Consider the following 72,089-nt stretch of genomic DNA (forward strand, 5'->3'; position numbering starts at 1 on the left):
TCCTTTATAGCCGATAATGCTAAACACACGGATCACATACGGACGTTTATAGACTCCTTCCATCTATCTAAACTCCCCCCCCCCTCTGATTTTCAGCTGGGGTGGGTCCCTCCCTGCGCCTTATCCAATCACGTTTCGCCAACTGCAATTAACCCTGTAAAACCCTCGTAAAAGCCCGTTAGTGTAGCTTATAGCTATATAAATAAATAGGTACAATCCACTACCTATTTTTTTCTAGCCATTCAACTATGCCACATCAGCAAGCCATACATAACATTTGCAAGTTACATTTTTTTCATTACTATATCCATGCAACATTGTCATGCCTCATCATTAGTGTATGCATGCCAGTGATTTCTCCGGGAGACAGAGAGGAGCGACCGCCCGACCCAAGCTCTCGCGAACGCCCCGCTCCTAGGGTTCCCTCGCCGCCGTCGGCGGCTCCCCCGCGCGGAGCCGCCGCCGCCGCCGGAGCCCGCTCCCCTCCCCCTCCCCCTCCCCTCCCTTCCCCGTACCCCCGCGTCACCTCCCCAAGCGAGGCGACCGGGGGCCTCTTCCCCGCTCCTCTCCACCTCTCCTCCCTCGCCCCTGCCTCCTCCTGCCGCCGCCAGCGAGCGCCGCCGGGCCTCGGCCGCGTGGTGGTGGCGGCGGCTGGCCTACCCTTCCCCGCGCGCGGCTCTCTCCTACTCGGATGGTGGTGGCTGGCGGCGATGCTCCTCGGCCGGCATCGGTGCGGCCCGTGGGTAGTGGTGCCGCGGGCCCGGTGGCTCTCGACGCGGCGGTGCGGCCGTGGGGCGGCGCGGTGGCACTGTGGCTGGTGGCGCCCACCCAGCCCAGATCTGGGTCCTTTTGGGCCCATCTGGGTTGGGGCGGGCCGGTGGCTTGGCGTTCGGCGGCGATGTTCCTTGGTGGTGGCGTGGTGGCGGCGGTCTCGGGCGGTGAGGACTTCGTTGGTCGGCAAGCTGCAACGTGGTGATAGGACTGTCCGGGTCCACGTGGGCCTGGCCGGGCCGTCAAGGCCCGGCAAGTCCTCGTCGCCGCGTCCGGTCGGCTCCGGTGCGGCGGTGGAGGCTGTCCCCTCCCACCGGTCGAGTTGTGGTTGCTCCCGTGGCTGGCGTCTCCTCTTCCTCTCCAAGTCTCATGTTGACAGCTCCACTGAGGCAGTGATGGTTGTCCAGTAATTGTGGTGGCACAAGCTGGTGGGTGGCTGAGGAGGTGGTGCATTTGGAAATGCCTGGGGTGGTGGTGGTGGTTGTGGATAAGGAGAAACCCCTGTCGGTCTGGCCGGCACCGATGCGAGATGCATGCGGGCGCCGTCAGACCTTCTTGAGGGGCATCGGGTATACCCCTTCCCCACTATCCCTCACGTACCGGGGGAAACCCTAGAACTTGTTCGCAACAGCGGCGACATTGTCGCATTTCCTTCTTGAAGGTGTTGCTTGGGGCGCGGCGCTTCGGGATGCTGGGAGCGTGGTGGTACTTCTTCGGAGGGTGCAGCAGTTGCCGGTCATCCTTTCGTCGTTGATCTGCCGGTGTCGGCATTTATTTCTCTTTCTTCTTCTTGTTTTTCTTTTGGGCTTATCTGTGCTGCGGCCCCAGCGAGCTGGATGTATCGGGTGTTTGTTTTATAATATAAAGCGGGGGAAACCCTTTATCATAGTTTATGCATGCCAGTCATTATTTCGTAGCACTATGAATTGTGCACTCATGGACATAGTCTATGTTTTGGGCACTTGGAACATACTTACATAGTTGATCATTCACTCTTTTTTGGGAAATGGAACCCTTTTAACTACAACTAGCAAACATGCCCGTGCGTTGCAACGGGATAGAAAAAATTACCTCTCATACACACTCTCGAGACATCAGTAAATCTCATGAAATCTTGCACGATCACGTGAAAAACAACATGATAAGTGATGGTGCGCCTAAACATAAAGATGTGATGATTTTTGAAGTGTATTCTAGAAATATCTATCTAGTTGCAGGTATCTCTTTATGCATTTGTTGTCGTTCCTGCTCGGTGATGCCCTACTAATATTTGTATTATGATGAAAATAGCAAACTATGTTTTATTAATTAATGATAGCATATGCATAAGAGCATTATTTTTGTCTTTCTGATATATGTGTATATATTTCTAATCCAAGTCAAGTCTTAATTCGGTTGCAAACATATTAGACAACCCCATTGATAACAACCAATTTGTAAGGACATGCATACCAAATGTTCAAGGTGGCGTATCAACATTGTTATTCTGAAAAAATCATTATGAAAACAATTTAAAACAATATGAAATTTAAAGTCAAGCCATTGGTTTATGTAAAGCTTGTGTCAGCAACATTGTACAATTTTTTATACATCAGAAACATTTTATATATGCATGTTTAATACTTTCCAAGTTCATGGTCAACATTTTTCAAAACATATTTATTTTTGATATCTACTTTTTATACACATTCTACTTTATATATATATATATATATATATATATATATATATATATATATATATATATATATATATATATATTAGGAATATTATTTATAGACACGTTTAACATTGTCCAAATACATGATAATGTTTTTGAAAACTTATATTGTTTTATATCTCTTTGTTCCATATAAATTGTATATTTTTGTATACATTTTTCTTATACATCAGAAGCATTTTCCTATGCACATTTAACATTTTTTAAATGCATGATTAACATTTAATTTTTTTTGAAAATATACATTATTATTTTGCTATATGCACTGTACTTTTTTATATAATGGAAACATTTTTCTATACAAGTTTAACATTTCTTTAATCTATGATTAACATTTTGTCAAAGTTTGCCTATAAGTGTTTTTTGTAATTGAAATATTCAGAGCATTTCGAAATAAAGCCAAAAAAAAATACAAAAGGAATGTAAAAAAAAGTAAGTGCTGAAGGCCGCTCTGGGCTGGCCCAATCAGGCATCTATTTATTTAATAGAGAAAAGGGGAGGAAAATGGGAACATTATGGGAACGAACCCAGGTCAACTATGTGGAAGAGCATGCGTCTAGCCAGTCAGGTGCCATGCTGTTTTGACCTGTTGGTGGATCGCTGTTTATTGAATCGACAGCAACGGCCGACTTATATAGAAAAAAAATGAAGCGTTTTTCTCACTTATGTGTGGCATAGTGGATAATTTGTGGCAACTTTAGGAGTTAATTTAATGACGGACGGGCAGAAGCAATAGCCCTTTTATTATTAAGGGGAGATATATATTTTCACCTTTATATACCATTTTTATATGCTTCATGTATTAATGTGTAAATCAAAAGGATACTGTTACATTTTATTTTCAGTAGTTTTAGTGGTTTATGTAGCACATAATTAAGCATTTCCTTTAACAAGATTACCACAACAATGTGTGGGGTATCATCTAGTTACACAAATACATGGATTTTGATGCCTTTCTTTAAGAAATACAAATTGCACACAACTTATGTGAAAAATGTCCACTTGCCTTACATTAATTAGTACATTAAAACATTATTAACGATCTCACGATGACTTCAAGAAAATAACAATCATATAAATGGTTTTAGATGAAGACGTCTTTCAACGTGTAGTAGGAGCTAGACCGAGACCCACCGTTGGCATCCTCAGTTCCGTCCCAAATGCAGCATTCCTGCTCACATCAGTGGATTGCCCACTGGCATAAGCATTATAATTCCAGCTCGAGTCATCATTGTTGCTGTCGTCGGTGTTGAAGTCACGGGTGCGACCCTCATCGAGCTCCATGCACTCCTGTAGTTGCACCACAACGTCGGCCATGGTGGGCCGCTGGGCTGATGCCAGCGCGGTGCAATTGAGTGCGATCTCCGCCACCTTCGAAACGACATTGACATTGCAACCACCATGCATTCACTACTAGGAAAACCCTACTAATAGCGCGGGTTTAATGCTCACTAGTAGCGCGTGCTGCCGCGCTACTAATAAGGCGCTACAGCTATTACTTAGCAGTAGCGCGGGCGACAAGCGCTACTGCTAAGACAGATAGCGGCAGCGCTTGTTCTATCCGGCGCTGCGGCTAATCTAGCTAGTTGCAGCGTGTTTACTATCCATCGCTACTAGTATTTTTTTTACACGCCGTTATATAAATTTTGGTACAATACCAATTATGAGGTATATATCATTATGTCCATAACAGCGTGTCAAATGAAAGTGGATTAGGTTCAAGTGGAGGCAATATGTGGTGCATGTCAAAAGTATACTACTAATCCAAACAAGATCTAGTTTGGACTAGTAGTACTTTTGATGTGCACCACATGTTGCCTTCACTTGAATCTAATCCACCAGCACAAGCTATGTAATCATCATCATAGTCATTACCACCAACAGTATTTATTTAATCACCATAGTCATAGTGTAGCACATAATCATCTTCAAACTCATTCTAGCTAGCTAATCACCACCAACACTAGATGCGGTAGCTATCTAATCATCACTAACACTAGCTAATAATAATCATCATAGTCGTTACCACAAACACTAGCTATTTAATCATCGTAGTCATAGTGTAGCACATCATCATCTTCAAACTCATTTCTAACTAGCTAATCGCTCCTGCTGCTCTCTCTCAGGTAAAATAATATAAAACATGTGTAGCTCTCCTCTTTCATCAAGTTGGAGCATGCAGATGAACCTGTCTCCTAATCGTGGGCTGCGCTTCTGATTGGTTCCCCCTATTACTTGTCTGCGATCGTTCACAATTTTGGTCCAGTCTTTCACTATTAAGCATTCGTCGCTTTTAGAAATCCTGAATGCACTAAGCTGCTCTGTAGGATATCTTGGCCCAAGCTAACAATACTCATGGTACCTGTAGTGTCGATCCCATATGGCACAACATTCATCGGGAGTCCCTGTTGAAGAACATCGTATGGTAACATACTTAGCAATGAAGTTTAGCTTAAAAAATAATGTATGAAAAAGATGCACTGAGGACAAATAGTAAAAATCTTACCATCTTTCCTAAATAGATATGACCTAGTTCATTACGAACACTATTGGTCGCACGTTTTCAGTACTAACATTTCTAAGTGCAGGAAGAAAATTTGTCTTGACAGTATCAAGATCCTCAAGCCATGAAACATAATGACTTAGCTCCTCGCAGTTTAGTTTAGCCCCGGGACAGTAGTAGGTCCTGTCTACCAAGCGCTGGACATGTTTGCTTGAACGGAAATAAGCTGGCAATAGAAATTAGTTGTCAACTATTTTTGAATAAACAATTTCAAAGACATAAATATGGTTGAGAAACTCACATGATGGTATAACTGGAGGCGTCTGCACATCGACCCAGATGTCGGTATTACCTTCAATATCATCTTCCGGACGAATATAAAAGGTGATAACCATATCAGGCTCAAATGCATAAGTCTTGCATAGTGCTCGCCGTGTTTTGCATCCAAAATAGGTGTCGTCGTCTGCGTTGTATAATTTTGCGTGGAAAATATAACCATGCTCGGTCTTTAAGTAAACTTTCTTTACCTCCATAGTACGACTGAAACCTATCTTATCCAATACAAAAACTCTTGCATGGCAGGGGATACGCTAGTAGAATAGTAAAAAAAATTAAATTATAAGTTGAAGCAAATGAAGCAGATGTCATGCTTAATTACGAAAAAAGACTTGTCGTTGTGACTTACTGTATCCACTTCGAAGTTCTCGTCCAGCTTGATGCTGAAGCACCTATCATCATCTAGGAAGATTCCGTCGCATAGGCCGCGCTCGTCTTTGCAGTATTTGCAAATACCGAAATCCTTTTCGTCATCAGACATTTCCTATGTTCATAGTTGAAACATTAATTGAAAATCGATCGAAGACAACTACCAGGATACTCAACACACAAATCCGGGGCACTCGATATTTCCTACTAGTCATGCCAAAATTCACGGAAAAATCCGGCATGACCTTTGCTAAAATAGGACATATCGAGCGCCTGAAATTTGCCGGAACGGAAATGAATCAACACTCTGGCAAAACATAGCCCACTCGGAGGTGTAACCTGCAAACATGACCTGCCACTTGGGCAAGCACATATCCTATTTGAGCAACACAAGATATACATTTCAAATATCTTATAGGACTCAAATTAGCATGCATTCAATAAGCAAAAGTAAATCATCTCATGCGTCCGTACATCGTCGAATATTATCACTAATACATCCCAATTATCCAACTTAAAAGTGAAATAAGTGATCAAATTTTACTCGTTTTATTATGCATTACACTAGTGTTTATTCATCATCTAAGAAAACATCATCTAATTAAGAAAACATCCCAGACGCATCTGTATCCGATTCATTTCCACCCATAGATGAACCCTAACTAATTTGATGCAACTAAAATTTGAAGAACCCTATCTAGGCAGAGGTAGGGAAGGGGGAGGAGCAGGCGTGCTCACCTCGGGTGCCTGCGGCGAGAGAGGGGCAGGCAGCGTCGAGGTCGGGGTCGGGGCTCGGGCGCCCGGCAGAGGGCGGCGTCGAGGTCGGGATCGGGGGCGGCGTCCAATCCAGGGTCGGGGGCGGCGTCGAGGGTGTGCGGAGAGCGACGGGAGAGCGCGCGGCGGCGGACGGGCGACGGCGGCGGCGACAGCGGGAGGAGTTTAATTTGGGGGAAGTGGCCGCGTGGGGAAGAACGAACCGCGCGGTTAAGTCAGAAGTAGCAGTAGCACGTTCCAGGAAGTGCGCTACTGCTAAGCTAGCTACATCGCGTTCCTCCATACGCGCTACTGCTATTCCTTTTTCTTTTTTCCCCTTTTTCATTTATTTTTCTTTACATTTTATTTTTTTCTTTCACCTTTTTCTATTTCTTTCATTTTCATTTATTTTCTATTTGCTTTCCATTTAATTTTATTTCCTTTAGCAGTAGCGCCTTTCATCGTAAACGCGCTGCTAAAAGCAAGTAGCGGCAGCGCGGTTCTTCGTCGATCGCTACTACTATGTGTAGCCGATCGGCTAAGCCGTGGGAACTTTAGTAGAAGCGCTTTTATCTTCACACGCGCTACTGCTACAGTTGTATCTCTAGCGCGGTTTACAGCAGCGCGCTACTGCTACTTAGTACTAGCGCGCTATTTTGAGACGCGCTGCAGCTAAAGTTCTTTGTATAAGGTTTTTCCTAGTAGTGATTCGTACATCCACCACATCCTCCATGTTGCCTCTCGCTAGCCGTTGTCGCACCCAATGAATAATGTTCATGGGTTCCGTCTCTGAGAGGATGGCCGGCTTCCCGGTGACCAGCTCTAGCAATACCACACCAAAGCTGTAGACATCGCTCTTGGTCGTGGGTTGCACTGTCGCCTGGTATTCTGGATCAACATATTCAGGTGTACCAACAATTGTATTTGTTGAAACGTAATTTCCATCGTGGTTATCGAAGGCCTTGGACAAGCCAAAATCTGCGATCTTGGCCTCTAGTCTAGCATTCAATAAGATGTTGGTGGCCTTGACATCCCGATGGATAAGAGGCGGGTTGCACCCCTTGTGCAGATATTCCAACCCTACACGCCAGAAGACCAACCAACCATAAGATTCCTTAAACAAAGATGTGCACCCGACAACACAAAGTGCCTACAAAGAACTCATAGGCTAGAATAGTGTTCTCTTCTATTGTAAAAAAAGCAACAACAATAGAATGCATTTGAGCATGAACCTTGTGCATATTCAAGTGCAATCCGAAGCCTCTGCCTCCAAGGTAAACTTCGATCGCTTCCTGCAAATACAATAACGCCGTGACTCCGGAATTAATAGACAATAGTTCAGATGAGGATGACTTTCATATTTGCTTGGCTAGATTTTTTGTTTGAGAGATTTTATGATGGTCCAAGTTAATAAGAGGCATTAATTTTGCCCAATCAAATAGCTTACATATGGTATTACCTCTTGGGAGGTAAGAGTATATATTAATTACTTTATAAGGTTAATATAGACTTTGCACTTAAGATAAATAGGAAAGTAAATGATCACATCATAGTAGGGCAACAATAAAATGAAAGAAAAACAATAATTATGCTAATTACTACAATATTCCACCTTCCAGTTTTGGCTCTGTTACTTGCTCACATATTGAGTTTTCACCCCAACTTTGATTGAACGCCAAAGCATAGGTAACATGTATCCACACATGCAAAATGGATTGCATATTCATGATAGATATTCAGTTAATCTTTTAGCCTTTTTAAAACCTTATGACCCTTATTTCTTGATCCGATACAAATAATATAAGACACTGCAAAGTGTGAATATATAGCTTTATGTATATAATGTTTTTTGGAGAATCCCAATGGACTATACCGGTTGAAGAAATAAGGGGTCCCCACGGCAGAAAAGTTTTGTTTTCTTTGAAGGCCAAGTTAAATGCATGTGACCAAGTGTGAGAATCCGTGTTAATATGGGACAAACAATGATTAATCTAGTCAAAACATTTCCTTTTAAATTGTAAGAGCAAGTATAATAAGATACAGTCAGCAAGCTATAAGGATTAAACAATTATATTTATGCTGAGTTGGATGAGAGAGAAGATGAGAGAGAAGGGAAGCGGGTTGTAGATTAACAGCCGGCTGCAGCACGTACTCTAGAAAACATTGTGAGTGTCCAGTAGGCCATGCATTAATAAAGTAGCTACTATAAATGTTGTATATTAGGTTGACTATATGTGATACGACAACTTCATATAGCCCGTTCTTGGCTATACTATTAACCATGCTCTAACATGCCATAGTTGAGATATTACGTGTCCAGACTTGCCCTTGACCAACGAACGGTTGAGATTAAATATGAGTTAAGAGGGAACATCTTAAAAGAGCTCTTTTTGTATATGCTGCTTTTTTTCATGTGAGTCAAAAGCCCTCCGTACAGAAATATAAGAGCGTTTAGTTCACTACTTTAGGGATTACTTTTTATTGTTAGTCGGAATTGGTAATCATACCTGCAATGTGCTCTTGCAGGGTTCCTTGTGACATGTACTCATACACAAGCGCCATATACTCCCCATCCTTGCAATAACCAATCATAGTCACAAGATTCTTGTGATGAATCCGGTTTAGAATCTGAGCCTGCACAAGTACATACAATTTTCACATGGGAATCACACATTTGTGTAGAGAGTTGAAGACATGTGTTGTCATAGGATCTGGTTCCATTGTACCTCCGTGAGGAACTCATTGACGCCTTGTTTGGAGGAATGCGACCGCAACTTCACCGCCACTTGAGTACCATCCTCCAGGAAGCCATCATAGACGCGGCCAAATCCTCCTTGGGCAAGCACCCGCTCGAAGCCATTGGTTATCATCTCGAGTTCCTTATATGTGAACCGGCGGTTCTGAACTAGTCGTAGCGAATCACTAGCACCGCCATGCCTCGTTGACATTTCCTCGTTCTGCGGCTTTATTGTGGTCATATTGTTCATTGATCCTTCATGTATTACACAGGCAATTGATGAATTAACATACCAAGTGTGCTAGTTGGATCATTCCGGAAAAGGCACCGTTCTCACCTTGTTGCTGCTTTCGTCGTCTTAGCATGAACAAGACTAGGACGACCACAGATACTATGAACACAATGACAAGTAAGGGGACAATAACGTAGATGACCAGTTTGCTCTTCCTTTTGGGAGCAAGCTGACAAGAATTGTCGCCGGCACAAAGGTTTGGATTGTTGCCATGTCTAATAAATTAATGATCAAGTTAATTAATGAATACGCCTTATGAACTTTTTGAAGTATGTATGCGTACCTTAGATTTAGGGAGCCATCTTGAATTCTTTTGAAAAGTCCAGAGGGAATCAATCCATTGAGATGGTTGCCAGATAAATCTCTGTAGGAAACATATTAATCACACTATATATATCCATGATAAGTTGATAACTCAAATAATTCGGTCAAAATCTTATTAATTATTACGCATATGTCTAGTGTTTGAGCTGTAATTAAATGTGCCTGCATGCATATCAAGATGTCATTATATAGCTAGTGCTATCTTGTTGCTCAACTTACATATCCGTCAGTGATTGTAATTGTGAAAGGGCATCTGGAATTGAGCCTGTCAAGTTATTGTTTGACAAATTCCTGCAAGATATGGAAAGATGATATTTAATTTCTTAGAGTTTCTGTTCCTGAAATCTTGCGAAATATAAGCCAAATAAATCTGGAATTCCGGACTTAGTACAAGTATTGGAGAGCCTTGAAATTTGCAAAAGAAGACGATATATCACCATTCAGGCCACTAGAGGACAGATTTCTACAAAAAAAAAGTAAAGGCACATATACAAAGGATCAGTTCGGCTATCCATAGTAAAATTAGGAGCAATTTGGTCTCTCAACTATTTGGAGAGTTCTAGATTTGGTCCATCAACTTCGTAACCACGTATCTTGGACCCTAAAATATTCAATCTAGACAAGTTTTAACTAGCTAGGTCAGCCGGTCCGGGACCCATTATATTTTTCCAATGTGAAAAGTTTAGGGTTCAAGAAGTATGCATGATATTGAAGTTGAGAGATTAATTTTGCAAGCAGTCACAAATAGTACACGGAAACCCATTTTTTATGTACATAATTAATTTATTGCATATTAAATTATTAAATATAAGTCGGGAAAGTAGTGGTCGAGGTCGAGCTCCATGGCACCTTTATTAGCCATCCATTATTTGCATCGTGATCCATGCAAACACTTTTGTCTTTTTTGTTTCTCCGAAATGAAACAACATATGAACTTCAAACTTTGCAGGACAACAAAACATTCTAACTACAATGTGAAAAAAATTCAATATTTTTTATGCATCATAAATACTTAAAAGAACCTTTTCACTAAAGAACAAACCTTATTTTGTATATTTATGTCGGACAAAAAATCTGAAAGTTTTTTCACACATTGAAGTTCTAAAGTTTGTTTGACCTTAAAAGTTTTAAGTCCATATGTTGTTTCATTTGGGAGAAACAAAAAAGAGAAACTTTCTAGTAAGTTAATTGGCTCGCACAGATCTTAAAGCAATATTGAAGGGGTGAGGATAAGGGCGCCAGGAAGCATGGCCTACAGAAAACCACACGTGTGGATCAACTGAACTACTTGCACTTACACGCCTCCACCAGGTTGTGTGGCACGACGACGATGGCCTCCACCCATAGCTGCAATTGAGCCTGTCCCACATCATAGTCTGGGGAAAGCAAGGGTCACCCATCCAGTTCTTCTGCACTTGGTACTTAGCCTTTATCGCCACGGCGGCAGATGCTGAATGAATGCGTACACAGTAGTAAATCACAGGGCACCGAACATTTGAGTAGAGTTAATTGCACAGAAGTATCACAATTCGGGCATCACATGCAGATTGGTACCACGATTGCTAATTTTTGCATGTTAGTACCACGATTGCTTCAGGTTTTTTCAAATAAGGCTAAAACGCGTATTTATACGTATTGACGCTCGATCCGACAGCTCGGGCCCACCCGTCAGGTGCCACGCTGGCCAATCGGCGCGTGCCCGCGCGCTGACTAGGACGAGCCGGTGCGCTGCTGCTCTCCAACCGGTCCGGTCGCACCAGCTCGCCCCCGCCGCACCATTCCCCTCCCCTCCTCCTCTCCTCACTCGTTTCCTCCGTCGCCGCCGCCTGCGTCCCGACTGCCGGCCGCCGCACCGCCCCGCCGACGCCATGGTTTTGGAGGACGAAAGCAGCGACGACCAGTCTAGCCTCCCGTACATGCATTCTTCCTCCACAGACGGTCTCAACGAGGTCAGTACAGTGAGTTTAGGGTTAGGGTTACAGATTTGGGATTTCTTGATTTGGTTGATTTTGGTAGGTTTTGATTTGCCCGTTGTCTTTGTGTGAGCTTCTGCAGGTCCCTTTCAGCATTGAAGATCCAGATTACAAGGGGCTTGAGCTGGATGTGATGTCTCCATGTGAGAAGCACGACATGGCATCTGAGAGGCTTGTTGCCTTTGAAGGAACAGACACAGGCAGGCGGTTTTTAGCATGTGCACAGCCGGTATGGATTGTAGGCATAGTGATTTTTTTCTTACTTTGTCAGTGCCATATTGAACTCTGTTTGCTTGAGTACTCTCCTTGCTGTCAACATTTTGGTTCATAGTGGCATTAGAGTAGCTTATTTAGGTCAAGCATGAGTATATTTTGCTGGAGTATAGTAATTTTGGTTAATAGTGGTACTAGAGTAGCTTAAAAATGATAACTAACCTAGGCATAGTGATTTTTTTTCTGTTTGCTGGAGTACTCTGTTTGCTGGAGCCATATTGAACTCTGTTTGCTGGAGTACTCTCCTTGCTGTCAACATTTTGGTTCATAGTGGCATTAGAGTAGCTTATTTAGGTCAAGCATGAGCCATATTGAACTGTGTTGGTGTTGTTCTTGTTTTTGCAGGCAGGTAGCAATTGTGGCTTTGTTGAATGGGTTGATCACCAGTGGCCCCCAACAATGCAGAATGCATTGTTGAAGCTATGGGCAATGGTTGAAGATGCCAAAACTGCTAGGGTGAATGACAATCTTGAAAGTTCTTTCACTATCCACCATCTGACAGAAGAGAAGAACAAGCTGGATGCCAACTATGACAAGCTAGTCCAAGATGTGCATGAGCTGATGAACTTCCAGGAAGATAAGGTGGTGGATTTCAGACATCTGCAGTCTGCCATTACATATCAGCAGGAGGTAAGAAAGGAACTGATTGATGATATGAAGGCACAGATGGCAAGTGAGATGGCAAAGAAAGATGAAGAGACCCAGAAACTTACTCTCAAGTATGAGCTGCTGCTCAACCTGACAAGAGCTCAAGCAACAGTCATTCAGAACTTGAAGCTGAACAAAATGAAAGAGAAGCAAGTGCTTACTGAAGCTAGTATGAATTTGGAGCTGAAGAATGCAGAGCTAACAAAGTGTCAGGAGAAGCTCACCCAAGAGAAGCTAGAGTTGAAGCTTGAGGTTGCTGATCTGCTTAAGGGAAATGAAAAGCATATTGAAGAGAAGTGGTAGTTAGAGTTTCAGAATGAAAAGTTGAAGGAGAAGTTCAGGGGGATTCAGGCCATCTTGGAGAAGTGAAGAAGATGAAAATGAGATTAGTGGCATTGCCGACCTTTTGGGAATGATGGTTGTGTAATGACCTAGCATCTAGGAACTAAGATTGTGTACTGTATGCTTGTACTAATGGTGAACTATGGCTGTGTATGTATGTAGTAGTTATGCTATTCATCCTTTTGTGAGAAAAGGATGAACTATGCATTTGAAGTTGAACTCCTCTATGTATTGTGAACAATGGTTATGTATGGCTATAATGAGTTGAACTCCAGAAACTGATGTGATCAGTTTCTTATTATGTATGGATATGCTGATTATGTACAAGGATATGTTGATGATGATACATTATGACAATGTTGCAGCAAACCACTCATGTCATACAAAATAAAAGAGGAACAAGACTGACTAAATCTCATTGCATCAGAAGATAACTTCACTGATCCATTACAACTTGGCTTAAACTAGAGCAACTGAACCAGACAGGACATTGCATTTAGATTGGCTGCAACTAAACCAACTAACTAACTTAATATCTTGCCTGCAACTAACCCAAGCACAAATATAGTGAAAAGAAACAACACATTGTGAAATTTGGCCCTAATCCCTACAATCTCTGCATTCTTCTCTCTGAGTTGAGTTTGCAGAGACAGAAACATGGCCTCCCTTGTGCCATCATCTTCACTTGGAGTCAGCATTGGAAATTGATCTTCCTCTCTGGCAACAGTTGCACCTTTAAGCCTCCATACTTCATCACGTAGATCCCCAATGAGCTCACTTCAGAATGTGGGCAATGGATCATCATGCCATTGCACAAATCCACAGCCACCGTGCTATTAAGATGCAAAAACAAATTTCCAAAAATATATCATTTCACATACTATTGCATAGAAGAAAAAGGAAGGAAATTAGGCAAAAAAAACAACACTCACCATAGCATCCACGCAGCTATAGTACCTCCTACCAGGGTTCTGCCTGCTCCAGGAGATCCATCTTGGCGCCTTCCTCGGAGGTGAGCAGTGGCACATCACGGGAGGCTCGTATGACATTGGGAGCTCACGGTAGCGCACCGGCGAGCGCGCCTCCTCCCCCTTCCTTCCTGCAGCTCGACGAAATCCGGGAGCGGACCCGGCACTGGACGACCACGACATCTCTCTCTCCACCGCCGGCCCCAGACAGCACCTCCACGCTGAGATTTCTCCTTCTTCTCCTTTGCTGCGCTCCAAATGGACACTGCGTGGACGAACCCTAGTTTCGTTCCCAAATCTGAGATCTTGTGCTGTCACTTTAATAGTAGGAGAGGTACCTGTCCCACATGTCAGAATCCCCAAATGTGGTACTGCATGTTATGTGATGCCCCAATATTGGTACTAACATGCAACAAATAGCAGCAGTATTGGTACTGATTTGAAACAAGTAACTGAAAATGTGTTACTGCTTTGCAAATACTGGTACTCCACCTGAAGTTCAACATTACAATAACCACCTCAAGTTCCACATTAAGATAACCACCTCAAGTTCAACATTACAATAACCACCTCAAGTTCCACATTCAGATAACCACCTCAAGTGGCAACAACACATCAACATGAGCATCAAGTTCAACCAAAATAACACCACATCATTTCAAATTACTTGGCTCCTCTTCCTCTGCTAGCAGTGAAGTAGGACATCCATCCAGTGTGTGTACCATCAGTAGGAATGGCAGCATATTGCCTGGGGGCACTGAATGGCCTTGGAGCACCTCTGGCAGCTCCTCTTCCAGATGGTGGTGGTGTAGTAGAAGTAGCAGCTCCTCTTCCTCTTCCTCTTCCAGATGGTGGTGGTGTAGTAGAAGTAGCAGCTCCTCTTCCTCTGGCAGCTCCTCTTCCTCTGGCAGCTCCTCTGGCAGCAGCTCTTGGTTGTCTTGCTGTTGTTGTAGTAGAAGGACCAGCAGCTCTTGGCTGTGAGTTACTTGGAGTAGCCTTACAAAGAAAAGGAAAACAGTTAATAATGCTAGAAAGAAATGTACAAGAAATAAAGGAAAGATTTGTATATTTCAAGGTGAAAAATTATTACCACATGCTTATTCTTCCTCAAAGCTAGCTCAGGCTTCAACTGTTTAAGACAGTTTGTGTACCCATGCCCTTGGAGACCACAATTGCCACATGTTATGGTCCCCATTCTTGAAGTTTCTTTTGGCTTTGGTACTTCAAATTTGCCCTTGATCCTCTTTTCTTTCTTTCTTCCTCTCTTGATTTTGAATGCAGGTGGTTCTATGTCTGGACCAGGGGTCCTTGTCCAATCATGCTCACCAGGCACAGGAAAGATCATTGGTTCATAAGCTGCAGCATAAAAATCTTTCTTGAAGAATTTGCTGACATAATCCTCTGGTTTCCTTTTAGCCTTGTTTATTGCAGAGATGGCATGGTTGCAAGGTATGCCACTAAGGTCCCACTTCCTGCATCCACAAGCCTCAAGTTCCAGGTTGACAGCATGTGTTTGCTGCCCACTTGTAACTTGCCATAAGTTGACCCCTGCCTGTATTGGCTTGCAATATCTGGCCCTCTCCTTCTCAACCTCTAGCTTCTCACTTTAATGAGGTGTTATATCCCATCTTGCTGCCTTTACACTCTCTCTGTTCCTATGCCACCTCACCATCTGCTTATCTTTTATCCCATCACACATTGTCCTTATAGGTTTTCTCCTAACATCTAGAATGTACTTGTTGAACACCTCAGACAAGTTGTTCACTACCAAGTCAGTCTTGCAGTTTGTGTCAAAATGCATGTCTTGCCCATGTTTTTTTTGGTATTGCAGTAAGCCACTCCCAAGCTTCCTCACTTTCATCTCTAAGATCATTCATTGCAATATTAAATTTGTGTTCATTGTAGGCATAGCTAGCATTATCCATGCACTTCTTAAGATCTTCACCCCTAAACCCAGCATTTTGGAAATTTGCATATAAATGCCTAAGGCAGAATCTTTGGTTGCAATTTGGAAAGACAGCATTCACTGCATTCAATAACCCCTGAGACAAACAATTTAACAAGTCTAAGCTACAAGGTAAATAAATATGCACCAATGAAACCCTTAGCTACTGTTAACACTTGTGCAAAACAAAATGAAATGTGCAAACACATACCTTTTGTCTATCTGACATTATAGTATAAGGTCCAAACTTGCCCACTTCTCCACCTAGGCAAATTTTCAGTTGGTGTAGAAACCAACACCAACTAGGTGTGTCCTCTTGTCCAACTATGCCAAATGCCAGTGGATATATGTTGTTGTTGCCATCTCTACCAGTGGCAGCAAGGAGTTGAGCTCCTGTAGTGAGCTTAATGAAGCATCCATCAACACCTGCATAATCAACATTTCCAAACATTAAATACATTCAAGTGATATACAATATGGAGTACTCTACAATATGTAAATGGCGCACAAGGTTCAGGAACTAACCAATGAATGGCCTACACCCATTGAGAAACCCCTCCCTTGCTCCATTCAGGCAAAAGAACATGGCATGGAATCTTGGGCCTAGGTGGGGTATTTTTGCATTTGGTACTGGAGTAACAGTAGTGACTATTACTCTACTCCCAGGGTTTGTATCCATGACAGTCTGAGCATAGTCTTTAAGCCTAGGATATTGCTTCTTGTGATCTCCTAAGACAGCTTCAATAGCTATGTTCTTTGCCCTATATGCCATGCACTTGGGCACATCTACACCATATTTTTCCATGCATGCATCAATTATTGTCTGAATACCAGTAGTTATATCAGATCTAAAGAGATGCTCATATTTCTGTGCTAGCCACTTAGCACTAACCCTGGTGGTCTCAGTGGTACTAGGGCAAGTGTGCTCTAGTCTCATCTTCTTAATTACAAAGGTTTTCTCCCCTTTTATAACTGCTGCCACCATAAAGAACTGGCAATGTTTATCTGGACACTGAACAATTATCCTCTGATCTGAATTCCTGTGATACTTAAAATTCCTGGCCTGAGTGATGTGCAAATTCAACAAAGCAGCTCTGAATTGATGCTGATCCCTAAAACACAACTTCATACACAGTTGCTCATGTGGTTGCTCCATTTTCTCATTGTACCACTTCCTAGCAGGCCTTTTCTTTGCCCTACTCTTCCTTTTCTTTGGTAGGACAAAAGAGGCTGGCTCAAAACATCATCATCACTCTCCCTCAACAACCCCTTCTCTTCTTCATCTGACGAGGATGGTCTGAAATCAGGTTCAACCTCTGGTAGCTTACTAGAATGTGACCTAGTTGTTGGTCCTCTTCTAACTGGTAGCTTCTGCTTCTTCTTCACAGGTTCAAATATAGTTTCTTCTTCTTCTTCAAAAGTCCTATCTTCCTCTACCTCAAATGGTTCCTCAACTTCAGTGTCACCCTCATAATGCAGCATTTCTTCCTCTTCTGATTGCTCATCATCTGATTCTTCCTCTTGTACTTCTAGCTCTCTCTGTCTCTTTCCCTCTTCCACCTCTACATCTTCATCATCACCCATGTAATGATGGTCATTTCCAATTTGAGCATCCTCATCAGAGGCATTAGCATCACTGTCCTCATATGCCTCAAATCCTTGATATCCCTCTTCTTCTTCTTCCAAAACTGCTTTCAACTTGGCTGTTGCATTCTTGCTTTCTTGTGTGCAATCACCAGCAGGATGAGGTGTGCTAGAGTTGCTACATTGACTCTCAAAAACTACTCCTTGCTGATCAACAGCTAAGATAGGAGGCTCACTCAGATCGAAAACAACAGGCTCTTGGTACACCACAGTGGACAACTCTGGCATTTGACATTTCTGCAACTCAAAATCAGTAACAGGGGGTGGACAAGCCCTGACTAGCAAATCAAGCACCAATTTGTCCTGGATCTTCCTCTTTATCTTCTGTAATTCTGCATGACTGTCTACCAAATCCAGCCCTTTCTCTCCTAAAGATGGATTTTCAATGTGAAACAAACAATCATATGCATTAAATCCTTGGGTTTCCATCACTGCAACCAAATTCAGATAAGTAATATCTGAACCACACAGCTTCATCTCCAATGGTTCTCTTGCATCAAAATGGATCCTTACTTGCCAAATGTCTTCATCCAAACTACAGAACAAATTAAATTTCATGTATTCATTATAATTACTCTTAATTTGGAGAGCAACTGTACAGTACAGAACAATTTAGAGTAACCTGTAAGTCTAATATTTACTATTAACTCTACTATTACAGATGCTATTTCAGCACAGAACAATGCTACTAAAGTAACCTGTAAGTCTAATATTTACAGTACAGAACAATGTACTTTACTATTTCAGCACAATAGCAAAATCAAGGAAAAAGACAAGGTCATAATCCCAAATTGTTACTGTAATTGAACTAATTTGAGAGTGCAATACACTGAGTTACTAGTTACTGTAATTGTCCTATACTAGTCACTACAATTGGACAAACCCTAATCCCCAACTGGATAAACAAGAAGATGAACAAACCCTAAAAATCCCCAATTGGATAAACCAGAGCAGGAGGAGGACAAGGGTACTTACAGCACGCCGCCAAGTCCATGCGTCAACTCATGGCTGCTGCTAGGGTTCGCCACCCACTGCTGCGCCAACCGCAACCGCTACATCGACTCCTCCTCGTCGTCGGTCGAGTACGCGGAGCTGGAGTCGTCGCCGTCGACGCCAGCCGTTCCGCTAGGAGGCCAGAACGACATCTCACCGCCGCCGTGGACGCCCTCGCCGCCGCCTGCCGGAGTCGCCGACGCCATAGACTAGGGTTCGAGCGAGTGAGGAGAGGAGGTGCGGCGGGGGCGAGCTGGTGCGACCGGACCGGATTGGAGAGCAGCAGCGCACCGGCTCGTCCTAGTCAGCGCGCGGGCACGCGCCGATTGGCCAGCGTGGCACCTGACGGGTGGGCCCGAACTGTCGGATCGAGCGTCAATACGTATAAATACGCGTTTTAGCCTTATTTGAAAAAAACTTAAGCAATCGTGGTATTGACATGCAAAAATTAGCAATCGTGGTACCAATCTGCATGTGATGCCCGAATTGTGGTACTTCTGTGCAATTAACTCATTTCAGTAGCACAAGATAGATAGCTAGGTAGATAGATGTGCCTAATTAAATCGATTACCATCCTGGGATTCTGTACCAAGGTTGCTGGTGGGGATGATGGAGAACACCTCGAAGGCGTTGATGATGGGCGGCAGCGTGGAAGTGGATTCGGCGTCGAGAGAGAAGTTGTAGCGGCTCTGGCGTCGGTTGGACAAGCTACTGTAGATGCCGCTTCTTAAGAGGTAGTACGGCTTCACGGCCGTCCGGTGCCAGCGCTCACCGCCGAGATTGATGTAGAACTGGCGTGAGGCATTCCTGTCGAGGAGCTGCAACTCGGCGAAGTGAAAGATGGCGATGTACCCTGGTGTCGGGTTTTTTGGTTGGGGCTCCGCATCCCAGTAGAACTTGATGTTCTCGGAGGCATTCAGCGGTGTGACCGCCGTTTGCAGCACTGCCGTGGGCGCCTCGAAGGGGTCGTCGTCGCTGCTGTCCACCCTCTCGATCGTCGACATCTCCGCCCAGACCGTGGCGCGGGACCAAGGGTACCATAGCCGGTCGTATGGATCATCGGGGTACCTGATGGTTGCTTGGTTCATCGCAGAGCGACATTTTCAGCGGCCTCAGCTCCAGCCGAGAGATGAAGGGAGTCCCGCCGCCGGTGTTCACCAGGCACACCTGCACCAGGTTGTGTGGCACGACGACGATGGCCTCCACCGTCGCCGTATCACCCTGGTCTGATCCCCACCACGACATGTTCACCACCGTCCAGAAGTTGACACCGATGTAGAGGTCAAACGATGCTGGTCGCTGGTTAAGGCCATCGTAGTTGCCATACAGAAACGTGGCGCGGAAGAGGTACTTGAGGCCGGATACTAGTGACCGAAGCGTGTAGCAGTTGCGCACACCATCGGGGATGCTCCGCAGGCTGTGGACGCTCTTGGGGAGCCGCGCCTGTAAGTACTCAACCGAGATATTGTAGTTCACGCCAGCATCAGTGAAGCCAGCGTCTGAGATGTATAACAGCTTCGTCTCGTCGTCAACATAGCTCTCCTCTCCCTGTAGCCCGCAGTCTATGCTGATGAAACCTGCACACATGGATATGCACTCTAAAACGAGCCATGATTATAGGAAAAACTAATAACAGAAATAAGATTTTCTTTCTATTTTTCTGCCTGCGACGAAGCGCAGCGCAGGGAGAGAGAGAGAGAGAGAGAGAGAGACCTCTGCTGTCATACTGTGCGCGAGTATGGAGTACACTGCCGGCGAGGCAGAGAATCAGCAGCCACCAGCGGGGCGCCATTGTTCTACCGGCGCGTTGATTGCATGCAAGCTGCTAATGGAGAAGCGTAGTCATAATATATAGAACATCGCTAAGGAAACTACCTACATGCCTACTAATTAAGCATAGTATTATTTGCAAACCCAAGCATCAAGTGGAGGGTATTGGGACCCATGATTTGACAGTAAAAGTAAATCCTTGTTAATCATTGGGTATGCAAGTGTCACATGAAGTTGATTCTCACTCTTGTAGTAGCTCAGAACTCTTGAAGTCAATTGTCACGAGATTAGATTTTAAATAACAAGTGGAAGGATGAAGATCCATCCAAATACTAGTTTCCCATATTATTGGCACCGAGAATCGCCAATTGCTGAGGGCATGCGATCATGGCAGCTTAATTTACCTGAAACTCGCAGGAGGGCAATATCTGCATATAAAATTCACTACTCCTTCACCATCAAGGCCACAGCCAATTCCATGCTGCCGCCCATCATCAACGCCCACGAGGTGTTCTCTATCAGAGTAGGGGAATGAGATGAACATGTGAGAAGCATATCCTCCATATGTTGGTGGCATCGTGGGTACTCCTAGTTGTCGATGATGTTCTTGTGGGTGAGGTTTTCTTGGTTGTCGAGGCGGTTGTCAAACATAAGCTAGGAAAACACTTAGACCTTGTTGGGAAACTTCATTCTCCAGATATTGCCTACATTTTTGTCTTCATCCGTCTTCTGTGGAGAAGGGCGTAGGCATGCTTTGTAGATAAAGTGGTACCCCCAATTAGGAAGCGTGAATCATGTTCCGATGAAGGGATGAAATCCTGCAACACGGACAGTAGAGACACTACCGGAATCGGCCGTCGGCATAGCCCTGATATGCCGTCGGGACATGCCTATGCCGACGGCCCCCGTCGGCATAGGGCCGTCGGCAACATATCCGTCGGCGCAGCCCGGGAGGCCGTCGGCATAGAAAGGCCGTCGGCATAGAAAGGCCGTCGGCATAGGATCTATCCCGTCGGTGTCCGTACATCTATGCCGACGGCCTTGGCTGTCGGTAACATCCCCGTCTAACGGCGGCCGCCGTCAAGTGACGACCACCCGCTGTTCGCCACGTGGTTCATCTATGCCGACGGCCTAGCCGTCGGCTTAGTTTAAATCTATGCCGACGGCGAGGCCGTCGGCATAGGCTTACCCAAGGAGCGCCCAGTTGCTGACACGTGGCATCTATGCCGACGGCCTGGCCGTCGGCTTAGTTTAAATCTATGCGCCACGCGTCAGCAACTGGGCACTCAGGCCAGCCCTATGCCGACGGCCTAGTTTGTATTTGATTTTTTTTCCTTTTTCTGTTTGTTTTCAAATCAATTTAATTCAGATATACAACACATATCAGCAGATATATATGATGGAAATAGACATATAGAACACATCTAACTATCATCCGTCACCATCACAACAATATATGCATAAGCATCATCATAATCAACATAAAGATAAGCATAAGCATATAATGAAGCACACAAGTCATTTAAAGGACCATCAAAGACCACAAGTTTATCATCATCACCACACACAAGTCATCTAAAGATACATAAGCATAAGCACACAAGTAACCAAAAGGCTTAAGCGCCAGGACGTCGAGCACCGCGGAGGTCGTCACCGCCAAGACCGCTGAAGCCCAGGTCGTCACTGCTAGCGGTAGCGGTACCGCCAAGACCGCCTCCGCCTCCGTCTCCATGGATCGGATTGGTCGGGCTCCGTGACTCGGGAGTGCTGCGAAGACCACCGCCAACGGTTGATCCACCGGTTCCCTGGATGTTGAAAAGACATATTAACGGGATATATGACTGTGTTGAAAGGCATGATATGCTTTGAGTGAATAGATTGGGGATGAACTAACCGGCGAGGGGCCAGCGTTCTGTGCCACAAACTCCTCAAAGGTCAGCAACGTTGGTTGTGCTGGAGGACCCTCTGCTGATGGCCATTGAGGACACCTGCCGGCCGCCATTTCCTGAAAAGCGTGCTGCATCTGGCGATCCCTCTGCTGATGGTATGCATGAAGGCAGTCGTGCCACGCCATGGTCTCCTGGCGTGTGTACTCCATGTAGGCCTACAGTATGACATGATGAAACTCATAAAACTACTAAATGCGGAAAATAAAGTGAGCAATGAAGATAAAAGGGAAAATACTTACAGTTTGCTGCTCCTGAAAGAGGGACAGTGACGGTGCACTGCTCATGGGCGTGCTCGTGCGCTGGCTCAGGGTCGGGTCGATCCGACGGAGCTGTGTGTAGGAGATAGTAGGAGTGATCACAGCATCGAGAACCGCCTCCCGACCGTGCTCCTTCGGCCCCATGCCCACCACCACCCTTTCGTCCATATCCGCCGCAATGGGGTCAGGTGTGTCAGGATGTAACGCCAGATACCCATCGGAGTAGGCCTTCTTCCTATGCGCGGTCTTCTTGCCGTAGTACTTGGGCTCGCCAGGCTTGGGGTCCTTCCGCGTATGGGCGATCTCCCACGCCTGCATGTGTGAGAGCGGCCGCTTCAGTTTCTCCTCCTGCACCACCAAATAGAGGTTAGTCATACATAAGAAAGTAATGGTAAATAGAAGAAGAAGAATGTTTAATGGGGTTAGTCATACATTAACTGCCTTGTGGAGACAGTGGTTTCGGTTTCCCTAAGCATGTACTCCCTCCTTCCCTCGGTTAGCCTTGCTTTTGACTCTCATAGCCGCCCAGGCTCCAGCGTCATCACACCAAAGATCCACCAATGCCACCCAGGACTCGTCTTTTCCATAACACCAATTTGGTAACACCTACATAATGAAAGCATAATGGCATGTCAACACGAAACGGTGAAATGTACCACAAGGTAATGAAAGCATAATGAAAGCATAATGAAAAATCTTTTATACTTACCTTCAAGAACTCGTCCCTCTCCAAGGTAATGCCCATCCTCCGCGCGTCTTCCTTGGTCATCTTCACACCAAGATAGTCCTGATGGTATGTCGAGATGGCCACATAGCGCACCTCGTACTGCATCTGGCGGGCCTTCTTCTTGCATTGGCGCAACACGATCTGGTCCGCTCTGGCCCTGTGCTCCGGGAGAACTCGATAGAATTTCTACAATCATGCACGAAACAAGAATGGAAGAAGCCATGAGTTAAATCATTCATGAAACTAGAATGGACTTGTGCTTCTGAAGAGAACTCACCCAGAAAGTGGTGATCACGGCCTTGGCATGGGTCCCATGGTCCGCGTGGAGGGCCGCTTCCCAGTGCTCCCAGCTCGTGGCAAAGACCCGATGGTTCGGGTGCCTGACTGGATCCGGATAGTACAACCCCGGCCAGTGTAACTTCAGCAAGACGGTGATGAGGCCGTTGGGAATACGGACCCCTTTAGAATATATTCAGTTGCTGCAAAAGAATGAACTATTAGCATGTGACAAGCAAAATAAATAACAACCGGAATGAGCATGTGACAAGCAAAATAATGAAATTATTATAAAGTGGCACTTACTCTTTCCCCGTGGGCTCAATGAGCCACTTCTGCTTGTCAGTAGCAGGAACCTGCTTTGGTAGCTTTGCGTTACCACGCAGCCACCCCTTGTTGTCAACCCCGTCCCCGCCGCCACCATCATCCCCGCCACCACCCTCCTCCTCGCCTGCCTCCCCTCCCCAACCTCCTCCTCATCCTCCTTCTCCTCGTCCTCCTCCTCCACCTCCTCCTCGGCCCCATCCCGAACCTCCTCCTCCTCCTCACCAGAGGAGGGTACCTCACTAGAGGATGGCCTCGAAGACAACACCCCTAAGTCGGTGAGGGTGCACTCTTTCTGACCGCGACCCCCTGTAGTGGCTCTCCCTCCACCACCTCGCCCTCTAGGGGCTCTCCCCCCGCCCCCTCCTCCTCTAGGGGCACCTCTCCCTCGACCTCCCTGTGAGGAGTCATCGTCAAGTAGCCGGGGGGGGGGGGGAGGATTACGTGCTCGACCACTCCGACTAGGCAGGCCAACGACCTTGCATAGGAAACCCACGCCGTCGGCCTTCCCCTTGCCCATGTTCCACGAACCTGCATGAAAAGAGAATAAGCAATTAGTAAATTAATGAAATGAAGGAAAATGCATGATAATAAACACATTAATAAAAATGCATAAAAGGCATATTCCTAAACTATAAAAAAAAAGACTTGACACGTACATCTGCTAGAAACCATATGAATCATCACTGTTGTAACCTCTTTCTCGGTCCGTCTCATCATCACTATCAATCATATCATCTTCGTTGTCTGACGGAGGTGGAGGCTCTTCCTCGTCGTCAGCGTCTTCGTTTAACTTTTCTAGCATGAGTATGTCATTTTCATTGACAATGGTCTCACCATCATTCCGTGCATCGTCGTCGTTTGGATCCACATCATCATCACCCAATGGTCTAGCGTCATCGTTTCTAACCACATCATCATCATCAGGTTGCTCTTGATAGAACACTCCCTCGTATGTCATGGGGTTAATGTTGTAGTAATCGTCTTCATTCGGGTTCGGTAGCTTACCATGTGGCGACACCTTGAACACAACTTCCCAACCCTTTAGGTACTCTTTCTGGCATGGGTAAGGCAGATAATATACTTGTGTAGCTTGGGTAGCCGCAATGAAGAGATCGGCTCCGGCATAGACGGTTGATGGTTTAACTTCGACCAAACCAATGGAAGGCGTATGTTTTACCCCCTCCCGTGGATCGAACCATCGACATTTGAACACAGGCAGACTTAGGGTCTCGCGCCCCTGGTGGAATTTAATCTCGTATATATTTTGTACCCTTCCGTAGTAGTCTACTGAATTTTGACCGGGGGTGTACACTCCGGTATTTATAGTTTTGGGATCAGGCCGGCTGTTCTGGTGCTCCTCCGTATGGAAGCGATACCCATTCACATCATACTTTTTACATGTCATGACGGCATGGTCAAAACCCATGGAAACCCATCTCAATTCATCATCCATAGATATGTTCGGATCTTTTCCCTACAAGTATAATTGAAATTGTTGCGTGCATTAGTTAACTAATAAATGTTGAACTAGGTATTTAATAGGGGAGTGTGGAAAATTACTTTCTCCATGAACCAAGCAACAAATTTTTTACGTCCAGGGTTTCCATGACGGAGAAGAGTAAGTGCCTCCGCCTCAGTAGGAGGATTCATTCCCATCCATTCCTCTTGAACGAAATCACTAAAAAAAATAAAAGCGGTGTTAGACCGGGACTAAGTGAACATAAAACATGATGATGTGGAAGACATAAAGGAATGGTGTAGTGGTATTACCTCATCCACACTTCCTCAACTTCCCTGATGTTGTGCAAGATATAGAACATGAGGTCCTCCCACTCTTGTCGTGGCATGTTATAAGGTTTCGAGGCCCCAGCCCTCCCACCTTGCGCGTTGAATAGATGGAGCCTGGGTTGATACTTCGGCTCTTCTATATTGTATCGAGGCACCTTGTTATGCAGATGGGGAACGTGGTTTGGATAGTATGATGTCCTGAGGTCTGACACCTCCTCTAGGATAACTGCCTCAGCTATGGAAGCTTCAATCTTAGCTTTGTTTCCACATTTCTGTCGGAGATGCTTGTTCTGTCTCTCAGGGCCGTACTGCCAGCGATTCTGCACAGGCCCCCCCAACAATACCTCGTTCGCGAGGTGCAGAATGAGATGTGTCATCGGTGTAAAGAAGCCTGGCGGAAAGATCTTCTCTAGCTTGACTATCAACTCCGGTGCCTTGTTATGCAATTTTTCAATCATGTCTTTACTTACTTCTTTAGCACAGAGCGTGCGGAAGAAATGGCTTAGCTCGGCAAGCACTCGCCAGACATGCTCGGGGACATAGCCTCGAACCATCACCGACATTATCCGCTCAATCCATACATGGTAGTCATGACTCTTCAGGCCGGTCACTTTGCCCGTTGAAAGATTGACTCCCTTACTTATATTCGATGCATAACCATCGGTGAACTTCAAAATGTGTTTCAGCCAGATAAGTACTTCCTTTTTTTCTGGCGGTTTAAGGACAAATTCAGCATCTGGCTTGAACCAGTTTTTTCGACCGCCTGTGGGAGGCTTCATGTTCAGACGTGGTCTATCACAAATTCTCTGTTGATCGGCTCTAGCTTTAACGTTATCCTTCGTCTCATCAGGAATATTGAGGATCGTGTGGAAAAGGGACTCTGCCACATTCTTTTCGGTGTGCATCACATCGATACTGTAAGGAAGTTTGAGGTCCTTGAAATAGGGAAGCTACGAGAAGGGGGTAATGTGAATCCAGTTGTGCGTCTCACCATATCCCTCGAAGCCTTTGGCTTTGGCTTTGGCTTTGCCTTTGACTTTAGGCTGGAGAGCTTTTAGCTGAGCAAGAACATCTGCCCCCGAAAATGTTGGAATCTCGGTTACTTCATGAACAACCCGGCCTTTCGTGAAGTTCTTCTTGTCTTCCCTGTCTGGATGGTCTGGAGGGAGGAACTGTCGATGCAGGTCAAAGGCTACATACTTGCCACCCTTACTCAGCCAAATCATTCGCAGAGCCTGCATGCACACTGGGCATGGCATCTTCCCACTTGTACACCATCCGCAGAATAGAGCATAGCCGGGAAAGTCATGCATGCAATAGTGCAACCAAACTTTCATCAAGAAATTTCTCTGCAGATCCCGGTCGTATGTCAACGTCGGAAAGTACCAAGAATGGTGCAAAGCATCCACCAGCGGCTGCATAAACACACCCAATTGCTTCCCCGGATAATCAGGCCCCGGAATGATGAGCGACAAGAACATGGTCTTGCGTTGCATTAGGGCACTGGGAGGAAGATTGAGCAGAATTACAAACACGGGCCAGCAGCTGTATGGATTGGACGACATACCATATGGATTCAACCCATCACCTGATATGGCTATTCTGACATTCCCAGCCTCGGCTGCTTCCTCGGGGTATTCTTCATCGAACGACTTCCATGCTTCCCCTTCCGATGGATGGACGATTTTTTTTGGATTGTACCTTATACCTTCCTTGTGCCACTTCATCATTTTGGCAGACTCCTTCATGATGAAAAGGCGCTGCAGTCTTTTTATAAAATCAAGATACCGAAGAACCTTAACGGGGATGGTTAGCTGCTTTTTCTCACCATCCTCACTGACCACCTCAATGTACCGAGACAAACCGCACTGCCTACAGTACTTGTCATCCGCATACTCGTGCCTAAACAAAAGGCAATTCTTCGGGCAAACATCTATTTTCTCATAATCCATAGAGAGTGCCTTCATGATTTTCTTTGTATCGTACATGCGTTTCGGCAGTTCATGACCCTCAGGGAGGCTGTTAGCCCATACTCCCAAGAATGCTTCGAAGCATTTCTGGCTACAGCCGTACTCAGCCTTGACTGCAATCAGTTGCGAGATGGCATCCAGCTGAGATATTTTCGCACCCGCATAAAGTGGTTTCTTCGACGAGGCCAAGACCTCCAAGAAGGCCTTTGCGGTTGCCTCCGGCTCCTCCGGTTCATTCTCTGAAGGTGTCGCATTCGCCGTTTCTGCAACAATGACATCATCTAGCATGTCCCTGACCCCGTCGTCCTCATATCCATCGATGCGTTGTCGCATCACCTCCTCTCTACCACGGTCCTGCTCGGCTATGTTTATCGGCGGAATGTCAAAGTTTGGCATATATCCGTGCGTGCGAAGGTGCCCACTCATGCCCGTCTGATTTCTACGGTGACGTCTGGCACATCTCGCACATGGGCATGGTGGGATAATTCTCATTGGACGACCGAATATCTCCTTCAAATACACATCGGTTTTCGCGATCCACTCTGATGCTACTCGATTCCGACGGATAAAACCACTGTACATCCACTGATTATCTGCCATCCTCTGCTTTTTTGCAAGCCACACAACATAATTAAGGATTCACTTAAATTAATCACATCAAATTTTCAGTTTCTACCGCGTTGAATCCACCTACATCTCTAATAGGTAAAGATGGGTCCTAATCCCACCCGAGGATGTGTAGATTGAGTACGTTCTCCATTCTACCCCGTTCCGAGACAAAATTTCGGCAGTACCTCCCCGCTGTTCTCCAGATACACGTCTCGGCAAATAGCCGAGAGAATGTGCTCCGGAGAACAATGGGGAGGGCCGCCAAAATCCTGTCTCGGAACAGGGTAGAACATGGAGAACATAACCAATCTACACATCCTCGGGCTGTCCGTGGAAAACGCTGGACAATCCAAAAGAGCTGCAGTGATAAATATGCAATTGAATGCATATTTATCGATGCAACCCTTTCGGACGGGAGACCTAGGTTACGCGACTTGATGTGAAAATGAATTCTACTTAAAAGAGGGTAGGAGGTGAAGGTGGATTCGTAGCTCACCCTCCGCTGTAGAGGAAGTAGTCGAGCAGCGGCAGGATCACGGACGACGAAGGCTCCAGGGAGATGAAATGCCACAAAGCCTGTAAATTTTACCGAGTCAAAAAATTTGAGGGCATCACATCACATAAAGCATTGACACTTTAAACTATGAAAAAATTCTTATTTCGTCAACTGTCAAATTTTGTCCTTCAATTTTTTTAACAAGATCATCATGATAAAATAACCACTCATCTTATACCAGTTTCGGAGCACATCTCACATAGCTTTTTTAACTAAGTGACTCAAGTTGCTTTTTTAACTATGATAATGCATTTTCGGTCTCGAATTTCACCTACATCACAACATTCATCCATCTATCAATGTAACAACATCACAACATCTATCCATCTAAGACACATACAACATTCATCCATCTATCAACCTAACAACATCCAACCATGCATCCATTCATCCATCCAGCAGTACCAAAATAATGCAAAAAAGAAGAAGAAGAAAAAGGTAGCTCACCGACGGGCGAGGCAGCAGGGGCCGGTGGTGGAGGGCTGGAGGAAGAGGCACGGGAGGGCCGGGGCGGGGCGGGGCTGGCCGGAGAAGCAGAGGAGGGCGTCCGCCGCCGCTAGCAGCAGCGCTGGTCGAGGAGGGACGCGGGCCAGCCGGAGCCGCGACCCGTTGTGGTCGGGGCGGCCGTCGCGCAGTCGGGGGGAGGACGGGGCGACGGTGGGGTCGGGAGGAGGCCGGGCTGACGGCGGGTGGAGGAGGCAACGGCGTGGGTGTGGAGGCGGCAGTGCGGGTGTGGAGGCGGCGGTGGGAGATGTTGGGGTGGGGAGGGCGGCGGTAGGGGGCGGGCGAACGGTGCGGCCGGCCGGGGTGCGAGGTCGGGCCGCTGGCGGCGGTGCGGGTCGAGGTGGGGTTGGGAGGCCGGGGCGGGTGGACGGCGGCGCGGGTCGAGGGCAGCGGCGCGGGATCGATGAGGGTTGGGGCGGGGGCAATGGGTGGATGGGGCGAGCCCGTGAACGGATAAGGCCAAGTATGCCGACGGCTAAGCCGTCGGCATAGCTGACGATGCCACGTGGCACCTATGCCGACGGCTATGCCATAGGCATAGATTGCAACTACTTTTTTTTGAAAAAATAGTCCCACTGTTGGAAATATGCCCTAGAGGCAATAATAAAATGGTTATTATTATATTTCCTTGTTCATGATAATTGTCTATTGTTCATGCTATAATTGTGTTATCCGGAAATCGTAATACATGTGTGAATACATAGACCACAACATGTCCCTAGTGAGCCTCTAGTTGACTAGCTCGTTGATCAACAGATAGTCATGGTTTCCTGACTATGGACATTGGATGTCATTGATAACGGGATCACATCATTAGGAGAATGATGTGATGGACAAGACCCAATCCTAAGCATAGCACAAGATCGTGTAGTTCGTTTGCTAGAGCTTTTCCAAATGTCAAGTATCATTTCCTTAGACCATGAGATTGTGCAACTCCCGGATACCATAGGAGTGCTTTGGGTGTGCCAAACGTCACAACGTAACTGGGTGGCTATAAAGGTGCACTACGGGTATCTCCGAAAGTGTCTGTTGGGTTGGCACAAATCGAGACTGGGATTTGTCACTCCGTATGGCGGAGAGGTATCTCTGGGCCCACTCGGTAATGCATCATCATAATGAGCTCAATGTAACCAAGTGTTTGGTCACGGGATCATGCATTACGGTACGAGTAAAGTGACCTGCCGGTAACGAGATTGAACAAGGTATTGGGATACCGACGATCGAATCTCGGGCAAGTAACGTACCGATTGACAAAGGGAATTGTATACGGGATTGATTGAATCCTCGACATCATGGTTCATCCGATGAGATCATCGTGGAACATGTGGGAGCCAACATGGGTATCCAGATCCCGGTGTTGGTTATTGACCGGAGAGTCATCTCGGTCATGTCTGCATGTCTCCCGAACCCGTAGGGCCTACACACTTAAGGTTCGGTGACGCTAGAGTTGTAGAGATATTAGTATGCGGTTAACCAAAAGTTGTTCGGAGTCCCGAATGAGATCTCAGACGTCACGAGGAGTTCCGGAATGGTCCGGAGGTAAAGATTTATATATGGGAAGTCCTATTTTGGCCACCGGAAAATGTTCGGGATTTTTCGGTATTGTACCGGGAAGGTTCTAGAAGGTTCTGAAGTGGGGCCCACCTGCATGGGGGAACCCACATGAACGTGGGTAGTGGGGGCAAGTCCCCACACCACTGATCAAGGCGCACCAAGATCCCACCTTAGAAGGAATAAGATCATATCCCGAAGGGATACGATCAAGATCCCTAAAAAAGGGGGATAACAATCGGTGGGGAAGGGAAATGATGGGATTTCTTTTCCCCACCTTTGCCAACGCCCCAATGGACTTGGAGGGCAAGAAACCAGCCCCCTCCACCCCTCTATATAGTGGGGAGGCGCATGGGAGAAGCACCCCAAGCCCTGGCGCCTCCCTCCCTCCCGTGACACCTCTTCCTCCCCGCGTGCGCTTGGCGAAGCCCTGCCGGGATCCCGCTACCTCCACCACCACGCCGTCGTGCTGCTGGATCTCCATCAACTTCTCCTCTCTCATTGCTGGATCAAGAAGGAGGAGACGTCCCCACTCCGTACGTGTGTTGAACGCGGAGGTGCCGTCCGTTCGGCGCTAGGATCATCGGTGATTTGGATCACGACGAGTACGACTCCATCAACCCCGTTCTCTTGAACGCTTCCGCGCGCGATCTACAAGGGTATGTAGATGCACTCCCCTCTCTCTCGATGCTAGATGACTCCATAGATTGATCTTGGTGATACGTAGAAAATTTTAAATTTCTGCTACGATCCCCAACACCCACCTCGCCGAGGGAAAAGCAATTTGACCTGTTTATATAGTTCACTAATCCATACGTTATAAGCTCCGGTATTCATTAGACTTATATGAAGAAAATGGACAATTACTGTGAACTTTTCAGTGCCCGGGCAGCCGGCCCGGTGCCCGAGCACTAAAAGGTTCACAGTGATAGTACATTTTCAATGATGAATACCGGAGTTTTTAATCAATTCAATTATTACATTTTTAGATTCTTAGTTTATCGTCTATATGGGACCCGGTACCCGGTGCGACGCCTGTGACACCGGGACCCTGGGGGTTAGGCGGTACGGGGGCTGTGGGGGGTAGCAATGCCACTGGAGCTTAGCCGTCGGCATAGATGGACATGCCACGTCCGGCAAAAGTCAAAGGGCTAGACCCGGCGGTCGTCTGTGTCAGGGATAGACAGGACGGGGTACCTCTGGGCGGGGGAGGGGGGGGGTAGCAATGCCGTCCGTGAGGGGGGCCACACCCCGGAGACACGTGCCGCCTCTTCGGACATGCCACCACACCACCCCGCATGTATGAGGGCCCGGTGCGACGCTCCGGTAGCATTGCTACCCCCCCAGGCCCCCCGTCCCGCCTAACCCTGTAGCGTTAGACCACGAGATCTAGCCCTTTGACTTTACACGGACGGGCTTTGACCAGTGGAACTCTCCCCCCGGTTGTGTTACGTTAGCCCATAGGAACACTTTGGAGCAACATCCGGGCCATACCCACAGCAAGATCCCCTCCGTGGAGACCCTACGCATCTGTTCCACCCCTCCAGGTGCCGGCGGCGGCGCCGTCCGTGAGGGGGGGCACACCTCGGAGACGCGTGTCGCCTCTTCGGACATGGCACCACACCACCCTGCATGTATATATGAGGGCCCGGTGCGACGCTCCGGTGGCATTGCTATCCCCCCAGGGCCCCCGTCCCGCCTAACCATGTAGCGTTAGACCACGAGATCTAGCCCTTTGACTTTACACGAACGAGCTTTGACAAGTGGAACTCTCCACCCGGTTGTGTTAGGTCAGCCCATAGGAACACTTTGGAGCAACATCCGGGCCAGACCCACAGCAAGATCCCCTCCGTGTAGACCCGACGCGTCCGTTTCCCCCCTCCAGGTGCCGGCGGCGCCGCCGTCCGTGAGGGGGGGCACACCCCGGAGATGCGCGCCGCCTCTTTGGACATGGCACCACACCACCCCGCATGTATGAGGTCCCGGTGCGACGCTCCGGTGGTATTGCTATCCCCCCAGGGCCCCCGTCCCGCCTCTTCAGACATGGCACCACACCGCCCCGCATATATGAGGGCCCGGTTAGACGGGACGGTGTACCTTGGGGGGGGTAGCAATGCCGCTAGGTGTTGCTTTGGGCCCTCCTACGGTTGTGGAAGCGTGGTGGCTGGCGCAGGCACCCGGCATGCAGCTCCGGGGTGTGCCCCCTCACCGGCGTCGCTATGGGGCACGGCGGCAGCAACGTCCGTGAGGGGGGCAATCGATATACCATCGGGGTATGTTTTTTTGTTAGATAAGGCACATTTATGTTGTGAGGGGGGCAAGGCCGTCGGCATACCTGCGCACACGGCCACGGATTGATGACGTGGCAAAGGGCGGGGATCGATGACGTGGCAACATCCATGGACCAGGCCTATGCCGACGGCCAGGCCGTCGGCATAGATTTGCCACCCCACGGACCGGCGAGCGATGCGGATCGATGACGTGGCGGGCGACGCGGATCGATGACGTGGGGGCTATGCCGACGGCCGCCGTTAGCCCGTCGGCGTAGACTTACGCCGTCAAAAGGCCGTTTCCGCCCGGGTAGCCGGGCCCACGTTCTATGCCGACGGGCTTATCTATGCCAGCGGCCGCCGTAGGCATATTTCTCGCGACGCCGACGGCTGAGCTTTGCCGACGGGGGCCGTTGGCATAGATGGATATACGCCGACGGCTTTTCTATGCCGACGGCTTGGGCTGGGCCGTCGGGATAGGCCAATCTATGCCGACGGGGGCCGTCGGCATAGGTTCGGCCGTCGGCATCGCCAGTTATTCTGGTAGTGAGAAACCAATTCTTGTGTGGCAGCAAAGGTTAGACGATTTCCCAAGTTAGAATCTATAGAAAAACGCAAGATATTTGCCACTCTAACAAATTTTCTAGTAGAATGAGAGTAAATGCTTGGGTAAGCAGCTGCAAGTGTTTATGGCAGAGAGCCAATTATCTCGCTAGAAGTAGGTTGAAGTGCCATTGTGTGTAAATACAAAGGATATTGTATATATGAAGGGTTGGCATTTGCTAGTTGATAGTTTCGCAGAGGTTGGAAGTATTAGAGGCAAGAGCAACAAACGAATTGGGTGTTGTAGCTTGAGCCAATCCATCCAAGGGGTGGGCGAGGATACTAATGATTTAACCACAAATATCATAAGCAGGTAGTTATTTTTGATATGCAAGTTCTTAATGCCTAAACTACCAATTTTTTTGGTGTGCAAACATTGTTCCAAGCAACCAGGCATTGTGCCCCCGAGCAGATTTCCTCAACAATCCAGAAATATGCTCTCCTAAGAGTATCAATAGTTTTGATTCCTTTTTGAGGATTTGAAAAACAGACCTAAGTATGTTAGACTTAGGAGTGTGTCTGAAACAACAGTTACGAGGATCAAATGGTCTCCTCTTGTGAGAATTTTTGCATGCCAACCTGAGAGGATTTTTCTACAACGTTCAAGGTTGGGAGAAAGGTTCTTGGAGGTGGCCTTGTGGGAAAGAGGCAGTGGGGAAACCTACGATACTGGAAATAGCTGTTGCTTTTTTTCTCCATGTGAATGGGAGCAAAGGTTGTTTTGAATAAATTGGTTGTTAGGCCCACGGAAAGTGCGACGTTTTTGATGATTTCCTTTAGTTTGGAGGCCGCAGTTGTGGAGGCAACAACTATAGTAATCGTTTTCATGTTGTAGCTCGTAGGGAGGAAGGTTGGCGAACGGACGGTGGTTTAGTAGTGGTAGGTCTGTGTAGTGTGAGATGAGTTGTCGAAGCAGATGAAAAGGAAGGGTGAGAGAGGCCACCTTGGCGAACGGAATTTTATAGTTGATCCATCCATCTGGGATTTCATTTAGAAGGATGACAGTTGATGATCCACAACTATAGGGGATCAATCATAGTCCTTTCGATAAGTAAGAGTGTCGAACCCAATAAGGAGCAGAAGGAAATGAGAAACGGTTTTTAGCAAGGTATTTTTTGCAAGCACTGAGATTATCGGTAACAAATATTTTGATAGCAAGGTAATTTATAACAAGCAATAGGTAGCAACTGTAACAAAGTTGTAGTAAGGCCGGAACTTTCTCTTGTAGCGAGCTAAGCGTTCTTGAGGACACACGGGAATTTCATCTAGTCACTTTCATTATATTTATTTGATTCGCGTTCTCTACGTTGATAATTTGATATGTGGGTGGACGGGTGCTTGGGTGTTGTTCTTACTTGAACAAGCCTCCCACTTATGATTAACCCCTCTCGCAAGCATCCGCAACTATGAAATAAAAATTAAGATAAATCTAACCATAGCATGAAATATATAGATCCAAATCAGGCCTTATGGAATAGCGCATAAATCAGGGTTTAAGCTCCTGTCACTCTAGCAACTCATCAGCCTATTACTACTCCACAATGCCTTCCCTTATGCCCAAGTATGATAAAGTGTCATGTAGTCGACGTTCACATGACACCATTAAAGAAAGCAACAACATACATATTATTAAAACATCGACCAAATACCAAATTCACATGATTACTTATGACAAGACTTCTCCCCAGGTCCCCAAGAACAAAAGTAACTACTCACAAATCATATTCATGTCCAAGATCAGAGGAGTATTGAATAGCATCAAGGATCTGAACATATAATCTTCCACTAAATAAACCAACTAGCATCAACTACAAGATCTAATCAATACTACTAGCAACCAACAGGTACCAATCTAAGTTTTGAGATAAAGATTGAATATGAGAGATGAACTATTGTTTGAGATGAGATTGTGCTGGTGAAGATGTTGATGAAGATTGCTCCTCCCACGGTCAGAGGGTTCTTGGTGATGTCTATGGCTTCGATTCCCCCCTCCCAGAGGGAAGTATCCTCGGCGGAATCGCTCCACGGGAGAGCAAAAGTGCTCCTTCTCAGGTTCCGCCTCGAGACAGTAGCGCTTCATCCCGAAAGTCCTCTCCTCATTTTTTTCTAGGACAAATAGCATCATATAGAAAAAGACATACCAGAGGAGGTCCACCATGTGCCCACGAGCCACCAGGGCGCGCCCAGGGGGTTGGCGTGCCCTGGAGGCTCGTGGGCACCTGGTGGGCCTCCTCTGGTATTTCCTTTCTCTAGTAATTTTTATATATTTCAAAATAATTTTCCATGAAATTTCAGCTCATCTGGAGTTGTGCAAAATAGGTATCTCTGACATAGCTTTTTTAATCCAGGATTCCAGCTGCCGGCAATCTCCCTCTTCATGTAAATTTTGCAAATTAAGAGCAAAGGCATTAAAATTGCATCACAAAGTATTTTATTGATCAAAAACATGATAAATAAGAGTAGGAAAACAAGATGCAAAATGGATGTATCAACAGTTTCCATGTTTCGTAGAATATTATTGATCTGTCCCAAATACTTAGGCAAGAACCCTCGTAGGTCTAATATTATTAATAGAGAGGCCCACGAGACAAACTGAAAGGCTTTTGTTTGTCAAATTAAAGACCTAAAACCCCATATCGCCTTAAATCTCCAGGGAGGGGGTACTTGCATTTTAAATGTGTTGTGTAGGCCGCTCCTTCCGCTTTTCGATTGATACAATGAAAATTTGAAATAATTGTGGCTCTGTGCACCCCATCCATCTTCTTCTCCCCTACACATCTTTGCCAGCTTATTTGCACTCCTCCGGCCCTTCTCTTCTCCACTGGCTCCTCCCACCCCCTTTGTTCCTCTACAACTACCTCATATCCTATTCTGGTGATTCTTCATTGTGACCTCCAATGCAGCTGGTGCAAAGGTGGGTCGTCCATTTCCCAATCAAGCTTTTATCTAGACTTTAGGAGCGTATTAGTTACCCATGTGATGTTGATGAGCCCCTAAAGATGATGGTGGCGACTGTCAGTGAGGTCAGCCACCCATTTCTTTCCATTGGCCCCACTTCATTTTGGTGGCGCCTCTACTACTCACGATCATCCCTCGGAAGGACATCACTCGAGTGGCTGCACACTAAGCCAAATGCAAAATGATTCAATCCATAATTTTCTCCTACTGTATAGAACTTAATTATGGCTGGTTCCATCTAATGATCGCATCAGATTAACATTAATGTTTATCCATCTCATCACACACCTAATACACAACTTGCATGGTGACATATGTCCAACGTACGGCTTACAAAATTTTACACATTCGCCACTAGCTATTCAATCCCATTCTTGTAAAATCCATTGACACTATACTGTTTCGTATTGTAAATATTCCATCAGTGAAGCAAGCCCCATTATATAAAAATCAGGAAAAGACATAGATTGTGGCAATATTTCCTGACACAAATTTATTCACATGACTTAAAGTATTTTAATGGAGATGTTTATTAAATTATGTTTCACCAAATCAGAGGATATGATGCATGGTATTATATAACAGAAATTCACACAGGACAAGACACGAGGGTGGTGCAAAAACTTGTACCTTGTACTGGAAAGTCTTCCTGTTTCAATTAGTCAACTACTCCAAGCATTTTCCATAAATTAATTAATACATAGTTGTCCCCCTTGCCAACAAAATAATGCAAGGAAGACCACATATACTGTCTAGCCTTAATAGAGTAATATTGTTTGCTCACTTGTCAAGTTTGGTAAGCTTGCTTATTACTCGAGGTATGTCACTTTAGCTTGCCACCTACCCACATTATATATGTAAATCAGTAGCTAATTGATAGTTGATATTAGTTAGCAGTTAGCTAGGATGACATTATCCATGTTTCGTCAGTTATAACAACAACCAACTTATTCACACATGATTTACATATTATGTCGACAACAAATGGTACTCCACTAGTAGAAAAAGCCCCATTCGTCCCGGTTCGTGAGGGCCATTTGTCCCGGTTGCCGAACCGGGACTAAAGGGTCGGTACTAAAGCCCTATACCTTTAGTCCCGGTTCGCCCAGGAACCGGGACAGATGGGGCTCCACGTGGCCGCTGCCGCTTGCCCAGGCAGGAGGGCCTTTTGTCCCGGTTGGTGCCATCAACCGGGACCAAAAGGCTTCCACACGTTAGCAGTTCAGGGGCTGGGGTTTTTGATTTTTTTTCTGAAGGGGGGGAGGGGGGGTTGGGGGTTTTGGTAGAGAGAAGTGTCCTCTCTTATCTCCGTGCTTGGTCGACGCTATGTACTATACGTATAGAAAGGACTCGACACGCTAGCTAGCTAGTAATAAGCAAATGAAGGAAACTATTAAGTACAGAAGATCGTCATGAACATATACAGAGAGAAGTGATCGACCTCTCCTTCTCCGAGAGATTGGTCGAAAACAAGTTTTCGTATATCTTACCGACGCTACTGGCTACATATATATATATATATATATATATATACAATGTGTAAGATCTCTTACAATACCCTAACATATGAACTCAACTTCCACATGCATGGTATTCTCCGGCTTTATTGATGACGTGGTCAAGAAAGAATCCAGCCAATTCCTCTTGAATTGCTCGCATGCGATCTTGTGGTAGGAGTTCATTCCGCATCTGCCACATCTAATTTGAATAAGGGGGTCAATACATATATATCAATGAAACTCAATAGTAATGATGGTAATAAAATAAACTTGTGAATATTTTTGCTTACGCACTTCATATTGTCTTTTAGAGTAGCCCCGCCTATTCTTGGCCGTCGCGTTGTAGATGAACTCGCAGATGTAGTATCTACAGTAATTATTACCGGCTTCCTGCCACAAGCACTTTACGAGAAATAGAGGTCAATCAAACTGATAATGAAGCATTATAAATGGCATTGATGAAAGTAGCTAGAATCAACGGGAGATGTGCGGAACTAGCTAGCTAGTAGTACTTACTTTCGGGTATTTCCCGCAGATCCCGCGGCAGTCCCGGAACATGTGCGGTGAATACTTTCCAAACCCTGCGAGACAAAGAACACAATTACTTGATATCATGAAATTAACAAAGTTGCTGATATGGTGCAATAATGATCGATTCAACTTACTTGTCGAGCATTTTAGACATGTCCGCATAGTCCTCGGGATCTTTTCGTCTCGAGTCTAAGACGTTTACTAGTCCCTGCTCAAGCTTAATCTCTAGGAGAATATAGTGGAACCTGCGCACGCATGCATAATTCATCAATTTCATTAATTACTATAACCTCGAGTAATAATTAAGGGAAACCGAATATGCACAAGACAGTAACACTCACTTGAAGTTGTAAGGAAAGAGTATTGTATCTTTGTTTTGATTTATTACCAACGATCGTAGCAAGTTGTCCTCGGTTTCTTTGGCATGAAATGTAACCGTATATTCATCTATGAGATTTGTGTTAATGAACCCAATATCATACATTTCAGCTTTTCTGCATTCGAGATATTCAATCTGCATAATATAGTGAGGATAATTATATATACATGCAATGAAAGAGATGAGCTATATATAGAGACTTAATGACAGAAGTAGTACTTACAGACAGTAGCAAGTGACCGTTAATTTATCGAGGGCCTTTTGATTGAAAAACTGGAAGAACTCCTCAAATGGAACAGACAACTGCTCAATTCCAACAAGGTCGTGCTCCTCTTTAACTTTCAGCGTCAAAGTATCGATTTTCTTCCCAGACTTTCTGTAGGTTTCCATGTACCAGTCATGGAATCTTCGTATCATCGTTGTTAGAGTAGTTCCATCTTTGACGAGAGGCTTCCCGTACTCGTATTCGAATTTGTCCACCTCCATTATATCAAAGTGTGCATCGTCGTCGTGCATGTAATCTGCAGGATTGGTACCGGGCAAGATCCCCGGATGATTAGCGACGATATCGCTAGACACCTTGAGCGGGGGGCACGATTGGTTCGCTTGTTCGCCGAGCTGGGGAATTGTTTTCCCACTTCTTCGTTCTTGTAACCTTTTTTCACTGCAAGTACTTCCCGACCGCTTCGCTTCCTTATATGTTCTTTCAGTAATGCGCTCATAGTTGGTTTGCGGCGGAGATGGTGGTGGTCGCTCCAGGGCATCCAAAGTGCGCTTCGCTTTCACCGGATCTATCTTCTCCTCTGGAGGTGGATGTTTCTTAGCTCTTTGCGTTTCGAAGTAGTCCTTCACTTGGGCTTGATAGATCTCCGCGTTTTCCTGTTCGGTCATCTCGTATGGTAACTTCTCTGGAGTCTTGAGAGATGGACCGAATCTGTATTGCCTCCCGCCTCTGGCTGTACTGCTAGACGCCGGAGCAGGCCGAGCGGCTGCGGCTATCTTCTTTCGTTGCCTACGAGGCGGAGGAGAAGGACTACGACGCGCCGGTGCACCCGGAGCGACGGCGGGTCTCTTCTGCCCTTGCTGACGAGGCGGAGAAGGAGGAGGCTGGCTGCTCGGGCACGCCGGCGCAGGCAGAGAAGGAGGCAGAGTGCCCTGATCACTCGCCGGAGGAGGAGGCGGAGGAGGAGGCGGAGTGTCCTAACTCGCCGGAGGAGGAGGAGGCGGAGGCGTCCAGTTCGGAAGGTTGATGAGCTCCTTTCGCCATAGACATGGAGTCTTCAGAGCAGAACCCAGTCGAGTCTCCCCTTCACCGGTAGGGTGGTCAAGCATGAGCTCCTCAAATTCCTCCATTATTTCGTCCACCGCCAGCCTAGCATATCCTTCTGGAATTGGACGGCAGCGAAAAGTTGCGCCGGGTTCAGGAGGTCGAAAAGAGCCGACAGCCACCTTGACTTTTTAGTTATGCCATTGCGTCATAAGGTGGCAATGTTGAGACTCCGTGATAGCATCCACGGGGTAGCTAGCAGGAGCCGTGAAGACAGGCTCCAGCTGAAGCACCCCGGTGGATGCCACGCTGCTTCTCCGCTGAGATGGCGGGGTAGCTTCGGCAGGTCGCTTGCTTCGAACTGCTTCTCGTTCCTCTAGCGCTTGTACCCTTGCGTGCAGCTTCTGCAGTTCGGTATGCTCCACTTTCCTCCTCCTCTCTTGGCATTTGTAACCACCTACGTCCGGAAACCCAGCCTTCCACGGAACGGAGCCTGGTGTGCCTCGTGTCCATCCGGGGTGCTCAGGATTCCCGAGTGCCATTGTGAGCTCATCCTTCTCTCTGTCTGGAACGAACGTCCCTTCCTGCACCGCGGTGATATAGTCCTGAAGCTTCATGACGGGTATTCGCAGTTGCTTGCTCGTCCAAACGCACTTCCCTGTTACAGGGTCCAAGGTTCCACCAACCCCGAAGAACCAAGTCCTTGAACGGTCTGGCCAGTTCAATGTCTCTGGTTCGACCCCTTTATCAAGCAGGTCATTCTCAGCCTTGGCCCACAACGACCGAGCTTTGAGGTAGCCACCTGACCCCATGCGATGTGATGCTCCTTCTTCGCAGCATTTATCTTGTTTGTCACTGACATCTTCTTACTCCTCTCCGATGTCTTGTTGGCCACAAATACGTCCCATTGATCTCTGAGCTTCTCATACCGGCCGAGGAATTCTGGTGTCTTTTCTTTGTCGACAAACTTTGCTTTCAGCTCATTCTTCCACCTCCTGAATAGATCTGCCATCTTCTTGAGAGCACACGACTTGATCAATGGCTCTATAACTGGATTCTCCGGATGTTCCTCTTCCGGTAGGGTGAAATTTACCTTCAGTGCTTTCCAAAGATCATCTTTCTGTCTATCTTCGACAAAAGAAACTTGAAGCTCTTCCTTCTTAGGCTGATTCCATAGCTCGATGCTGATCGGGATCATGTCCCTAACAAGAACCCCGCACTGAGCAGAAAATGCTTCCTTGGTCCGGATGGGTTCAATCAGTTGGCCATCACGCGCGATTGCTGTGATCGTGAACCTTTCATCCGAGCGCAACTTTTTCTTCGAGCCTCGTCTCTTTACCAAAGTTGTGCTCGATCCGGAGGGCTAGAAAAAAGAAGAAAGACGAGAGTTAATATGTGTACATATCAAAACAATGAATGCATCAATTGGCTAGTCAGCACAGGCTTAATTAATATATATACCTGGTCGGACTCTGTTTGGCCACCGGAGCCGTCATCACAGTCTCCTTCTTGCACCGGCATTCGGTCACCGGAGCCATCATAATCATGTCCTTCCTCCTCCGTTATTCGATAATCGTAGCCTGGTTCACCCTCTCCTTCTAGACCATCGGTTTTGTTGAGATACGACATGACATCACCTCAGGCTGCGATTATGTCCCCCAACACCTGTTCTGCTTCCTCGCCTCGGCCGTGCTCCATAGTTTCTGCAAATATTACAACATGGCAATTATTATACAAACATGAAAGATGGATATATTAGTGGCAAACGTAGACCTAGCTAGCTAATCACAACAAGGAATTATATTAATTAGTGGCCTCGACGCTTCTCTAGGGTTTGGGGTGGCCTCGGCAACGCTTAAAGGGTTCGGGGTGGCCTCGACGACAACACTCTTTTAACTTGGTAAATTTGGGTGGCCTCGGCAGCGCTTCTAGGGTTTGGTCCGGACCGCCTCTCTTATGATTGTCCGACGTTTGTCTAGTGTCAAAGGATTCAACAAAACCATGTCTTCATCATTAGGTGAAAGTAAGAGGTGCATGATGCTACGAAGCTCTCCAAAGTTATTTTGGAACGGAATCCCAGATAGGATAATTCGCTTTTTGATACAAAGTTCAGCAAGAGCCTTCCGAATATCACTATTTGGAAGGCCTTTGATGAAATTTGTACCAAAAGGCGGATTATCCTATCTGGGACTCCGTTCGAGAATAACTTTGGAGAACTTCGTACCATCATGCCCCGGTTACTTTCGGCTAATGAAGAAGCCATGGATTTCTTCAATACTTTGACACTAGGCAACCTCTCGATCCCTCGACCCCCTCCCCCCTCCTTATGTCGAAGTTATCGGGGAGGGGGTATATCGACCCCCCCCCCCTCATGTCGAAGTTATCGGGGAGGTGGTATATCGACAACGACATACCCGATAAAAAATAAGAAGAGGAAGAAGAAGAAGAAAAGGAGGAGAAGAAGAAAGGAATAGAGGAGAAGATCGAAAAAAAGAAGAAAAAAAGAGGAGAAGAAGAAAGGAATAGAAGAGAAAAAAATAGAGTATTTTTTCTTCTTCTCCATTTTTTCTTTTTTCTCTTCTTATTTATTTCTCCTCTTCTTCCGCTCCTCTTCTTCTCCTTTCTACTTCTCCTTCTTCCTCTTCTCATTTTCCTTTCCCCACTCCTTATTTTTCTTCTTCTTCATCTTTGCTTCCTTTTCCTTATTTTACTTTTTCCTCTACACTAACCTATGCACTAACCTAAAATCGATATCTACTAATTAACAACCTAAGTAAAAAAATTAATACATATATGAAAAAAAACATCATATGCACAAAAAACATCATATGAACCCCCACCCCCCCTCATGTCGAAGTTATCGGGGAGGGGGTATATCGACCCCCACCCCCTCATGTCGAAGTCATCGGGGAGGGGGTATATCGACCCCCACCCCCCTTATGTCGAAGTTATCGGGGAGGGGGTATATCAACCCCACCCCCCCTCATGTCGAAGTTATCGGGGAGGGGGTATATCGACCCCCACCCCCCCTCATGTTGAAGTTATCGGGGAGGGGTATATCGACCCCCACCCCCTTGCATATATAGCCACATACATATAAATCTAATAAAAAATTAATGTAACAAATTAATCTAACAAAATCATGGTCTGAATATACATATAGCCACATACATACATATATATACATATACATTATATACATATGAACAAAATTTTAATCTAATAAAAAACAGAGCCGGGGCAGCGCGGTGGCTCACAGCAGGGGCGCCTGGCGACGGCGATGGCGATGGCCACGGCGACGACGATGGCGATGGCGGTGCCGGCGAGGGCGCCAGCGCGCGGGGGCGGGCCGCGGGCAGGGGCTCGGCCGCGGGCCAGGGGCCGGCACGGCGACGGCGTGCTTGGGGGCAGGGGCGGCGCAACGACGGGCGCGGGCGACGGCGATGGCGACGACGGCCGCGGGCGACGGAGATGGCGGCGGCGACGAGTCGCAGGGGCAGCCCGACGACGGGCGCGGGTGACGGCGTGGTCGGGGGCAGGGGCGGCGCGACGACGGGCGCGGCCGACGGCGTGGTCGGGGGCAGTGGCGGCGCGACAACGGGCACGGGCGACGGCGACGAGAAGCAGGGCGTTGGGCAGAGGGCGGCGTCGTCGGCGGGGAGAATGAGAAACTGCTGAAAATTTGCAAAGTGTTGGCTTATATAGCCAGAGCATTGGTCCCGGTTCGTGGCACCAACCGGGACCAAAGGAGACCTTTGGTCCCGATTGGTGGCACCAACCGGGACTAAAAGGGGGGCATTGGTCCCGCCATGAACCGGTACCAATGCACCCCTTTAGTCCCGGTTGGTGCCACCAACCGGGACCAAAGGCCTTGTGCTGCCCGCGTCAAAAGTTTAGTCCCACCTCGCTAGTTGAGAGAGCTCGAGAGTGGTTTATAAGCGCTGTTGCGCCCACCCTCTCGAGCTCCTCTCAACTGCAGGCTTTCGGGCTTAACCTGTCACTGTGTGCCTGTGGGCCTACTGGGCCTGCTGCGGGCCTGAATCCTGGCCCATGATTGGGTTTCTAGGCCGTGGTAGCCTAGTTGGTGGCACTTTTTTTTTGCTTTATTTATTTAATTTTGTTTTCACTTACTGTTGCTATTTTATTATTTTATTAAAGTTTATTTATTTTTACTTTATTAAAGTTTATTTTGTTTCTACTTATTTATTAAAGTTTATTTTGTTTCTATTTATTTATTTATTTTATTTTATTTCTACTTATTTATTTTCTTTTCGATTTTGCTTTTTTGATTTATTTTATGAAAATTCTTTTTGCTTTTAATGTTTTGAACAGAAAATACTTTGATAATTTTAGTTGCATAAATTTTATATAATTTTAGTTTCAATAATACTAGAGGTTTATAAAAGCTTTTTGGTTGATTCCTTTAGCTATTAGAGTTTCATTAATGTTTTCTAGTTCATTCTTTTTTTATTAGAGTTTCATTAAAGTTTTCTAGTTCATTCATTTAGTTTACTATTTTTGCTATTAGAGTTTCATAAAAGTTTTCCAGTTTATTCTTTTTTATAATTAGTTCATTCTTTGAGCTAAATGACCCTGAAATTGAAAAGCATTTCAAATGAACTCTGAAAAGGTTGAAAGTTGGCATGGCATCATCATTTCACCCACATAGCATGTGCTACAAAGTTGAGAGAGTTACAGCAAAAACTGGATGCACTTTGTGTACAAAACAGACTATTTGTTTCGAGGTATCAGGGTTTCAAACGAAAACTCGTCTGACGGATTGACCCATTTGCACTTAAACAAAGGGACCTTAAAATCATGTCTGTAGTCAAGTTCCCATATGTCCACTATGTAACCATAATATGTGTCCTTTCCCCTCTTGGTTACTGCATCAAAGCGGACACCGCTGTTTTGGTTGGTGCTCTTTTGATCTTGGGCGATCGTGTAAAATGTATTCCCATTTATATCGTATCCTTTGTAAGTCAATACAGTTGAAGATGGTCCCCTGGACAACGAGTAAAACTCATCACAAACAGTGTTGTCACCTCTGAGACGTGTTTCCAACCAACTGCCGAAAGTCCTGATGTGTTCACATGTAATCCATTCGTCACACTGCTCTAGGTGTTTGGAGCGCAGACTGTTCTTGTGTTCATCGACATACGGGGTCACCATGGTAGAGTTCTGTAGAACTGTGTATTGTGCTTGAGACCAAGAATGGTCGTCCCTGCATATTATTGAGTCCCCTCCAAGCGTGCCTTTTCCAGTCAGTCTCCCCTCATACCGCGATTTAGGGAGACCAGTCTTATTAAGGCCAGGAATGAAGTCACCACAAAATCCAATGACATCCTCTGTTTGATGGCCCATGGAGATGCTTCCTTCTGGCCTAGCGCGGTTACAGACATATTTCTTTAGGACTCCCATGAACCTCTCAAAGGGGAACATATTGTGTAGAAATATGGGGCCCAGAATGACAATCTCGTCGACTAGATGAAATAGGACGCGCGTCATGATATTGAAGAAGGATGGTGGGAACACCAGCTCGAAACTGACAAGACATTGCGCCACATCACTCCTTAGCCTTGGTATGATTTCTGGATCGATCACCTTCTGGGAGATTGTATTGAGGAATGCACATAGCTTCACAATGGCTAATTGGACGTTTTCCGGTAGAAGCACCCTCAATGCAACCAGAAGCAGTTGCGTCATAATCACGTGGCAGTCATGAGACTTTAGGTTCTGGAACTTTTTCTCTGGCATATTTGTTATTCCCTTTATATTCAACGAGAAGCCAGACGGGACCTTCATACTGAGCAGGCATTCAAAGAAGATTTCCTTCTTTTCTTTGGTAAGAGCGTAGCTGGCAGGACCTTCATACTGCTTTGGAGGCATGCCGTCTTTTTCGTGCAAACGTTGCAGGTCCTCCCGTGACTCTGGTGTATCCTTTGTCTTCCCATACACGCCCAAGAAGCCTAAAAGGTTCCCGCAAAGGTTCTTCGTCACGTGCATCATGTGTATTGAAGAGCGGACCTCTAGGTCTTTCCAGTAGGGTAGGTCCCAAAATATTGATTTCTTCTTCCACATGGGTGCGCGTCCCTCGACGTCATTCGGAACAGATAGTCCGCCAGGACACTTTCCAAAGATTACGTGTAAATCATTGACCATAGCAAGTACGTGATCACTGGTACGCATGGCGAGCTTCTTCCGGTGATCTGCCTCGCCTTTGAAATGCTTGCCTTTCTTTCGACATTGATGGTTGGTCGGAAGAAATCGACGATGGCCCAGGTACACATTCTTCCTGCATTTGTCCAGGTATATACTTTCGGTGTCAGCTAAACAGTGTGTGCATGCGTGGTATCCCTTATTTGTCTGTCCTGAAAGGTTACTGAGAGCGGCCCAATCGTTGATGGTTACAAACAGCAACGCGTGCAGGTTAAATTCCTCCTGTTTGTGCTCATCCCACACACATACACCGTTTCCATTCCATAGCTGTAAAAGTTCTTCAACTAATGGCCTTAGATACACATCAATGTTGTTGCCGGGTTGATTAGGGCCTTGGATGAGAACTGGCATCATAATGAACTTCCGCTTCATGCACATCCAAGGAGGAAGGTTACACATATATAGAGTCACGAGCCAGGTGCTGTGGTTGCTGCTCGGCTCCCCGAAAGGATTAATGCCATCCGCGCTTAAACCAAACCATACGTTCCTTGGGTCACCTGCAAACTCAGCCCGGTACTTTCTCTCAATTTTTCTCCACTGCGACCCGTCAGCGGGTGCTCTCAACTTCCCGTCTTTCTTACGGTCCTCACTATGCCATCGCATCAACTTGGCATGCTCTTTGTTTCTGAACAGGCGTTTCAACGTCCCGCGCGCACCCGACGTGCCCGACGAGCCCGACCACACCACACGCCATGGACTCACCGCGCGCCGCCTCCGCGTCCGCCATGGCAGCCGCCAGCAACAAACGCCGGAAGGATGTAGCCGAACTCGAGCACGGACTCGAGCACAACGGCGACATACGCCTCCTCCCAACGTCAACCGCACGCTCGTACGCGCGCCCGCGGTCCCGACGCGTCCAGTGCGCACCCATAACACGCACCGGTCGCACCCGGCTCGCCGCCATGACTTATTGGCCTGCACCGTTGCGGCCTCAACCGCAGCGCAACACCTCCATGCCGCCATGCCGCTATGTGTCGTTGGAGCCGCCACCACGCAGGTCCTCCGCGGCCTCCTCACCGTGCCGCCGCAGCCAGCGCGGCCTCCTCGCCGCGCCGCGCACCTCCATAGACCGACACACAGCCCAGAGCTTCACCGTGCAGCCGCAGGCGAACGCCGCCACCGCCGGCACGCCTCCAGCAAGGGGACGACACCCAAGATGAACCAGCTCATGATACCAATTGTTGGAACCGCAGCCCTCTAGCTACCTCTCATCTCACTGGAATGAAGGTGGAAGAAGAAGAACAGTGGACACAAGGTTTTCCGGCCGGCGCACGAACGCCGTCACGGGCGCACGAACGCCCCAATCCTTTTCTTCTTTACAGTGGCTACATGGCTACACTCCGGCTCAGCCTACAAGAGTACACAGGCGGGGGATTTATACACGGGGCGCGCACACACCCCCCAACGGCCACACACGCACGCACAGCCCAGCCACACCGCAAGTCACACACTAGCTAAGGCACTACATGCATGCATCCATGACTCGGCCACTAACAACTTATCCATGCATGCGTGTGACTCAATCCTCCCCTACTAACTAGGCAGTCAACTAACAAACTTGCATCAAGATTATGGCTAACAATAGTTCAGAGGTTTAAAATATTTGCTTGCCTATAGAGTTGAGAGCGTAAAATGCTAATAAGGTTGTTTAGCATAGACCGAACTGAAAAATGGCTGCTTATGGGTGTAGGTTAGCAGTTTAGTTTTGGGGTGGGAAACCAAATAAAGTGATACAATCATGTCTACGTGCGAAGAAACATAGAAAAGAGGGCATTTGACGTATGCCTTTGAAAAACAGTCTATGCACTAGAAAAATGGACAAATCACATGCAAGCCGGTTAATATATCTAAGGTGGCGTGTATGAGATTTCAGAGTGAGTCGAGATATCAACCATGCACGACACGGTTAATTATGTCAGGTTAAGACTCAAGAGGGGCTTAGCACAGATAATTAATAGCAACTTGTCTCGCTTGATTATGTCACGTTACGACTTAGGAGGTGTGAGCACAAATAATTAAGACCAACTTGTCTCGGTTGATTATGTTTGGCTACGACTTAGGAGTTGTGAGCACAAATAATTAAGACCAACTTGTCTCGGTTGCCGCAAGATAATACTTCTACAAAAACGGGTCATCATCTTCCATACGAACTTTTTTAGCTGAGTGAAATTAGACAGATGGAGGAACTGTTACTGTGGATTTCACTATTTTAATGGGAGAAGTCCCTGGGGATTTCATGGCGATGAATAAGCGAGTTTCGGTCTGTTTTTCTTTAAGGAAATCTCGCAAAGCTTTGTTAAGTCGTCAAAATGTTTACTGGTAGGGGAAAAGAAGATCACCGTCCTCATTCATGCGTCGCTTTCTCACTGCCGGCCCAACTGTCGAGCTCACGGGCTTAAGAGAAGCAGGCTGCTGACTGGGCCGTCCCGATTGAGTTTCCGGCTCCCGGAGGCCGCCCTGAATCAACTGGACAAACGGATCCGCTCTAAAAAAAAGGAAAGTTGGAAGAGTGAATGCCCACCAAAGGGACCACATATATGCCTCTTATTACGGCAAGGGGCCGCGGTTTTGCACAGGAGACGGCTCACCTGGGCTGGCCCATTCGCTGTCCTTCGCGGAATGAAAAATCACAAAAATAAGAGCACTACTGATAGAGGAAACGAACCCGTGACCTGCTATAGCTGCGTGTGATGCACTAGCCACTGCGACAGGCGAGGTACTCTGAATGATTTGCGGCGTGAATATTACAGAAACTGACAGCGGCGGTGAAAAGTAAAACCATTTCGCTAAATTCCATAAAATAAAACTTGTGGGTGAGGGATCAAACTCAAGTCCTCCCGCCAGGGAAGCCGGTCCACAGCCACTGTAGTTACTAAGGTTTACTGCATATAATGGAAGCCCGTTATATATGAATTATAATCTATGGTAGATTAAAACTTGTTTTAAAATTTCAAGCATAATATTTGAAAAGGAAAAACTTTTGAAATGCAAACATTATTTGGAACTAGTTTTTGTTAAACTAATAGCAAAAAAAATGAATGCGAGAACATTTTTTGAAAAACAATAACAAACATGAAAAAGTGAACATTTTTCAAAATTAGAACAGTAGAATTTATAGAATATGTGAACAAATTTGCAAAACAGGATCATTTTTTAAAATCCCAAATATTTTCCAGTTTGTGAACAAAAATTAAACATGCGTCCATTTTTTAAATTTGTGAACAAATTTTGAAACATGATTTTTTAGAATATGTGAACAAATTTGGGAAATTAATTTTTATTTTTGAATTTGTGAACAAATTTACAAAACGGGAAGAAATTTTCAAATTCCAGAACATTTTTGAATTCGTGAACAAAATTTGGAAGCAAAAACTTTTTTTTTTAAATTGCCAAACATTTTTGCATTCATGAACAAAATTGAAACAATTGAACTTTTTTTGAATTTGTGAACAAATATTTAAAAGGAAAACCTTTTTGACACGAAAACATTATTTGGGAAATAGAAAATTAAAAAACAAATTGGAACAACAAATTGAATACGAGAATAGTTTTGAAATTATGAACTACTATTTGTAAACGCAAAATATGTTTCAAAAACAATAACAAACTTGATAAAGTGATTTAAAAAAATTAAACTATTTTTACAAAACTTGAGAATTTTTAATTTTGCGACCTAAATTATAAAACATTAACATTTTTAAATTTGTGAACAAATTATTGAAAACTGTAGAATTTTTAGAATATCTGAACAAATTTGCGAAACAAGATTTTTTTTTTAAATGCCCAAATATTTTGGAATTTGTGAACAAAAATTATACATGCATCCGTTTTTTGATTTTTGAACAAATTTTGAAACATTATTTTTTGTTGAATATATGAATAAATTTTGAAAACGGAGATATTTTATGAATTTAAGAAAAAAGTTGCAAAATGAGAAGAATTTTTGAAATTCTAGAACATTTTTTAATTTGTGAAAAAAATACTGGGAACAGGATTTTTTTTAAAAATTCATAAACATTTTTAAGTTTGTGGGCAAAATTTAAACATGTGGACATTTTTCTATTTTGAATACGTTTATAAAAATTTAATTATTTTTAAATAAATATTTTTTGGTATTACCGAACATTTTCTAAAATGAACCGAACAAATTTTGAAATTCCATTTCTTTGGAATTTATGATGATAATTTTAAAAAAGGAACGTTTCGTAAAAAAAGAACAAAGTTTGTAAAATGCGAACACTTTTTTGAGAAAGATAAATAAGTATGAGAAAAAATGAAAATTAAAAGAAAAGAAAAAAAGGAAAGAGAAAAGAAAAAGAACGAAATAATAAAGAAAATAAACATAAAAATGTAAAGAAGGAGAGAAAAGGAAAAAAAGAAGCATGAAAAAAATAAATATAAAAGCGAAAGAGAACTGGAAAAAATCCTGCTCAGGAACCTTCTAGAAATGTCCCCAAACCGTAAAAGTCCGGCTGGGAAGCTCTAACACTCTGAAAACGCTTAAACGGGCCGCCTAGTCCGAAACAGCAACATCTTGGCGCAGCATGCAACGAATAGGGAATTCCCCCGCCAAACGTTCGGTGTTGAGCTCTGGCGCTGGCACGTGCGAAGGGGAGGCCGCCATCACGTCTCTGCATCCCAGTGCCCTCGGAGGACCTGCGCGCCCACCAGGTGTTGGACACAAGGCTCCACGAAGGGCCAGCATGCGCGCGTCGGTGCAGAACAAGGCTCCAAGTTCTGCCTCAACCATGGCACGTGTCTTGTTGGCACCCAGCCCCGCAGTTCAAGTGCGCGCAGAGGCTGAGACAGCACCTCACAATTGCACTTGCTGTTCACATTCATACCAAGAAAACGTTAACTCTGGGGCAATACAGTCCGTTTTCTAGGATATTGTGCTGAAGCACATGGAAAAGCTGCAAACTACAAGGGAAAGTTTGTCATACAGGTTCCTCTGTTTTGAGTATGTACCTAATGGCAGTCTCAAAGAGTATATCACCGGTAAGATCATAACGTTTGTTCCCACTATTATTTGTTCTATTGAATGTTATCTAAATAATTAAAATGTATTAATCTAAATTACACTCTCCATATAATTAGGTAAAATGAGTATACAACTTTCCGCTTTTTTGTACAAATGCATCTATTGGACTTGAATGGAATGAGCGATTTCAAATAATAAAATTAATCTGTGAAGGCTTACACTATTTTCATGTGAGTATTCTTCATTTGGACCTCAAGCCTGCTGACATATTGCTAGACAGTCACATGGTACCTAAAATTGTTGATTTTGGTCTTTGGAGGTGTCTCGACAAAGAGAAAAGCCATCGCATACTAAACAACTATTTGGAACACCGTAAGACATCCTTGTTTTTGTTAGGTGTATCTTACTTCCACTAGTAGAAAAAGAGGCTTCCATACGCCCCCATTAGTCCCCAAAATAATCGAACCGCGACCAAAGGGGTCTTTAGTCGCGGTTCGGGAGGAGACCCGCGACCAACTATCTGGGCCCAGCGCGCTCGGTCGACAGCTGGCGGACGGGAGGGGCTTTAGTCCCGGTTGGCCTGGCCAACCAGGACTAAAGGTCCTCAGGCTAGCCCGAAGGCCTTTAGTCGCGGTTGGCCAGACCAACCGGGACTAAAGGTCTAACCTTTAGTCCCGGTTGGTCTGGCCAACCGCGACTAAAGGTCCAAAAAAATAAAATAAAATAAGTTTTCCATGTGATATGTGGTCTAGTTGTTGGGAAAATTAATAAATATGAATTTCGACTTTATTTGCAAAATCTCTCTGGAAATTCTTAAAATGGGCATAACTTTTGCATACGAACTCGGATGAAAAAGTTTTTTATATGAAAAATCATCTACTCGAAAAGTTACATCCGAATTTAACCGGGGGGGAACCCCGTTAAACATTTTCAAAATCCTCAAAAACCTAACAGAAAAAGGATACGGGGCTTTTAAGATCTGGAGAGGCAAAAAAATTCAAAAAAATTCAAACTGTGGTCAAACAATGGTCAAACTAATTATTCTAGAATATTAGTGATACTAAATAATTATTTCAGTTTTTTTTAAAATTTTGGTCAAATCTGGTCAAACAGTGGTCAAACAGTGGTCAAACAATGGTCAAACTAATTATTCCAGAAATATTAGTGTTACTAAATAATTATTGTTTTTTAAAACAATAGTTTCAAACTCAAACAGTGAAATCTGTCACTTCATGCTCAAGCTAAATTCCTGAGGGTTAATAGAATTGACATCCTACTATTGTCAGGAAAACAACAAGTGCAGACTTGGAAACGAGGGAGAATAGAACCCGGAAGTTAAGCGTGCTCAGGCTGGAGTAGTGAGAGGATGGGTGACCGTCCGGGAAGTTAGATGATTTGGAATGATGAGGGGTGATTAGAGATTAGCGGATAAATTGAGCAGTGATGAGGGGTGGTGATTAGAGATTAGAGGTTAAAATAATTCAGAAATTTGAAAATAAAAAAAATAAAAAAAATCGCAAAAAAACCAGGTTTAAACCTGCGGAGGAGGCCTTTAGTCCCGGTTAGCCACGAGAACCGGGACTAAAGGACGGGCCTTTAGTCCCGGTTATCCACGAGAACCGGGACTAAAGGACGGGCCTTTAGTCCCGGTTATCCACGAGAACCGGGACTAAAGGACGGGCCTTTAGTCCCGGTTAGCCACGAGAACCGGGACTAAAGCCTTTAGTCGCGGTTCGTAAGAGGCGCGACTAAGGGGGGGGGGGGTGTTAAGTCGCGCATACTTAGTCCCGGTTGCACAGCCGGGACTAAAGGCCTTTGCGAACCGGGACTAAAGGCCTTTTTTCTACCAGTGTTCACATTATATTTGGAAACATAATTCATTCATTGCACAATTAAAATCTACTCACAGGGGTTATTTGGTTAGTGGATAGTTCACGTTCACTATTAGAAAAAGGGTCAAATGTTCAGCTCATTAGTCCCGGTTTGTACTTGAGCCGGCACTAATGTGACCATTAGTGCCGGTTTCAACGGCTAGGCAGGCAACGCTCATTACTACTGGTTCGTGGTGAACCTTTAGTACCGGTTCATGCCACGAACCGGTACTAAAGAGGTGGTGGCCTTTAGTACGTGTTGGGGATATAACTACTGAGTATAAACCGCCTAGGAGGGGCCGGGTTATACTCATGAGGAGTCATCCGTATTGAAGCCCATGAAGACAAGAAGTATGGCGCTTTACTACAGAGACTTGAAGGCCCAGAGCCCGAAGGCAGATTAGGGCCCATAGACATAAAAACCGCCATGAGATATGTAAACTTGTATTGTAAGATAGGAAAAGGTAGAAACCGAGCCGGATACGTTTATGAGCTGGCCTCGGGATTCTGTAAACCGCCGGGCGTCAACCTGAGTATATAAAGGGACGACCCGGCGGCGATTCAGCGACAAGAAACAACAACTCGAGAGATAGGTAAAGCGGATTCGCTCCCTGCTCATCGAGACCCCATCAATTCCACCACAACTGGATCGTAGGCTTTTACCTTCACCGCAAGGGGCCGAACCAGTATAAACTCCCCGTGTCCTTTGTCCGGTTTAACCCCTTTAAGCTAATCTCGTTGCGATGGCTCCACGACTAAGTCCTCTCACTAGGACATCCGACGTGTTAATTCCACGACAGTTGGCGCCCAGCGTGGGGCTATCGCACGATGGTTTCGAGTTCTTAAAGGGAAACTTCGAAGGACTCAAGGGATACGCAGTGGGCCGGATGACCAAGAGTCGTCGCGGCAAGCTCTACATTGACGACGCATGCTGGGTCCCCGATGCCGGCTCAGTCGAGTACGGATACCGGGTCCCCTTTGGAGGAATTCACGTCTTCATCGGCAAAATCGGCGAACCGAGCCCTGAGCCGAACATCTGTGCCGACCTCATCGAGACGACTCAGCGTGCAAGCCCTGCCCGGGTTCAGCCTGCCATGAAGCGTGCGTTCGTAGGATTCAACCATGGTGCGGAATCTGAACCGGTGTCCGATGGTGAGACGGTCGTTTATTCTGATGGCGAATCATCCACCGGTGAGACCGAGTCACTGTACCAACTACAAGATGGCCGGTTTGGGGCTTGTTCCGATGGCGACAGTATTCCGTACCCCCTTGAACCGCCGAACCGGGTTGCGATCTTCATGGCTGGTACGCAGCCCACATTGCAATCTTCAACTGCAGCAACAATGATTTCTGGATCAGCAGCCGGGGCAGGAGGCCCCGCGCGTCGACTGGCTCAAGTTCTGTCCAGTTTATTGGACGACTGGACGACATTGTTGACCACAGCGGTTACCCCGGATAATCAAGATCAGCATAACGCGGAGGTCACGAAGCTGCGAGATCAGATAACTCAGGCTAAAGAGGACTTGGCAGCTGAGGAGACCAGGACGGCTGACGAGCTGGCAGCTTTAGATGCCTAGTCACTGCGGATTCAGGCAGAGAATTACCGGCTCATGCTGGATCAAAACGCTTCGAACGACGTGTTGAGGAGGAGGCATCGGTCACTACAAAAAGAAGACACATCTGTGACATTTTGGGCCGAACGAAATTTTTTTCTGTCATACATATGACACTTCTATGACGATAATTGTGACAAAACCCGGTATCATCATATATGTGGTGGGCTCCTACTTCTATGACAAAAAATCATGACAGAAAATGGGCTTTTCGTCCTGGGCGGGCCGGAGACGCAGCTGCATGACATTCTTTGGGCCGTCCATGATGGAAAAAACCGTGGTAGAAGCGAGGGCGAGGAAAATTTCGGGGAGTTCCCGGTTACGGTGGGAGGTCGGGGGCCGAGCGATGCGTGTTTCTCTCATACACGTACGCGCGTGTGTGCGAGGCGTTGGCTCTAACTGAACCCGAGCGAGGCGTTGGGCTCTAACTGAACCCGAGCGATTGCACTGCAGGCTACGCGTTACTGAACCCGAGCGATCGATCGATGGCTGTTAACTGAACCCGATCGAGCGATTCCTTCGCTACTGCTGCTAACTGAAGCCGATCGATTGGATGAACAGTGAGCGTTGCGCGGGGGGGGGGGGGGGGTGGATGAACAGTGAGCGGCGGCGTTGCCTCTGGATGAACAGGACCCCGTGGTGTGGAGGGCTGGATGAACAGTAGATGGTGGAGGGGTGCCCGTGGAGGGGTGGTTGAACAGGACCCCGTGGTGTGGAGGGCTGGATGAACAGTAGACGGTGGAGGGGTGCCCGTGGAGGGGTGGTTGAACAGGACCCCGTGGTGTGGAGGGCTGGATGAACAGTAGACGGTGGAGGGGTGATTGAACAGTAGCCGGTGGAGTAGCGCGCGGTGGAGGCTGGAGGAGGTCGACGGTAGCCCGTGGAGGCTGGAGGAGGTCGACGGTGGAGATGAACAGTATCCCGTGGAGTCCCGTTTTGCGGTACGCCACACCCCTCCCGATCAACAGGACCCCCTTTCGACCGTAGCGCTCCAACAAAAGTCCGTTTCCTCCGTTTTGCGGTACGCCACACCCCTCCCGATCAACAGGACCCCCGTTTCGACCGTAGGAGGTCTGCTTCCTCCGTTTTGCGGTACGCCAGACCCCTCCCAATGAACAGGATCCCGTTTCGAACGTGGCCGGTCGAACACAAGGCTGTTTCCTCCGTTTTGTGGTACGCCAGGCCTCGTTTCCATCGCCTGTTCCGTCCAAGCCCTCCCGATGAACACGACCACGCATTCCGTTCCGACCCAGCCGGTTGGCTGCCACGCGTTCCGTTGCCTCCCGATGAACACGACGCATTCCGTTGCCTCCCCATGAACACGACGACGACGCTGTTTCTCCGTTCCGACCCAGCCATGTACACGAGCCCTGGCCGTACGTATGCGCGAGTAGGCGTTCGAGACCCTGCCCGTATGTACGTACGTGACCGTATTTTCTTTCTTGCACCCTGACCGCTGTACGTACGTGTACATGCTACGTGCGTGCCTCTACTACGACACGTATGCGCCTCTACTACGACACGTGCGCGCCTCTACATCGACCAGTATATATGTACATCCACGTTCGCGACCAGAATGACAACGCTACGTATGCTTCGACCAGGTGGGTCCCGACTGTCAGGCACTTCCTTGCCTGCGAAGATGTAGCTGGTGGGTCCCAGCAGTCAGGGGGGCGAATCGTTTTTTTTTCCAGATGCACTTCCTTGCGTGCGAAGGTGTAGCTGCTGGGTCCCAGCAGTCAGGGGGGAATCGTTTTTTTTGCCCGGACGCACTTCCTTGCATGGGAAGATGTAGCTGGTGGGTCCCAGCAGTCAGGGGGAAACGTTGTCAGGTGGAGGAATAATTATTTTGCGCGTAATAAGGAGGCACTTCCTTGCTGCGTCCGTGGACCCAGCTATCAGCCTCTCCACATACATTCCACGTCCGATGGAAGCCATTCCTTGACCACGTTGACCACGCCGCGCCGAGAGCACCAGGGTGGTGGACGACGGTGAGGCCTAGGAAGGGGACGACGCGGAGCCGGGGAAGACGCGGCAGTGGATGCCCACGCGTAGAGGAGTATGAGGGTTCACTCGTTCGGCTGCGGTGTGAGGCTGCCGTCGCCGCAGAATAACAGGGGGTGTGGGTGCGTAGAGGGATGGCCTGGCCAGCGGTGGGAGTAGTCGGGGGCGGTGAGGCCTCCGCGGCATCACAGCCGGCCACGGGCGGCAGGAGCAGGCGGCACGACCGGCGCTGCTTTGGGCGGCTGGAGCAAGAAGACCAGAGGTTGAAGAAGCACTACGGCCGTTGGATGGACATCGTACGGTCACTGGAGCTAGAATCGTTCATATATTGACTAAAGTTGACAAAGGCCTCCGTCCCAGTCAACTTAGTAGGCCCACAAGTCAGCCTCCCACCAAGGTGGGTCCCAGCTAGCAGGGGGTATTCATTTTTTGTGCGTAATAAGCAGGCACTTCCGGTGGGTCCGGGCTGACAGCGGGGGGAACGTTTTTTTGCGAAATACGGTGGCCCGTCCTGTGGTCCCAGCAGTCAGGGGGAAACATTTTTTTTCACGAAATACTGGTGGCCCGTCCGGTAGGTCCCAGCTGTCAGGTGGAGGAATAATTATTTTCCGCGTAATAAGGAGGCACTTCCTTGCGGCTGCCGTGTACCCAGCTGTCAGCCTCTCCACGTACAATACTCTTCCGATGGAAGTCGGTCGTTGACCACATTGACCACGCCGCGCCGAGAGCACCACGGCGGTGGACGACGGCGAGGCCTAGGAAGGGGACGACGCGGAGCCGGGGAAGACGCGGGAGTGGAAGCCCGCGCGGAGAGGAGTACGAGGGTTCACCGGTTCGGCTGCGGTGTGAGGCTGCCGTCGCCGCAGAATAACAGGGGGTGTGGGTGAGTAGAGGGATGCCCTGGCCAGCGGTGGGAGTAGTAGGGGCGCTGAGGCCTGCGCGGCAGCACAGCCAGCCACGGGAGACGGGAGTAGGCGGTCCCGCCGGCGCTGCTTTGGCGGCTAGAGCAAGAAGATCAGAGATTGAAGAAACACGACGGCCGTTGGATTGACATCCAACGGTTACGTCTGCTAGAATCGTTTGTTGACGTATATAATAACTAAAAAAATCTTGCATGCATGTCAACTAAACAGGCCCACAAGTCAGACCACTCCCTCTTTTTTTTAATAATTTATATATAGCTCATGGCAACTTCTTATGCAATTTATTGCAGTTGTTTTTTTGGTTGGCCAGGGCCAATTTCACATATTTCTGTGGGTTCCAAACTATTTTTAATACCGAAATGTCGAGCCAGATTTAAAGTACTTTGAAGATATATTTAAATTAGGTTAATGCCCAGTGAAATAGGAATCTGAAAATGTGAAAAAATCAGAAATTATAAAGTAATTGCCAATTTGTCATCTGTTTTTATATTTACAACCCATTTCATATTACTTTCAAGATTTGCAGGCATCTTGAATGAGTTGCAGCCCATCAGGGCGTAGAAAAATAAGTAGGCCTGGATTGGGTATTCTTCAGAAAAAATAAACTGGGCTCATTTTCACAAAGAAAAAATAGCTGGGCTGGTCACATGGTGAACAAAAAATATAAGCCTGGGCTAGACGGGCCACAACCCAGTTAAAACCCTGCTCCGTCTCAACAATACCAAACAAAAAAAATACTGCTCGAGTAGCTACGTCCTAGGTGTCAGCCGATCTTGTGTTGTTCTCTTGTCTATTGACTATATACGCTCACAATGTCGTGGGTCCCAGATGTCAGGAAAACACTAGGAGGAAGCATTTTATTTTTCCATACGCTGATGTGGTGGGCCCCTACTGTCATCCTCTCCACGTACTTCTGCCGATTCCTGTTGTTTGTTGACCATGTTGACAACGCGAGAGGGCGGCGCCGCGGCGAGTGCACCAAAGCGCGCGGAGGACGTCGGCGTTAACGATTTAGGAGACGGTGGGGCGGCGATGTGTGCGCTGAGGCGCAGCCAGCCGTGGGAGGCGGAAGCAGGCGGCCCCGTCGGCGCTGGTTTGGTTTTGGCGGCTGGAGGAAGACACGACTGAAGAAACACGACAGACTGTAAAAGCAGTAGGAGTACTTAACAGCCTTAACTGAAACCAGCAGGGGCACTTAACAACCAAAGCTGAAAGCAGTATGAGTACTTATACAGGTTCAACCGTACAAAGCACGCCTCGAACAGTCCTACTTTGCCTACAGTTAACCAAGGGTGAGGCCGCCAAGCCCCAGGACAAGGCCCAGGCGCCACCCCGCGCATCCACAACCTTCTGAAAGCGGCTTCATCTCACAACGTGGTCAATAAACAGGATATTCGCTTTAGAGCCATGGAAAAGTATGAACATAATCTTCTGTCCTATTCTCCAAGATGGACGGGCCTTCATTATTTGAGACCGCCCATGAATAAGTATCTTTTCACTTCCAAGGGGAATTGAGTAGGTCGACATAAACATCATGTTGTGACCAAGCGCAAGTATGACCCAACCATGGTCAGGCATCTGTATAGGAACAATAGAACTCGGCAGTTCCTGTTTCAAGAAGATCACAGCTGTAAAACTGTGTATAAGCAATAGTTTATGAACAACATATATAATAGAAAACAACTCGTACCATAAGTTTCTCGACACAGTTGGACATGTTCAACGAGTGCAGCAGTGGCACACATATCCCACGTGGCCTTCCACCATTGAAACGCCCCACAAGGACTTCAAGACGATCAATAAAGTGTAGGAACTTTTGGATGTCGATCTAGTCAACTTCAGTGCCATTAGTAACAGCCGAGTTATTACAGAGTAACAAACGAGCAGACTGCTTAACTCTGAAAAAACCTACGCGTGCCACCAATTATAAGAAAATATTAGTTAGAAGTAGCATCTTCGTGAGAGATTCGTTGTTACTTCTAAAGTTAAATTGTGATTAGTTAGACAGAATAGGTGGATTAAGAAGTAATCGAGGCAACAAGCAAGAACCAGATACAAAACTAACATGGATGAACAATTGGAACGACGTCGGGGTGGAAGATCGCAGTGAAGATGAGACCAGGTTCTGCTATTTCCATCAACATTCGTGCGCCAACTTTCAGTCCGTAACACTTGAGAAAGTTTATCCAAGTTCGACCATAGAAAAAGCAGCGATCTTCTTGGTTCATGAACCCAACTCGGAACTTATATCCATGGCTTGTCTTAACTGTGACCATTAAACTAGTGTATTCAGTTATGGCAAGGCCGACCATCTTGAGTACATGTGTTCTGGCAGAGCAAATAATACACTGCAGGAAAAATAATATGAGAACACAGCATGTTCAAAAAACCCCACCCTCCCGGATAGAAAAGAGGATTCTAGGAACATACTGTGCGCGTTTCAAAATGCTGTGTTAGGATGAGAAGGAAGAAGTGTGGCGTCTCGCCGAGGGCGCAGAAACCTGTAGGGTACTCGCACTTTGGGCACTGGAAATGAAACACACTAGATTCAGTAGGAAGAAAAATGCATCAACGGCGGCGGCTGCCATCCTAGGATTACCTGCAACCAAGGGACATGGATTTATCGGGGATGGATGAAGAATTCGTACCTGGTTCTCCATGAGAAAACCCTATGCAATCGCCGAGAGGGGGTTTTCTCTGAACAAGCAGACGAGGGAGAAGGGGATTCAGGCCCAGTGAAATATTGCCGCTTCGTCCGTCCAGCTTACTGCTAAAGCTGGAAAGGGGGGGGTTGTGATTTGACAGCTCATTGGGCATTACTGCGGCGCTACGACCGAGGTGTGTCTACCGTGAAGTTGTGCACTCTAATTCGTGCATATGGCACGTGGACCCCGTTGCCGGTTGCCCCACATATCAGCGAAAGGAAGTAGAAAGACAGGAGTAACTAGTTACACATAAATATATTTTTTGACAGAGAGATACTCCCTCTGTAAAGAAATATACAAATCTTTTATATCACAGGCTCACCTTGCCGAGAAATATACTCCCTCTGCAACGCACAGGCATTATGGGGGTTCAGCTTTTTTTATGGGTGTTCAGCTGAGAATATAATACTCAGATAGGCTCACGGTTCTGGACTTTGGGCCGCAGGCCGACCCTGCATGTTTGGGGGCCCATGTGTTCTACCTCAGCGCTTTTCATATTGCAAGCGATCGGTATGGCGCTGGTTTTAGATGCTGTCGCAAGGCGAATACACAAAATTGAATAAAGCACGGCAGCTGTTGGAATAAAATCGAATGACAGTTCCTAACCAGCAATCAGAGTTGCAATTCTATCAACGATATACCATGTGATAAATAATACTGTCGTACTACTTATACACACAGGACACTTGTTTCACCATGCCAAATTATTACATCAAAATCTCTCGGAGGATAGATCAGTTTGGCAGTTGCGTGCGGCTACTGAAGAATTTGAAAATTGATTTGGACCAGCTCTCCTTGCTGAGAAAGTTCGATTTTGACATCATCCCCTACCGCAAGATATGATTTAGATTTGAACCTTGACCATCCTTTAGCATCAATCATCATGCGACCATCCTTTGTACTTACGGTATATTGAGCAGGTTCATTCACACCAAGGCTACGCATGGTAAGAGAAACTTGGCCGCGGTCGCCCGGATTGTTGAACGACTCCCTCGTTGCTCTAGGAATTCTCTGTTTGCAAACAAGAAGACATACCCAAACAGTTAGATCAACACAGTGAATCATGTGAAACAACATGGAAAGAAAAAAGAACGAAGCACTTGGGCGGCCAATGCTTACCAAGAAGGTGGACATGTTGGTTTTTGTAAGGACTTTGGTATATGAAGTGCGAACTGCAGCCTAGTCTGTTGCCGGTGCAACTGCACGGGCCGGAGCTGATGCAAGTGCAAGTGTTGGTGCAGGTGTCGAAGCCACTGTTGCTGCCGGAGATTGTGCTCCTTGTAGAGCTGGTACCGGTGCCGGAGCAGGTGCTGGTGTCGATGCCCGATCCTCCGGTAGATCAGACTGATCCGCTGACACGGTCGGTGCCCAATCCTCAGCTGGATCAGACTGAGCTGCTGCCGCTGTCAGTGCTAGAGCAACTACCGGTGCTCGATCTGTGCGAGACAGCGGCGATCGTGTCTGGTCTGCTATGATCAGCTTTCTAACTTGACTAGGATCCGTGACCGTGATCCAGTTTTTTTCTTCATTTCTTTTAAACGCGAGAAGGACTAATTGTGGCGTTTTTGTTAAACCAAACTGCAGTTCATCATAGGGATTCAGCTTGTACTCAGACAACAGACTGATCCAATTTTTTCCAGTAATATAAGTGATGGACTGTGCCTTCATTACTGACACGACATAAGAAGTGAAACCTGCAAAAATAGCCATCGTAGAGCAAACCAAACGGTTTATTCTGTGATGAATGTCACATGGCAAAACCTGCATCGTAAAATTGCAGGAAAAGAAAGAAAACATGATATTAAATCAATAAGATTTAGACAGTAAATCAATAAGATTTACTTGATGTGACATGAGTGAATCCTTACCAGGAAATCACTATGTTGAAGTACTAAACAGAAGATTGATCGTCCAACTACGGGTGGCATGCAGGGGACCCGCCTACTCCCACAAGCAGGACAGTCCAAAGGTCGTGACAAATCGTATGGACCGAACATCCATGGGACTGGAAATCCTGGTGGGTGCGACAAACCCTGCAATGCATACAGATATTGGAGTGTAACCATAATTGATAAACCGTCCTCACAAAAAATATGATCTGGATACTTCAAAATATACAGACTGAATTGAGTGGACAGACATTAACATAGACCGTTCACACACCAAAAGCGGCAGTACTAATAAACAATACAGGGTTCACAAACACAAATCAAGTACTGAACAATAGTACTTACTACAGACAAGCAAAGTTGGACTAACTAAACTCTGCAGAGTATTTCTTGCCACCGACCTACGAGATGAACCCCGCATAACTGACTAGGCCATGGACTTCGTGTGAGATGTCTACATGCACCATAACCATCTTGTCAACCTTGGAAAACCTAACAGAGTGATCTTTCCACTCATAAACATGATGATGAAGACAGGCCGCATCAGATTTGTTGGGAAGCTTTACAAGAACCACACCCTTCGTAAACGAAGGCACAGCCAGGAAATTGTTGTGGTCAAGTACAGCCTCGAGAACACGCCTGACAACAATGCTACAGGAAAACACTAGTTCAGGACACGTGGCGACAAGGACACATCAGCTGGATAGTTCAGCAGTAGAACTCATCATCAGGTCTTCCAGTTCACACGGCATGACTTTGAGAACTTCATCTCCACCGCGGACCTGGTTCTAATTCAAACAGAAACCATATTTTATTACTACCTCCGTTCAGAAATATAAGATGATTTTCGCACATAAATGAGTGAACAAAGACACTAGAACATGTCTTCAAAGGCATGAGAGCAGAGGGATTACATGCAATATCCATAACACAAGTTACTGTGGCAAATATACCCTCTTAAAAGGTAGCATTGATGTTCATAAAGTACTCCCTCCGTCCCAAAATTCTTGTCTTAGATTTGTCTAGATACGGATGTATCAAATGACATTTTAGTATTAGATACATCCGTATCTAGACAAATATAAGACAAGAAATTTGGGACAGAGGGAGTAGTTGAAAGTAATCTATAAGAAATCAGTGTCAACCTCTCGCATGTTTTGGTCAAAAGAGGAATTTAGAACCGTCATTTGGCACACTAAAATCACATGCAAGATCACCCAAAAAGTTGTACTACCAGTACTAGTACTGCATGTTAGATGAAAAAACATGATCAAGATCGAGAAAAAGATCGTCAACAAGAGACATTACCTGGACTTGCTTAATGAGGGATCCTGGAGAGGGGGGCTTGGACAGGGCGATGGCTTTGAGCTTGTCTGCGGTAGTCTCGGCGGGGTGCTTGCGCTTCTTCGTACCATGAGCCTCGACGGTTTTGGCCAGAGCCATAAACATCACGTCGGCCGGTGCTCCGGCGTCCATCCAAGAGAGGAAGCTGAGAGAGAAGAGTGAAAGGAGGAACGAGATGAGGGAGAAGCGAAGCGAGTGGGGGTTTTCTTCAAGAGAGGAAGCTGAGAGAGAAGAGTGAAATGATGGTTGTTTCGTCCGTCCAACTTACTGCTGGAAAGGAGGTTTTTTTTTATTTGACGGCTCATTGGGCATTACTGCGGCGGTTCGATCGGGGTAGTCTACCGTCACTCTACTACGGAGTAATTTAGTGCATGGCTGGTGGACCCAGGTACTGGCTGTCCCACACGTCGGCAAAAGTGAGTAATTTAGTGCATGGCTGGAGGAGGATCCGCACGGTAGAGCGTGTCCACTGTTTTCTGAAGAAAAAAATGATTACAGCAAGCGTTTCCACTCTTACGACGGAGGAGTGCAAAACCCGGCAGCCACTTGAACATACACAGTGCTCCTACTACTAGGCATGTGCAGTGGTTCATACGTCAGTACTACACAATCTTGTTGCTAGTGTAGTAAGATATGAGGATAACAAATGATGTTGTGCGCATGTCAGCTACTCCTATATGTAACATAGTACCGCTTTTTCGACTGTCCGGTCGAGAATGAATGGTGAGATCAATGTTAACAGAACTAGGTCCACAACGCACGGAGAGTACGGTGCTACAGTACTCCACGAAACATGAACCATATGAAGCACGAATAGTGTTAGGCAGGGTGTATGAAGGGTGCACAGGATGGGAGAAAAAGTTCCCTTATCGACCCACTTTTGGGTGTTTGGCAGAGTGCATGAAGGGTGCATGAGTCCACACTAGTAGGTTGACAAAAATACACGAAGAGGAAACAACTATATTGAGATGAGAATGCAACCAAACACACCCACATGCTTGGTGCTACAGTGACTGATCTGCACCGTCTGAGTTTGATCCAACGGTCATGTTGCACCGAGACATGGACATGCCCATGTAGAGGGCGCCTAAACACCACCGAAGTCCCTCTGCTTCTCGAGGTGCACGACGTTGGTGATGCAGGGTGCAACCGCCTGTAGAGCCAGCTCCCGGTCGACAGGAGCCAGCTCGTCAAAGACGGCGTCCAATGGCACGAATGGATTCCGGTGACGGAGCCCTGAAAGGATTCCCCCGGCACCGGCGACGGCAGCCCGCAACCCCTCCTTGTCCAGCTCATCCCCCACCATCGCGCGGAGACGGCTCAGCTCCTCGGAGATATAGGTGAAGAAGGAGACCAGGTCAGGAAGCCGCAGCTCGTTGAAGTCGACCGGGTGGTCGAACAGGTTTAGCCCGACGGCCGGCATCGTCGCGCTGGCACGACGGTAGGCATCACGCAGCCGCAACACGTACGTGGCAACTTTGTTCACCAAGTGGCTGAGGCGATCCTGGACCTCGTCACGATCGGCCCGCTCGCGCTCCAGCCGGCTCCCCTGACGGCCTATCGTATCTCCCGCTTTCTGTAGCAACGCCGCCGACGCCTCGAGCATCTTTGTGGTGGACGCCTGCCGCTTTTGAAGCTCCGTGAACTCCCGCACATAACGGAGGAGCATGGCACTCCTCTCCTCCTTGAGCTCACGGAGCTCCACGTCCTTGGCCCTGAGCTCTGCATCCTTGACATGGAGCTCCTGTGTCAGGCGCCTCACCTCGGACTCCGTGATCTGCTGCGCCGCCATGGCACCAGGTAGAAGCAATGGGGAGAGGAAGCAAAGGGGGCGAAACGGCTGAAAGGCAATGCAATCTATGGGAAGGCGGAGGGAGCGGGGAATCTTTTGGTTTTCACCACGATAAAACACTAGTCGACGACTTCTCACATCAGGGAGCAGTGGGTTTTTACAGGCGGAGTCATCGTGACTAATTGCTGTCGCGCCTGCTCCCGTCAATCAAAAAATTAAAAATCATGCCGCGCCTGCTCTCGTCAATCAAAAAATTAAAAATCATGCCGCACCCAAACACCAGAGCAACGCCGCGGTGGATATTTAAATTTACCTGCCGGCAAGTAGATAAAAAAAGGGGTGAAAAAACAAATGTGGCGGCGGCCTAGCTAATCGGTCGAACTAGCCCAACTAGCTAGCCACCGTGCTTCACTGATGTACTCGGCGGGAAAGGTGGTCTTTCGTGATTTGACGACTCATTTACTTGCTTCAGCGCTACGACCGAGGAGGACCCAGAAAACGCGCGGTAGGGTGTCCCAAGTCAGGAAGAATATGTGCGTGCACCACCCGGGAGGACCCCGAAACCGCGCGGTAGGGTGTGCCACGTCTCGGCACGGAGGAAAAATGTGCGTGTAAAAATATACTGTATCAGACGTAGTACCTATGGTTCGACCTCGGGACCCAGCCAGTCGGTCGAAAAAACCCCACTAGCCACACAGCTACATCATGCAAATGTGGCACGGACGATAGATGTAGTTACCTCCGTCTCGACCAGCCACAACGTCTCTTGTTCTAGGCGATTCTTCTGTTTTCCAAGCTTTTTTTAGTTGTAATAACACCACAGCAAGCTAGCGCCACTCTTCGTGTGTGCCCGTGCAAAGGTTAGACGATGGAGAGAAGAGAGATTGAGATAGCAGACCTAGGACCCACTAGTAAGTGAGACAACAGTCATGCACGTGTTGACGAGGCACTCCCTCTACTCTACTCAACGCAAGTACTGTATAAAATCAAGTTATGGGACAGAGCCAACAACCGTTCGTTTTTTCAGGCTATCGACTTACGCTTTGTAGTCCAGGTTGCCAGTTCGAATCTCGTCTTTCAGATTTGTTAGTTTTGGGTCCAAATTTGATTAATGACAAGTGGGACCCCCGTGTGCTGTTCCGATATTTTAGCGTAGGATGGTTTTTTTGAACAAACACTTTGCGCGGTTAGACAAGTAACGGCACGAGTTACACGTATTTTGCAAGTTTACGAACAAAAATGACAGCGGCATAGAATATCACATCCACCCCGCAGCTTAGATACTATGGTGATACGAGGTTTTACACCGTTGGAAGTGAGATCCAATGGCTTGGGAGTAGTCTTTGTAATTATGCGCAATTTTCAAACTCTCCAAAGGTTTTTTTGCAAATAAAACATTCAGGCCTCGTGTGTGCCGCTGCATCTTCGATCCAAAGGCTCCCCGGTGCTCATATTAGGTGCTCCCCGTAGCTTAATTACCCGCTACGGTGATATGAGCATCTAGGTCGTATGATCAGTGATCAGATGGCACATGCGTAGTACTTGTACTTTCTGCACATTTCCCAAACTCTATCAGTCGTATATTTGAAAAACATTCAAACCTCCTACTGTGGGCCGTTAGATCTCAGTGAACTCGTATCACCATAGAATCTACGGTGCGGGAGCACCTCATACTCTCCCGTGCGAGAAAACATAAGGTGCTATCGCAGCTTGGATGCTACGGTGATACGAGCTTGGAGGTCGTTTGATCTGAGATCCAATGGCATCTGAGCAGTCTTTGTGCTTGTAAGCAGTGGCCGAACTCTTTTGGGGCTTTTCTGCAAAAAACCATTCGAACCACCGAGGAGGTGTTGGGTCACAAATCCAACGCCTCCGAAGAGCTTGTATCACCAAAGCATCTAAGGTATGGGGGCACATGATATTCTCCCGGGGAGGAGGGGTGGGGGGTGCACAACCAATCGGTGGTTGGGAGGGTGGGGACAAATATAATCTAAACAACCCTAAACAGAGCTCCACAATTTTATCTAAGGTCGAGGGGTTGACCGCCGACAATCATAGCTCCGCCTAAACACAACATTTGCATGTACTATAGTACTAGACTTAATATTCATGTTTTAGTTTCATGTTCATTTTAAATATTGAACTGAGGACCATGGATGTCTTACATTTTACTCCCTTCCTTCCTAAATATTAGTCTTTTTAGAGGCTTCAAATGGACTGGCACATACGGATGTATATAGACATATTTTAGAGTCTAGATTCGCTCATTTTGCTCCGTATGTAGTCACTTGTTGAACTCTCTAAAAGACTAATATTTAGGAATAGAAGGAGTATTTTTGAATTCGTGTCATACATGCATGGTTTGGAAAAATAGATGCACTATACTTATAGGATTGTTGTTGTGTTCGTGCGTGTGTGTCTCTGTGTGTGTGTGTGGTCATATGCTTGATACATACAAAGTTTTCTCACCTTCATATTGTTCATCTTTTAAATTTGAATTTGCATTGGAAAACTTACTAGGGATACCATGAAATGTGAAATCCACGTTCAGATCACTATATCACAAACTCACTCTAATTCAACAACTCGTCATAAATCAATTACCACGTTGAGATTAGTATTTGCAAGGAAAATACGGGTATTGTAATACACATAGATTCGTTCGGCAATTTAAAAGGTTCCTTTCGTATTCTTGAATGGTAGGACCCAACGGCGTACTAGCCAGACCTTGGCTCGTGTTGATCCTAAAAAAAACCGGGCTCATGTCCTTCGGTGGCGTGTGTGGTACCCACATTAGGCAACCCCAACCAGTCGAGCCTCGGCGTTTCAAGTCGAAATATCTGGCGGCTAGAATTCCAGCCCTAGGAAATTCCCCTCATGTCCCCGGTCCATAATGACTACCGATGAACAACGGAGGGATGCTTTAGTAACTAGACAACGTTACCTACCGTGCCGAGCACGGTTCAATTCCCTCGGTCGCCGCTCGTCAAGGTCACCCGTCAACTGCATTGCCTAGTACTACTACTACTACACCAGGATGAGCACAGAATTGAGCCCGTTTGTTCGTGCCTAGTACTTGAGTTAATATATCAGGCAATGCACTCGTACGGAGGGATTATCCTTTTACTCTGCATATATAACTTGTCTGAAGTCTAACTAAGCAAAATGTTTGACCAAATCCTTTCTTAAGAAATACAACAGGACAAATGTACGGCTTGAAAATTTATTGCATGATGCAGGTTATGATATTGTTTCGAATCCTGGATCTTAAATTTCAGAAAATCCAAAAGTGAGCATAAATTCTTGAAACTAAGCATGGTCACGTGATATGGCACAAATATTACTTCATAAGTTTTTTCTTCAATTTGAGATAAGCTGCTTATGACAAGTTGCACAAATGAAGAGCTAAGGTATTTTGGAACAAAGACCTGTCACGTTAAGGCGAACGCTTTCACTATTGAAACCGTGGGCGTTTACGTGCCGCCACGAGTCCCCGCTTCTCATCGGCAGGTGCCGTCCGAGCAAGCGTGTGAGTCGACGGGAGGCGTGCGAGCAGACCGTTGCGCCGGCTGTCAGGGAGGCGTGCGAGCAGACCGCTGTGCAGGCTCACCGGGAGGCAAGCCCTTTGACCAGGCTCCGCCGCCCACCGTCGTCCCAACTGCTCCCACTTTTAATGTCGTCGGCGCCGCAGTTTAAAATCAACCCCGCACTACCCGTTATCTCTACAATCCTCTCTCTTCCTCTCCGATTCTGCTGTCGTCTACCTCCAACTAGCCTGACCTAAACGTACGCCATGCCGCATCACGATGGTATGCCCTTAGTGTTCCAGTTTCCTGAGGAAGACACCCAGTTGGAGTCTCAAGAACATAAGGCGCTTTGGGACGAGCTTGAACTGGCCTTGCGGGAAGACGATGCGCCTCTCCCCGCTCTTGCTCCGGCTCCCGTCGCCCCGACTGCACCAGCGCCCATCCCTGTGGCATTGATGGGCTGGGAGCCGCACATTGTCGCCGAGCTTGATCCCATGGGGTTCCACGAGGTCCCCGCCGACTTTCACGCGCCCGTGCACCTGCCAGCGCATGCGCCTGCGCGTGCACTGACGCGCACGCCCGTGCCGGTGCCCGTGCACCTGCCAGAGCATGCGCCTGCGCGTGCACTGATGTGCGCGCCCGTGCACACGAATGTCTCCGCCGCGCTGTTGACAGCGCCTGTCCCCGCGCGGGTGCCAGTGCCCCCCTCAGCGGCATGGATGGCTGCCGTTGACCGCTTCCTTGCACCAACGCCAGTCGCCTCCTCCCGCCAGTTGACTCGCTCCGAAGTCCAGAACATTTTGGCCTTCCTTGAAGCTAGGCCAACGTCTAGGAGTACGCCAACAACGGCGCAAGATGCCGCCGTCGCCGTCGGTCAGTGGCCCGACGACACACAGAGCACGGCAGAGGAGCCGCTTCCCACCGCGAGACGCCCCCGCCGCCGCCGCGTAATCTAAATTTGCCATGAAAAACGTTCGGATTGCCATGCTTAAAATCCGAACGTTTATCATTTCCTTTTATTTTATATTGATCGTCGTATAATTTAAAGTCGGGGTCAGACTGAACAAAATGTATGGTTTGATCGATTGAATGTTCTGCTAGAGCCGTATCAAATTAAATATAAAACGTCATCAAGCCACATGTATTCCTTGTCATCCATCGACCTAGACTGCTTCAATGTCGAGCGCTCACCACGTTTAGCGTGCAGTTAATTTCATGCCAAAAATAGTGCTAATCACATGACAACACGCAAATTATACCCTAGTAGTTAATATCCGCATGCACTTAATATACTTCCAAACTAATGTGCATTGCACGTACACACTGACTAGTGCTGCTAGTACGTGAAACTGGTGCCGTGACTTGTGAACGCGTTCAGATATGGTCAACGGCAACATCGCCCGCGAGTTCTTCCTATTTGCACATGCGTCTAAACGCATAAGGGGAGGAGAGAGAGAGAGCACACATGGAACCCACCAGTAAGTGAAGGCGAATAGTACTAAAAATAATATTACATGTTATCCATTAATTAGGCTGTGGTAATATAAAAACATTATGTGAACAAAGGGGTACAACAAACATTGCTATTCTACGTATGTTGCCTATTGACGTGCGGCTTGAAGGCCCGGTCGCATGTTCGATCCTCGTCCTTTATTTTTTAATTTGTGTATGGGTCCAGATTTGTTTCATGACATGTGGGCCCTCGGTGTGTAGTTTGTAGCACTTTAATTTGTGGGTCGAAATTTGTTCCATTCCAAGTGGACTATCGGTGTGTAGTTTTGTAGCTTATTTATAATAATTAAACAGAACAACATAGTTTTTTCAATAATACCATGGTGCGACGTTGAAGGCAAGAAAGGACGTGCGAGAGACCGATGACCGAGCCAGAGGGAAATCAACTAGGGGAGTTGCGTGGGTTGCAACGGTGTTTGGAGTAGTTGTGGGCCGAATGCTACGAAAATATAATCTAAACCGACCGGAATAAATGCCTACACAAATTAATCCAAGGTTGGAGTGCCCCTCGCAATGTAAATAGCTCCGGCTTTGCGAGGGATGGAGAGGTAGTAGCTTCAACGCGTGGAAAGATACGGTGTGAGAAAGCGAGGTCAATCGAGAGACATATAGATAGAGAGACAAAGTGAGTGTGGTCCGACATTCATTGAACAAATATATATGCTCTGGAGAGATATTTTCTGATTGAGCTTTTTGGCAAGGGTGAGGGCTGTAAGATAGAGCTTGAGAGATGATCTAGTCACAGACGTGTAGATATATTTTGTGCGTGGGAGGAAGCAAGGTCAACTGATCACATAGGGTCGCCGTGCGATCGAAAGAGTGAGACGGGTTGGAGAGAGTGACCTAGATAGACGATGTGCGTGAGAGAGTATACAATGTGAATAGGTCGAATTGGGCTCAAACATGGTGATATATCGTTTTTTTCCGAGAAAGAGCGAGGTCAATCGAGACATACGGAGAGAGAGAGAGAGAGAGAGAGAGAGAGAGAGAAAGAGAGATTGAGTGAGCGTGGCCCACCATGAGGTCGAAAGAGTGGCGGCGGCTTGGATGGACTGACCTAGATAGACAATCTGCGTGAGAGAGTATAGAGTGTGTCGATCGAGGCCCGAACAGGTAGATATATCATTTGTGTGTGAAAGAAAATGAGGTTAAACGAGACTCAGATAAAGAGAGCGAGATTGAGCGAGTGTGGCCCGCCGTGCGGAAGAAATAGTGAGACAGTCTCGAGGGAGTGACCTAGATATACCACGTGCGTGCGTGCGCACGAGAGGTTGGGGGGCTAGATAGGCAATGCATGTATTTAGCGCGAGAGGGTGAGAGGGAGAGG

The 72,089-nt window shown here is 46.7% G+C and overlaps 2 protein-coding genes and 1 pseudogene across 2 annotated transcripts; 1 reads left to right on the plus strand and 2 right to left on the minus strand.

Moving 5' to 3' along the window:
* Window positions 1–3,592: 3,592 nt before the first annotated feature.
* Window positions 3,593–23,304, minus strand: LOC109742455 (probable LRR receptor-like serine/threonine-protein kinase At1g05700; annotated as a pseudogene).
* Window positions 11,674–13,085, plus strand: LOC123494121 (uncharacterized). Its single transcript, XM_073500195.1, has 3 exons — window positions 11,674–11,754; window positions 11,861–12,007; window positions 12,397–13,085. Exons 1-3 carry the CDS (start codon window positions 11,674–11,676, stop codon window positions 13,000–13,002), a joined length of 834 nt encoding a protein of 277 aa, XP_073356296.1. The 3' UTR covers window positions 13,003–13,085.
* A 21,499-nt stretch (window positions 23,305–44,803) lies between the features above and the next one.
* On the minus strand, window positions 44,804–47,564 carry LOC141026850 (uncharacterized). The gene is made up of 4 exons (XM_073503714.1): window positions 47,036–47,564; window positions 46,383–46,933; window positions 45,496–46,256; window positions 44,804–45,387 (listed from the first exon to the last, which is right to left on the minus strand). The coding sequence occupies exons 1-4, from the start codon at window positions 47,562–47,564 to the stop codon at window positions 45,114–45,116; spliced, it is 2,115 nt and encodes a 704-aa protein (XP_073359815.1). The 3' UTR covers window positions 44,804–45,113.
* Between the last annotated feature and the right edge of the window lie 24,525 nt (window positions 47,565–72,089).

This window comes from Aegilops tauschii, chromosome 1 (assembly GCF_002575655.3).
Source record: "Aegilops tauschii subsp. strangulata cultivar AL8/78 chromosome 1, Aet v6.0, whole genome shotgun sequence".
Lineage (NCBI taxonomy): Eukaryota > Viridiplantae > Streptophyta > Magnoliopsida > Poales > Poaceae > Aegilops > Aegilops tauschii.

Excerpts from the sequence above, each read along its gene's own strand:
- LOC123494121 (XM_073500195.1), top strand. The coding sequence starts at position 11,674 with ATGGTTTTGGAGGACGAAAGCAGCGACGACCAGTCTAGCCTCCCGTAC. Across the intron at positions 11,755-11,860 it reads CCACAGACGGTCTCAACGAG|GTCCCTTTCAGCATTGAAGA; the intron begins GTCAGTACAGTG and ends GAGCTTCTGCAG. Across the intron at positions 12,008-12,396 it reads TTTTAGCATGTGCACAGCCG|GCAGGTAGCAATTGTGGCTT; the intron begins GTATGGATTGTA and ends TTGTTTTTGCAG.
- LOC141026850 (XM_073503714.1), bottom strand. The coding sequence starts at position 47,564 with ATGGCGGCATGGAGGTGTTGCGCTGCGGTTGAGGCCGCAACGGTGCAG. Across the intron at positions 46,934-47,035 it reads TAATCCTTTCGGGGAGCCGA|GCCCTAATCAACCCGGCAAC; the intron begins GCAGCAACCACA and ends TTCTCATCCAAG. Across the intron at positions 46,257-46,382 it reads CTTCAATACACATGATGCAC|TATGAAGGTCCTGCCAGCTA; the intron begins GTGACGAAGAAC and ends CCTCCAAAGCAG.